The following is a 71,430-nucleotide window of genomic DNA, read 5'->3' as shown; positions in this document are numbered from 1 at the left end:
TCCTGTCCACGAGCACGCAGGGGCTGTGGCACTTCCTGTCAGGGATGTGGGATTCTGGGACATGAAGTTCGTGAGGTTGTTCCGGAGGCGTGGGGCTGCAGAGGTACCAGGAGGTGGTGCGTGGAGGGGGCGTTGGAGGGGCCTCGCTCTCTTTCTCAGGGGGCGATTTGGGGGTGTTGGGCTCCTTGCTGATGGCCGCCCAGCTGGTCCAGTTCTGCTCCCCCAGGGACCGGAGGTCTTCACACAGCTGATTGAGGTCCAACACAGGTTCGTCCGTCTCCAGTCTGTTCAGAACGCTGTCCACTCTCTGGCTCTTCTCTGGGAAGGTTTCTGGGAACGGGGACTCCGTCCGCCTCCTAGGATAGGACACGGAACAGAGGAAGAGACTCACGTGACATGACAGAGCACAGCAAGCATCCCAGGTATTTAATATAGGAGACATTTTTTTTCATTAGTGCCACTGTGTCCACATTGATGGCAGGCAAGTGTGTTGATGTAGCTGAAGGATTATTACCTCTTATCCACAGACTTCCTCCTGATCTCATCCTGGTAGCTACACAGCTCCTCACTCACTCTAGCTATCTCCTTCAGGGCCTGGGGAGAAGAGGGGGAGGGAAGAGAGGGTGGATGAGAGAGAGAGGATGGGTGAGAGAGAGAGGGTGAGAGAGAGAGAGAGGGTGGGACAGAGAGACAGGGTGGGAGAGAGAGAGGGTGGGAGAGAGAGAGGGTGGGAGAGAGAGAGGGTGGGAGAGAGAGACAGGGTGGGAGAGAGAGAGAGGGTGGGAGAGAGAGAAGGTGGGAGAGAGATAAAGGGAGGGAGAGAGAGAGAGGGTGGGAGAGAGAGAAACGGTGTGAGAGAGAGAGAGGGTGGGAGAGAGATAAAAGGTGGGAGAGAGAGAGAGAGAGGGTGGAAGAGAGAGAGAGGGAGAAACAGTAAGAGAGATAGAGAGGGGTATGGAGAGAGCGAGAAAGAAGGACGGAGAGGGAGAGGGAGAGGGAGAGGGAGATAGAGATGGAGAGGGAGAGGGAGAGGGAGATGGAGAGGGAGATGGAGAGGGAGATGGAGAGGGAGATGGAGAGAGAGGAGGGGGGAGAGAGAGATATTACAATCTTAAACAGGAACAAAAAGAGACTAAAGAGCAATATAGCAGCAAACAGATACAGAGATAGAGGAGGCCTACAAGAAGAGAGAGAGAGAGGGATGATCACACGATAGACGATGGAATGCATCATCGGAGACAGAGTCAGTGAAAGGATTAGACACGGCCGTGAGGGACGAGGGAGGGGGGTGAAAAAGGCAGAGGAAGGACAGAAGGAGGAGTGCACAGCGGACTCACGGCGTTGAGGGCGGTCATGTTCTTCTTCTTGTCGCTCCCGTAGTCTGTCTCCGAGGCGCTCTGCGGTGTGCTGACGTTCCTACTCCTCACGGGAGAGGGAGTGTCTCCCTCGAACCCCCGCCCCATGACCCCCCTCAAGATGGCCTCCAGTTCGGCCGTGTCCACGTCCTGCTGGCTACAGACGGAGTCTCGGACCGAACCGCTGCCGGGGCTGCGTCGACGGTCGGGTGGGTCGCCGTGGCTGCTGTAGCTGCTGTGGGGGTCCGAGCGGGGCTCGCCCAGCAGGCTGGACTCGACGCTGGTGGAATGTAAGCTGTGCCTTTGGGCGGCTGAGCTGTCGTGGGTCCTGCTGTTCCGGCTCGTCTCCTCTCCCTCTCGCCTGGCCCGCACCTCGTTGTACAACTACAGGACGGGAGACACACACAGATACACACAGATACACACACACACACACACACACACACACACACACACACACAAAGATACACACACACACACACAGACACACACACAGATATACACACACACACACAACACACACATATATACACAGATACCCACACACACACACACACACACACACACACACACATAATGCTAGTCAGACCCAGTGTTCAGCATGGCAGATATTCTAGTCCTATCCTGCACATATGCAGCCATTGAAAAACAACAACTTGGAAGTCAGCCCTTCGTCCTTTCACAACAGTACTAAACAAATTGGATGGCCTTTCTCCTCCAACCATTCCGTCCCAAGCTGAAACATATTTCATGAGCACTGGCATCCTGCCGTTATGCAATGCCTGGACTTCTGCCTTTTTGCCTCTTTCCCTTTTTCGACTGCTTTTTTCTTTCTTTTTCTTTTTTTTGGGTTCCTGTGAGGCCAAACGAGACCCACATGTTCCATCAAAGCTGCCTGTTCCAATGCTTTAGCCCTCAATCCACTCCTTTTGTATTACTTCCCTCATTAGAGAGAGCTGATCTCCTTGGCTGAGTGTGTTAGATTTAAATCCTCCTGTGTCTGATTTCCCCTGGGGGGGTCCTGTGTTCCCCCCCCCACACCCCCCCCCCCCCCCCCCCCCCCCCACAGCTCCCCTTCCACCTCTCCTCACATGAGCATGACAGAGCGCCCCTTCCTTTCCGCCCCCACCGCAGCTGCACTGACCAGGGATCAGTTTGTTTTGATGGGCCTGATGTTTCAAAGGGTGAGTAGGAGGAGAGGCCAAGTACCTCAGTGTATGGAGTAGCATTGGGGGCTTTTACAGCCTTTTAACCCTAACCCTATACCATATATCATAAGGCTACAGTGAACATCATCATATGTCTGGATGTTGAAAGGCCTGACTAAGGCCTGACTAAACCACCATGTCACTATTCCTCTCCGCACTCTTCCCGCTGTAAATGAGTGCTGCTATAAAAAATACATTACCATAAAACCACCAAGTGCCAATTTTTTCCGCTGATCAGTCAGTTCGACCCAACCCGACAGTACTCTCACATGTCTCACCTCCTCAATCTTCCTCTGCATGTCTCCCAGCTGACTCTCCCACTCCTTCCTCTCGGAGTCGAAGCGCTCCAGCAGCTCAGACTTCTCCCTCACCCAGCCCCTCTCGCTGTGGTCCAGCCTGCAGCGCAGGTCCATGGCGGCCGTGTGGGTGTCGGCCAGCAACCTCTTCTGCTCCTCCTGCTCCCGACGCAACGTCCCCCGGGGCTCCGGGCTCCTCGCCGCCACCGGCACCGCCTCCACACCACCTGGACTTCCTCTAACCTCCAACTGGAGAGGGAGAGCAGAGAGGGGGAGGGTAGAGAGAGATAGAGAGAGAGAAGGAGGGGGGGAGAGAGAGAGAGAGAGAGAAAGGGAGAGGGAGGTGGGGAAGAAGGGAGGGAAGGAATGAGGGAGAGAAAAATGAAAACATTTAAGAGGTGGGAAAATGGAGGAGGGAGTGGCAGGAAGGGAGATGGGGGGAAATTAAGGACCAGAGGGATGAGAGAAAGAGAAAGAGAAGGGAGGGAGCAGACAGAGAGGATGGGATTGACAGCCAAGAACATCCTGCATAACTCACAGGAGTTCATGGCCAGTCTCACCTCCCCTCTCTCTCTTTTCCCCCTCACTCTCTCTCTCTCTCTCTCTCTCTCTCTCGTCTGACAGGATATCCCAACAAGGTCAATATAACATTGATTCTACTTCCTGTGCCTGTGTGAGGAGGGGATGTGGAGGATAGGAGATGATGAAAAGACTGGCAATATCGCCTCTCTATCCAGAAGACATCTGCCATCTACACCCAGTCAAGACCCTTGTTTTTCTCGTTCTCAGTTGAAGTGGGCTTGAGGTCTGTTCTCAGTGGTTGGCTGGGACTAAGGGTGGGTTAGTGTGTGTTAGGAGTATCAGCTCTCTCTCTCTCTCTCTGTCTGTGGTCAGAATGTGCTTTTCTCTGAAGTCTGGAGAGAAACTATGCAGGCCTTGAGAACTGGATGGACACCAGGACAACGCCTCGCTGTGTGTAGAAGACATACACATCATCCAACTACTGCTGTCTGTCATGAGGCTATTTTTGCCGGTAGCTAGGGACTATAAAATTATGGAGTATGAACAGAGCGTTTCTCTCCCCGTCTGAATTCTTTTTGAACTCTCTCCACAATTGCAGTGCAAGGGTGACTGGAGCTGTCCACAGTCTATTCAGAACCATAACATAAACAGACAGTAAAAGAGCTCAAACGACGATGGTCAAAAAAGCAAAACAGAGACTGTTGACTGCTGACTCTCATACATTACGCATGAATGTTCACACAGACATACAAACACAAACACACACACATGTGCGTCCGTGCGTGCACGCACACACACAGACACACATACACACACACACACACACACCCACAGCACACACACACACACACACACACACACACACACACACAGACTGAAGGCAGCCATCTCCTGCTGTTTCGAGACGGTGCAGTCTGTGTAAAGGTGACGGTGTCACCATGGTGCTCTCTATAAATAGGTGACACACAGCCAAAGCTTCACAATGTCACATTCCTCAAGGGAGGGGGGTTGGGGTCGCATGGAGGCAGGGAGATGTTTCTGTTATAAAAATCTAAACTATTTGGAGAAATATGCTTGCAAATATCCGGCCTGGGATGCTTGGTGGTGAAGACATGGTTGCCGGGAGAAACAGAAGTATAAGCTGTGGCAGGATGTGGTTCAGGGAGAAAACAGCTTTTACAATGGAACTAACTAGGCCCTCCCTGGCCTGCATATCCCTGCGCTGCCAGACCAACATTCCCAATCTGTTTATGTAATAAATAATAGAATACTGTGTATTTACTCAAACCTCTAGAGGACAACAAGTGAATTCTAAGCACTGGTAGTGTTTTGGTCAGAGGCACGGACACAGACCTGCCTTTTTCCTTTGGGAAATGTGTCTCTCAGAGTCACATACTGGGCTCACAGAAAGACTAATTGCGGTATGGAATGTAAATCCCATCCGAGATCAAAATGCAATACTGACATAATGAGTGAGTGGACAAGCAGTTACTGTGTGTATATATACAGGTGCATACCGTACATGCTGCACAGACACACACACGCACACACACACACACACACACACACACACACACACACACACACACACACACACACACACTTTTGAACACAAGCACACATACACATACTGTACACACTCCACTCCACATATATACATTCATACACACTCCACTCCACATATATACATTCACATGCACACATGCAGCATGAACGCACACACACACACACACACAGACACACACACACACACACACACACACACACACACACACACACACACACAATCCCCTGCGGTAGAGTACATCTTCCTAGCTCCCTCTGCGTCAGAGTGAAGGACAGCCAGGCATCTCAGGGGTCTGTGATCCGGATGAGTCACACTGGCATCATAGCAGAGACACTTCTGCAGAGGATTAAAACTGCCACGACGCGATTCATAAACAGAGAACACTGGCTGGCTTGTGTCTTTATAAGGATTCCAGGGAACGTGGTGTGAGGGCACAAAAGTAAATGGGATCTGTGAATGTGTGACCAATCCATTAGACTTAGGGATTTAGACCGAAGGGGATACATAGCCTACAGATATGAACAAAGGACACAGACAGCAGTCTGAAAGAGGGCACAGATATCATCTGAACTTCTATGTACACAAGGGATGGATAAAAAAAACTCCAGACTAAACAGAGCCCTCCTTTCAGAAAGTAACACAAGATCTCCCTCCATAAATGCTCGGGATGAATGATGCATTCAAATGAAACCTAATCATCCAGTGGATATGTCCTGTGAGAGATGCCGTATCAAGACATGGTGTTGCTATGCAATCCTCTATAAACGTTTTTTTTCCTTTTCCTTTTGAGAAACATTTAACCTATTGTTAACACAGACAGCTGCTCTTAAATAAGGTCATCTTAACGAGCCGTCTGTCAGTTGATCTGTGTGCCTGACTAGACTATACACTAATCTCCTTTCCTTCACAGTGTAAAGCTTTTGTCTAAACAGAATTTGGGACTTGGATCGGTGCCAGGAATACTTATCACCTCTCCAACTAAGTGACAAGTGTGGCAACGACTATTTATACACTCCAAAAAACACACATGCCATCTGAAACTGAGCTTCTGTCCTGTTTGCTGTCTAATGGCTTAACAGACCGATTGCACGAGTTTGCTCGTCAAAGGAGGCTCACAAACAAGACAAAAGCGTCGCAGCCACTTGAGGCACAGATGATTGAGTTGACTGATCGGATGTGGCTTATTGTACCTGTGCAATTCTGCATTTCAGCTCTGCTCTCTCTAACTCCCATGCGCATCTGTCCTCCGTGTACTGCAGCTGCAGCTCACTCCTCTTCGACTCCTCTCTCTTCACCTCCACTTGAACCTCCTCCAGAACCGACTTCAGGTCCAACAAAATCCTTCTGTTCTCCCCACCCTGGGGATGTGACATAGAACAACTTTTAATTGGTTACATAACATAATGATACATAATCAAGATAGACAAATCACTACTTTATGTCAACCTTATTCATTTTAAAAGTCTGGTGGTGGCATATCTCTCGAACTAATTGCAATTACTTGAATGTCAGCAACTTGTCTTAGAAGCACTTCCTTCTCCCTCATCCATTCCTCTTTGTCCTCTCCATGGCGTTTTCTCAAATCCACAAATTTCTTTTTTAGGCGGTTGTGATGAGCTTGTGGGTCGTGCCCCCGAGCCTCCTCGAGTGATGTTCCAAGCGTTCCAACTCCAGGCTGAGGCTGCTCGGAGAACTGACCGGCTGTGGGCGGGATAGAGAAAGTCCTGAACGGGCCGCTCCTCTCCCCCCTGCCCCTCTCCCTCTCCAGCCTGGAGCACGGAACGAATTCCCAGCCCTGCGCTGGCACGTACCCGCCGCCGCCCGCATGCAACCCTGACCCATTCCCGAACGCATTCCACATTTCTCAATCAGTAGCCTATAAAGCAAACACACAATGTCAGCCTTCTGGTGACGGGTAGGTCGCTGCAACATCACTATCCGAACCCAGCCATTTCCCCCGTCTCCCGCTCTCTCAGTCTCACAGCAGCCCCGGCCGCTCCACTTGCACGGGGTGCATGTGTCCATTCCATGTCACCGCGCCTTTACAAGGTCAAGCTGTCATTCTGGTGTGGGACTGTGTGGGGCTCTTGCTCTATCGCCCCACCACACCAATGATCTCTTGATGTCTTGTTGCATTCAAAATCAAATCAAAGTAGAAAAATCCTTCTTCCTAATAATGGAAGAACACACTGCTACCATGCACTGCTGAATTCTAGGGAATGATTATAGCCTAGCCTATTGCCCTGCGCGGGCACCCAATAACAACTCCCGCTGTAGACAGAGCGAGTACCCAAAAATATACATAGCTCACTGATGTAAGAGCTGGGAGTATTTTTACCCCCAGTAACCATGCATGCATATCGTTTCCTCTGTACCGAGTCCTCAGAGCAGTTCTGACGGAAACAAACCTGAGGCATTAATTAATCACGTCTGCTCACTTCCAGACGAGGTCTCATTAGGTCGGCCGCTCGGAGAAGTTCAAGGAGGATCAAGTGGTATCAGTGGCGTAAGTTGTGACCGTGTCCGTGGCAATGAAATCGTTTACGCGCATTACAAGCTCTGCCGTGCCAGTTTTTTATTTTATTATGTTCACGTGCACAAATTCATATGCCAGCTCAAGTGCCTATATATATCTTAAAATAATCTGAGGTTGTTTTCGCACGAAACCAAAATAGGCTATATTATTTTTCTTATCTTAAGAATGCTTCATGGTACTCCTAAAAGCCTCTTGAAGAGGATAGTAAGTGAAGACGTGTACAAATTCTTACCTGGCTGCTCTCCAATGTCCAAATATCCTTACGGTCCTCAAAAGGACACAGAATAGTGTGTCAAAAGTAGAGTCATTTGGTTAATAATATTGGTAGGTCCTCGCATAATCACACGAAAACAAAAGACTCGCAGGAACGAGGTCTACGGATGCCGAGTCATTGACAACTTTTCTAGTAGGGAGGCGAGAACCCCTGTGCGCATCTCCCTCACAGCTGGTCCTAATATATGACGTGTGATCCCAGCGGTGGGATGAAAGTGGACCCGTCCCGCCTCCATCGCGGGGGCAATTCGAACTTTCGGATAAACAACTCCATATCCAGCACATTTCTGGCTTTTATATTAAGACCTTAGTGCATTATTTGTCACAAGATTGAGTGTCATAGCCTATAGCCTACAACTGTCAAAGACATTCCGATGTGTCGGGCAACTCGAATCTGGCAGACGGTGACATGATGTCTACGCCTATTTCGGATGCAAAGTATGTGAACACACACGTAAAAAACATCGAGGATATTTGTGTGCATCTTCTGATGAACAGTTTAGGTTACGTCTGGTTCTCTATGATCGCACGCGTCAGTCAGGCGCGCTTATTTCGACCTGTTGGCAGGGAATTCACTTACAGTAGGTCAGGTGACCTAAATGGCCAAAATATCCAAAGTGTGGAAAGCATATAAATAATACTCCAGAACTCATCACCTCTCTTTTCACAGCTCAACACCTACCTGTTAGATGATTTGTTAAGGAGACTATTGATTGGTAGATACTACATGTGCTAACTTTGTTGCACTATAGCCTACAGTTACACTGTAGCTGAGACTGTATACTGTAGCTTGCATGTCCTCACACGTTTATGGACACATAAGATAAGGCAGGACCCTTCACCTAATGTCTACTCACCTACTGAAATACCCCATGGTGTCTCTGAGCTGTGTGGTCTCCAGTGTGTTGAAAGCTTCTGAGTAGTTGGATAACTTGGGGCATGCATGGAAAATGAAATGGGTCCTGTACCTTGAATGACCATGGGTGGCATGTAAACAAAACAAATAAAGCTATGGATAAAAATAAAAAAAATAAAAAAAGCTATGCTATGGTAGATGGACTTTACAGGACAAAGAATAGGGTGAAAAGAAATACCAGTTTAAAGATAGTGGCATAAGAAAGTGAGGAAAACAATACAAGAATGAGAATCAGCAAAATGATAGGTTGAAACATCTGGGTGGGTTAACAGATGGGAAAACATAATTGTAAAGAGAGAAAGTGTAAACAGCATGTTAAAAACACAGAGATCACATTCAGACCTAAATAGATTAATATGCCATATTCATATCAAAACATGTACAGCATGCACACTATATATCAAACTATCTATCGAACTACACCATATACAGTAGCAGTCATATTCCTTCAGATAACTGTGTGTGTATGTCTGTGTGTGTGTGTGTGTGTGTGCGCGCGTTCATGCTGCATGTGTGCGTGTGAATGTATATATATGTGGATGTATGTGCTTGTGTTCAAAAGTGTGTGTATGTGCGTGCGCTTGCATGTGTTTCTGTTTCTGTCTGTCTTAGTTAATGAACACATCTGACTCACAGACAGTGGCTCCTCTGTCTCCCTGTCCTCTGGCTTGGGAACCTCTAGGCGATCGATGAAGCCCTGCAGTTCTTTCCGGAAGGCCTTCATCTGAGCATGGATGCGGTAGAGCAGCTCATGCTCCCGGATACGGCTGCCGTCCTCCTCCTCGTCCATCCTGCCGAACAGTTCCCCGTTGGTGACGTAGACGCGGGCCTCCGCGATGATGGTGGCGGTGTCTGCTATCAGCCTGTCAATGGTCCGGCTCAACCGCTCTGCCTCGATGCGGATGTCCATCATCTGCTGCCGGTCCTTCAGGCTCCTGGATAAAAAACGGCTCTCCGGGGAATACAGGGAGCGGGTGGGGGTCAAGCAGCGGATGTTCCGCACCTCGTCCGAGTCGCTTTCCCCACCGATCGGGCCTTCGCGCTTGCGGTGGGGCGTGAGGCGCGAGGAGGTCACAGAGTCGTCATCGCGGCCCCCGTCGCTCTCGCAGTCGCTGTCCCGGGGGCTGGAGCGGATGCCGAGGTGGGAGGCCAGGTCGTAGCGCTGCATGTTGGAAAGGAGCACGCGGTTCTCGTACTGCAGCTGCATCACTTTGCCGCTGAGCTCGTTGATCTGCAGCCGCGCCGCCTTCAGCTCCTCCTGCAGGGCCTCCACCTTGGCCGCATCGGCGGCACTCCCTCCTCCTCCTCCGTGCCGGGAGCCCTCGCCGTGCTGACCCGCCTTGTACTTCAGCTTGTTCAGCTCGCCGGTGACCTTCTTGTTATCCTCCTCCACGTCGGCCAGGTTCCTGCGGAGGAGCTCGGCCTCGTCCTCCACCAGCTGGAGCTGTTGCCGGAGCTCGGAGAGAGCCTCGCCCTGCTCCCGGGAGGGGTGGTCCGCCGAGGCCCCCGCCAGGTTGTCCTCGCGCATGTCATCCAGCTCCGCCTTCAGCCCGCGGTTCTCCACCTCCAGCTCCACAATCTTCCTGCCTAGGATGTTGGCCTCCTCCTCCACAAGGCGCAGGCGTAGCTTCAGCTCAGACTCCCTGGTGGTGGCCGGGCCCCCAGCCTCGCCCTTGGGGAAGGGGCTGTCCACGTCTCCGTAGAAGGAGCGGTATTTCTGGAGCTCCTGCTCCAGGCGGTCCTTCTCCTTGTCTATCTTGGCCATCTTCTTCCTCATGATGACCGCCTCCTCCTTGATGAAGGCCAGCTGGCATTTTAGATCATCATTTTCTTCCTGAAGAGAAAAAGAAACACATTGTTCATTTGTATTTGCCATATTAAAACATTGTTGATTTTGTGATTGAGCATCAATGCATTACCCATTCAGTCATAGTATATGTACAGTATGTATTCTATCTGAAGCTTACCTCTGTTGGTGTCTGTGGAGTCCTTTTGTCTTTCTGCACATCCTTGCCTCCTCGTCTTTTCAATGACAGCTTTGGGAAATAAAGATGACATCATCAGCGATGATGGGGGGGAAGTGATATCATCAGTATTTACTGGACTCAAGTCAGTGGAAACATTAATAGACCGAGGTAGACACACACACACACACACACACACACACACTCACACACACACACACACACACACACACACACACACACACACACTCTCTCTCTCTCTCTCTCTCTCTCTCCTCCTCACCTCTTTGGCCTTCTCCAGTTCATTCTGTAAGGCTTGCTTAGTCACCTCCACCTCTATCAGCTTTTGCCTCAGCTTCTCATTCTCATCCTCTGTCTTGGTACGTTTCTCCTCCACGTTCTCCAGCTCATGGTGCAGCCTCACTGATACATCCTTCGCGACCTATATGAATACCACACATGGACATAAAATGTACAAACCTCGCGCCACCTGAACAGTTTCTTCCCCATGGCAGTGGGGCAACAACACAAACAAGCCCCCTGCCTCTCATTGCCTCTGGGACTTCCAACCCCTCCCCCCCTCTATCGAACACACACACACACACACACACACACACACATACAATTGACACTGTCATTTATATTAGTTTTACATTACTCTAATTTACAGCCTACACAATTATTGTTCTATTGCCCTTTTTGCCATTGCCATTTTAAACTATTTTTGCTTATATATTGGTTTTTTTTATGGCCTATGCACCAACCTCACCAAGTCAATTTACTGTATGTGCAAAATATACTTATAATTCTGATTCTGATTCTGATTCTGACATGGATATGCTGGCTAAATTCCCAATCCGGCCCTGATACTTTAATGGTCACCTATACTTTAATGGACACCCATTATGTTCTCAGTCAACATACCTGTAATAAAGGTTGAATAATAATAAATAAACATTCTGGTAAATTGTCAGGCCAAACTGTATGGAAAGGCAGGCTGAGCATGGAATTAATTAAATTGGAGAACATTATAATGCTTGGAATGGAATTATGAATATCCCTTCTGTGTTCCACTGTCACACACCTGTAGGCTATACTGTGAACAGCCATTAGAAGACCATACCTTCAGGTCTTGCTCCAAGCTCCTCAGCAGTTCATCGTCCATTTCGCCAGTTTGTGCAAACCGCATCCTCTTCCTCTCCGCCTTCCGCAAACGGTACTGGAGAATCCTGCAGTTCTTATTGGCCCTCTCCAGCTCACGTCGCATGTCTTGCAGTTGACAGGCGTCTTCTTCGTAGAACGTGTCTCGCATTTCATCCATCTCTGCTCGCATTTCCTCTATTTCGGTCTGATGTAAACAATGAATAAATGATATAATATATATTATGGCAAAAAAATTGTCATATTCGACGTGGCATTCATTTAATAACAACTAGGCCTGTTCTGTTATGAAGCCCACTTTAATATTAACCAGGCGCGACTGCACATACATGTCATAGCTTACCTTTAGATCGTCGTTTTCATCCTCCAATTTCTCTATTTCATCCTGCAGGTACTGGTCTGGGTCTGGCGGAGGAGGCACCGGCTCGGGAACGACGGCCTCGGGGGAAAGCTCCGGCTCCGAGACCGGGGAGGGAGATTTCTTGGCCTGCATCTTTTCCCCTTTCTTTAAGCTTTTAGTCAGGTGAAACTGTATCAACTCAGACTGCAAGCATCCCTCTTTCCAAAAGCCAGGCCCGCAACCCACAGCGGTCTTGGAGCTCTTCTTATTGCCGGTCGAGGAGGCCTCTCCTCTCGGATTTTTGCTCTTTAATTTGGGTGATTTCGATGAGCAAGGCTGATCGGAAACGACACGATTTGTATCTCCCTTTAAACTCGTTGTGTCAGTGCAACGTGAGTCTTCGGTATTATGACCGCGTTCTTCGGCTCTGCCTCTCGTCGCCGCCCTGCTCAACGTCGGACTTTCAGCACCACTGGGCTGGACAGCTGCCGCGCCTTTGGAAGCTTGTCTCTCTTTGCCAGTGGCTGTTGAGACGGGAGAATGGCCTCGACTGCCTCGACCTCCTTGTTTTGATGTGATGGGCTTTGACGGTGTGGTGCTTTTCTGGGTCGTTTTAGATCCACTGTCTTTGATGCCAGCCGGAGACGAAGCCCGCTGCTGCTTTCGGCTGCTATTGTCTGGCTGTCGCGCATCGGCAGCGCCGCTTGTGGTGGGGTTCATGGTGTCATAGGCGGACGTTCAGTACATCCATAGCCATATCCTTGTGTCGCTCTAGATGAAAAAAACGTTACCAAATCATTATTATCTAATGATACAAATGCAGTTTGATTCAGGCATAGCCCTGTGTGTGTGTGTGTGTGTGTGTGTGTGTGTGTGTGTGTGTGTGTGTGTGTGTGTGTGTGTGTGTGTGTGTGCGTGCGTGCGTGCGTGCGTGCGTGCGTGCGTGTGTGTGTGTGTGTGTGTGTGTGTAGGTTTAAATATTTGAAGAGGCTAAGCTATTTCGAGAGATATTACGTAATTTGTTGAATATTGTATGTGCACTTCGTGATTACATTCAACAACCCATCCATGTTGTGTACAAGGGTTGTGTTATGCATTACATAGCCTACATTACATAATGTACATTACATTGTAGGCCAATTGAGGCAACCCATCTCGAATTTGCGTCTCGTATTATGCAGGGACTGCAACCAGGGAATTGCCGAGTAATTGTAAATCCCATCATCCAATTAAAGAGCACTGGGGCTGCGCATGTGGCCATCTGACTTTGGTGCGATCTTCAACAAGACAAATTAATTAGAGCAGAGCTCTGACCTCGAATAAGTCTTGTGAATAAGGCAGTGATCGCCACGTTCGAGGTTCGAGCCGGTCATTTCACTACCCGACACGTTCGATGATTCATTAATCCAATGGATGGAAAGGAGCAACAAATAAAACAACACAGGAGCACAAGCTGCACGATGCCCGCTGTAGCCTATCCCATAGAAACAATGATTTTGGATAAGACTATGGATCAAGTGACTTCTACATTGTATAATATGATACAGATAGGCATCTGGATGTAGCCTAAATATGTTTTTCAGGTCCAATTTCCAGATGATGATATAGCACAATGGGTGAGAATTAAGCCAAGCGCATTTAAATTCAAGAGCCAGTATACAATAATGATATAGGCCAATGGGTTTTGATAACAAGAAGAGATGTCCCAACAACGAAAGAAAGCATGAACAGTGAATGAACAATGTGATGAAGCACAACACTGAAACATTGAAACATATTTGCTCCATGTAAAGAAAATATCTCAATCATATTCTATTTCTAATCCGATGTAATAAAGAATTCAAATGCAAATGTCATCTTACCAACAGAAGCAATTTTTGTAGGATCCCGGCGACAGTGATGAGAAGAAGGGATGCTGCCAGGGAGCATCCGACGGAACAGTTTCAATATTCATGCAATGACGTCAGCGCAGGGAGGGACGCAGGGACGAACCAGGAAATGGAGTTGAAACTCTTTGTTGGGGCCCATGGCTAGGGCATGACTCAAATACAAGATATACTAAAATAACGGGTCTCCATTTTTGTAGCGTATCATCTATGAAAATGCCACCAATTTAACATGTAATTAATTAATTAAATGACAAAAAGTAGAGAATCATTAATACCGGAAACCAATAAAGAGAGCGTGCCTGCCTGCTTATAAATGATGATGTCAGCGGTTCCTGTCTGCCGCGCCCTGCACAGCGCTACAAGCTGCCGCAGCAGGTTCCTCTTGTCTTCTGCCATCACAGAGGACAAACCCTCAGCATATGCCTAATGGAGGCCTGAAGGTCTTGTAAACCATAGAGGAAAAGATGATTGTGCAGATATGCTACATATATTGACATTTTAATGAGATGCAAATGATATTAGTTTCCTGTGCAAATTAGTTTTTTTATGAGTTATGTCTATGAATAATAATGTGGCCTTATAACAAGGACACATAACTGGTCATAGTTGGTGTGCCCCAAACCCTTAAAATATTTAAATCTAAGCTAAAAACCTTCATGTTTTGCACCAGTTATGATTAAACACAAACACTTCTATCAATGTCTTTTTTCCATTAACTATTGTCTTTTTAAATGTTTTATCTATTTACTTCTTATATTTGCTTTTATTCATTGTAATTTTTATTTTCCTATGCTCCTCTTGCTGTATTTTTTAATAATGCATGTAAAGCACTTTGAATTGCCCCTGTTGTATGAAATGTGCTATACAAATAAACTTGCCTTGCCTTGCCTTGCCTCTTCTCATCTACTCTCATGGCTCTTTAATACTTCACTGGACACGCCTACATTACGGTGACGGCGCACCCGAAAATCCATTTCTTGTAAATGTCTTTAGTGAGCCACACATCCTGACATGTACATTTGCCAGGCAGAGCTACAGCTGCTTGCTGCCGCTTAACCTGCACCGGGATGTCCTTGAGGCGCGTGCGTGGTGCGACTCAGATAGCGGGAGAGACATGCAGACAGCGCAACGGAGCATATTTACTAACATTACGTTAACAAGTTTAGATTGTATTCCCCTCTCTCTCTCCCTCTCTAAAACAAAAAACATATATTTATTTTTTCTCAAATTCACAAACTTTCAAGGACCCGTGGGAACCCTGCATTTTGATCATGATGATATTTTGATGATTATTTTCGAGGGCTTTAATGCTTTAATGATCAGAATGAGAGATGAATAGATATGGGGCTTTTTAATATTATTATTTGTATTATTATCATTGTTTAAAAAAAAAAAGAAATGTAAAAAAAAACTCATGAGCTCCTGAGATCAGAATGTTCAGAAAACATGCAGGATGACGTCATAAAGAGAGGACATTTGACGTCACAATCAAATGTCGTCTATAAAAACCCCCGCGGCAGTTTCTCGGGCCAGTTGACCTGCTGCATCAGAAGTAGCAACACGGGACACAAGCAAGGTAAGCGCCTGTGTTCGCTACTTGAGTTAGCCGAAGTTAGCTAGTTACCATTGTGTGTGGTGGCGCCGGCAGGATTAGATTTCATAGTACGCACAGAAACGTAACAAAACTTTGCAGACTAGCCTACAATATAGGTTGGATGGTTGTATCACCTATAACCCGCTCTACACAGAGCGCAGCAACACAAACATTTACTATAATACATATGGGACATGTATGTTGACACATGTAAGACAAAATCTTCCAAAAATGTATTTTTTTAATGGTGATTAAGGGGGTGTTCACACTTGACGTCTTTTTTTTTTGGGGGGGGGGGGGGGAAGCGCCTTTTTACATACAACCCTATGGGAAAAGGAAAAATTGATTGATTGGTTGGCGAAGCACTCGTGAAGAGCCCCCTCATTGGCTGGTGAGTCTACCGTCTATAAACAGAAGAGTCACGTGGGTCTGAGGGAGATGTATGTAAAAAGACGGTGAAAAGTTAAATAAAATCAATTGAAAAAGGCGGCGGCAGCTGCGCTTTTCTCACGCTTTTTAAAAAGTGTATTGATTTTATTTAACTTTTCACCGTCTTTTTACATACATCTCCCTCAGACCCACGTGACTCTTCTGTTTATAGACGGTAGACTCGCCAGCCAATGAGGGGGCTCTTCACGGGTGCTTCGCCAACCAATCAGGTAGCGGTATTGCCCTACCATCCTACAACCCCTAATGGGGAGAAAAGCGGAGCTGTCATGCCCAAACCTGGCAGGCCTAATCGTTTAGAACGCTCTTGCTAATCGTTCGAACGTTCAGGACCAGGTGGCGACTGTGACGTCACTAGAATGACGCCACAAGGCCTGCGAAAAAACATTTAGGTTCGAGCTGTCTACGAAACTAGATATTGAAGAGTAGAACATTAGCATTTTATTTTCCTTTATCAGATTTAACTGAAGGAACCACCAAGGGGGACTCCATGAAAAATGACAGAGGAGGTGATTGTTATAGCCCAGTGGGATTACACAGCACAGAAGGACCATGAACTTGACATCCGGAAAGACGAGCGTCTCGTTCTCCTGGACGACTCCCACATGGCCTGGTGGAAGGTGCGCAATGCCGCCAACATCACGGGCTATGTGCCCTACAACTATGTGCAGCTTGGTAAGTAACTCCAGGTGTACTGTCGAAGTCTCTCTCCCTGCTCTTTTTCTAAGTGAACACAGAGGAGGCTCACCTCATCATTTTATTAATGCAGAGAAATGGTGCTCTGGAAATGCTTGACTGCCTCACACACTCTGGTTAAAACAGTGTTTTTTCAAGGATGTTGATGTATCTTAAGTATTCTGTGAATGTAGAGGAGATATTTATAAGGTAATTACAGACATGGTGAAATGTTTGTCAATCGGGAGAATTTCCATCATTGAATCACCTTTTCCAGGTCAGTGGCAGGGGTAATGAGCTGTGAAAGTGCAATGCTCAAAGCCTGGCTAGGGTTGCACCACCTCTTACTAAGTACAAAATAACCCTAGTTATAGCGTATTTACTAAATCAAGATTTAGTCACTACTAAACTTGAATGGGTTGCACCAAGCACACTAGTTATGACGTAGAGCTTAGTAACTACTAAATATGTATACATACCCCTAGTGGTGTAAGTTATAACTTAGCTGTTACTAAGAAGACCTTAGCCAATCAGCGAGCAAAGCAAAACCCTCCGTTTTTAAATCCTCAATTTTGGCCGCCATTGGCTAAAAGCTGTAATTTGGCTCTACAAGTGTTAATATGTCATTTTATGAAGTTTTAATATGTTTTCAGGCGAGAAAGTAACCATATATATTCACAAAATGTATCCGGTTTATCAAAATAACCCGTTTATATATCTGATCTGACGTTTTTTCCCCCAATTCTGTGGGAAACTTCGCAAGCAACATTACGTTGCTAAGATACCTTACTTTATCTCCGCTGAGGTAACGACAGTAAGCTCTACTCGTGTTGCTAGCGAAGTTTCCCACAGAAGTGGGGAAAAAAACGTCAGATCAGATATATAAACGGGTTATTTTGATAAATAATTTGATATATTTTTTTATATAATATATATACAGAGGACAGGTCGTGGTGGTGGTGGTACAACAACAGAGTCCTGGAGAGTGAGGCCCTGTTGGCCAAGGCAGCAGCTGAGGAGGCTCTGGGGCTTTGCAGGGAGGAGGTGATGGAGAGCCGACTTAGGGAGAGCGCCCTCCAAAAAAAGCTCCACAATATGGAGAAGGAGAAGAAGAGCCTCCTCCGCAACAACAACTCCGACCTGGAGAAGGTGAAGGAGGCAAAGGACAAGATCAGGGTCCTGGAGGAGGCCCGCACCAAGCTCCAGGAGGACAAAGACCAGTGGGGGAAGGAGAAGGCCTCCCTCACAGCCACCCATCTGCAGGCCCTAGCTGACGCCAAGAAGCTGGAGGAGAAGGAGAGAGCTTTAAACTCCCATCAGGTGCAGATGGAGCAGCGCACCGCTGAGGCTGAGGAGAGGAGCAGGGCGGAGGTGGAGGCACAGAAGATGGTCACCATCGACCTGGTCACCTGTCGTCAGCAGCTCTCCCTCTCCCAGACCAAGCTGCAGCAGAAGGAGGTCCAGAGCACGGAGCTGAAGCTGCAGTTGGAGGTCATGAGGGAAAAGTCAGAAAAGGAAGAGGAGAAGAAGAAATCCCTAGTTCCCTACTTTAAGTGGTTAGGGTTAGGTTTGGGGTTAGGGTTTGGGTTAGGCTTGGGTTTGGGCTTATTCGGTGCTTGAAAAAAATGGAAAAAGACTCAGAAAAGAGAGGAAAAGAGGAAATCCAAAGTTCCCTACTTTAAGTGTTTAGGGTTTGGGTTAGCACATTTACACCGTGTTTGAAAAAAGAAAGAAAAAGACTCAGAAAAGAGAGGAGAAAAAAAATAAAAAATAAAAAATTCAAATCAAATGTTATTTGTATAGCGCATTTCTTACAGTGGATTGTGTACATAGCCTTTATTTATGTAAACCAGCTCCTTACCTTACCTTTTTTCTAAAAGTTTTTTTTTTTTTTCCTTTCCTAACACCAGGAGAGCCACCCCTCCTAAATTTCGTTGTTTTGGTACCTGTACTGTAGCAATGACAATAAAGATCAAGGAGGACACACACACACACACACACACGCACACGCACGCGCACACGCACACACGTACACACCTCCATCTCCAACGCAGCAGACAGACACCAGAGAGAGTGACTAGAGAAATCAGTATGAGTGACGGACCCAGGGGGGAGAGAGAGAGAGGAAATCAGAGAAGATAGATGCGCTATTATATACTCACTGGTGCGCTCTGTGCGCTTCCTGCACTGCACTTCTTGGTGATGGAAGGCGTCTTGATCAGTTCCCGTTTCTTTCGGGTGAACAGTTTTAATGTCCCTTTGCCGTCCATGATCCGGACTTTTTCTTTTTTCAGCTTCACATAAAGCCCCTCCAGCCCCACCACCACCCACCCCCCACTTGCTCTCCACTTCTTGGGTTTCTTCGGACCGCTCACTGGTGCTGTGTCCCTCCTCCCATGGAGACCACCGACCTTCAGCCACGTTAACGGTGTGTCCTCGAACCCTTTCCTCTTGTCACACATGGAGGGAGCAGCGCAGGGCAGGCTCACTGACACAGGCTCACTGACACAGGCTCACTGACGGGCTCACTGACAAGGCTCAGCTCACCACAAACAGTCAGTGCATCCGCTCCGGTTTTTTCTTTTTTCTTTTCTCTCTCTCTCTCTCTCTCTCTCTCTCTCTCTCTCTCTCTCTCTCTCTCTCTCTCTCTCTCTCTCTCTCTCTCTCAAGGGAAGAAAATTACGCATGTGATCATGTCATGCCACCCTCTCCATTCGACTGGCTGGGGGCGTTAGAGGACTGCGATTAGATTAAACAACTGTTTAATTTAATGAAATGCACCAAGCAAGCATCTCACACCATCTCTAATAATAACCCTAAACAGAAAAAATTGTTTGGATGGTAAATTAGGCTACTGTGCGTAAAAACAGGGACTTAAGAATGAGAATTAATTAAGAATCATGCGTTCGACTGTCTTTGTGGCCAGTAGGTAAGAGGGTATAGTTGGATTCCAGTTAGGAGACGTTGGGTTGTCCTGCTCTCTGTGGTCCTCTGTGCTCTAATCAAGCCATCCATGTGGACACACCTGTGTTTTGACCATGTGATCATCTTGTGATCAAGGCCCATATATAAACCTGTTTTGTGTTTGTTGCTATAGTAGGACCAAGCTGGGACTTATTTCAAAATCTGGAGTCAGAAGAGGTTTATACTCTGGGCCTGTGTTTCCAAACAAGCTTGTACTAGACATTCAGCCAACCTTGTCATTTTACATTAATTCTTGGCCGCCCTCTGAAAATCTCCCTCTGCCCCAAGCTGTGTTGCAAAACAGCTCTGTGTGAGCAGGGAAACAGTCAGCTGAATGGTTTGGTTTGGAGAGAGTATATACTGTTGGAGATAATAGTTAGAGATGTAATTTGGAGGGGCCCATCTCTCCCAAGGTGTGCTTCAGTCTCCAGATTCCCCCATCTCTCACCCTCCTCACGCTAACACACAACTGAATTGCTGTCCCAAGAAACGAGTTTGAGGGGGTAGAATTTAAGAAAGGTTGGAGTTAGATCTTGGATTGGTTCTGCTCTGAATACCATAGCCAATAGCTTTCCTTCAGACCCATGCAGGCTTATATTACCCTTTACTGGTGTAGCTGAAAACAAGACACATATCATTTGCAATCACAATCTAATTGCCCGGCAATATATTCTAAAACCAATTAGCTGGCTTATTCAGGGGTACTGGTCTGGTTTTAAAGGGTCACAGATGTTTTGGGGTTTGCACCAATGGTCTACTCTGTCTCTGCCCCACCTCCAGCTCTCCAACCCTCCACCCCCATGGCCGTTCTGTCATTAATCATGACGTGACAGATGTCCGTATCCCCAGGGCTGTTTCATGCTAAAATCCACTCAACACTGCCTGTCCCACTGATGCCTCTGTCTACTCTACAGCATATTCCTCTAATGCTCAAATGTCAATCCCGGTTCCTTCAAATTAGATTGAATTGATTGTATTTACTTACTGCCTTGCACTTGTCCAGAGCTCATATTTTGTTGTTTCAATTGTTGAATTGGGATTTGTAACAAATACATCAGAAATATGAATGACCCTGTAGTAGTGAGCTGACCGTGAGGTACTGTTGTGATGAGTTGACTGTGGTACTGTGTCGCGTCTGTGAGTGCAGCAGTTCCATCAGGGCACCAAGGACAGCTGTATCAGCACAAGGACATCAACACACAGAGAGAGGCCTTGATGAACTCACATCCCAAAATAACACCTCCTCTACCCCCCCTGGCCTGTCCCACCCTCCCCTTCCCTCCTCACCCTTCCCTTCCCCCTACACCATTACAATGACATCATGTCCAGACACATCCAGACTCCTGCATTGTTTGAAAATATGAGAGATGTCTAGAATAGTATTTTATCCTTTATATTCTTTTTTCCAGGGTTGTGTAGCCTATGGTACAGCCTCAATGTAAATATAAGTCATTATTTGCCTCCTAATGATCACGATGGCCTAAAGGGATTGGCCTGGGTTTACTCACTGACTACGTCATAACAAATTAGTTACCAAATGACTATGTAACATGTTAATACAACAATGTTACTGGAGAGGTAATTACAATGTAACTACACAACCGTAAGAGTGGATTCATGAAAAGTCTGACCCAGTATTGATTTTATGATGTTGTGGCTGCCACTCTGCCCGATGACTCACTGCAGGGCCTCATGAGGCGACAATAAACGGTAGCCTTTCCTCAGACGGAGATAAGACCCTGCCTCTCCAGACCGCTGCACCAGTCTCTGGTGTCCTCTCTATATCCACTTTTCCGGGAGTTTCCGGCAGGCAGGAAGAGGATTACTTTATGCTGTGGAATCCCATGGAGGGTTTTAGACAAGTTCAGCACAGACCAGGCTTGAGCCTGCTATGCCCGCGCCCTGGAGGATCAATGCACTGCATGTGGGAGGAAAGGAGGTGGGAGTATGGAGGCGTAGAGAACCGCTTGTTTTTTACTCTTATAGACAGTCCACATTACATGGACTTTTGCTTCAGACATTTGGATTAGAAAATGTAAATATGTTTTAGAATTGAGTTCCTATCGTGCCTACATTAATCCTACATGGAATCTTCTTTCGCTGTATCCTGAGGAAATGATGAAACTGCAGTGAAAATAGAGGGAACCCCAAGGGGAGGCGCTTACTGAATTTACAGTTTCTCTGGTATTGAATTCTGAAAGTATTGCTTGGCTAACAACATAACAAAGAACTATCATTCATCTCTTTCTCTGCCTTTAGAAAACACCCACTCATAAATTCTCTTGTGTAACAATGCACACACACACACACACACACACACACACACACACACACACACACACACACACACACACACACACATACACACACACACACACACACACACACACACACACACACACAACCACTCAATTCAACTGTGTATTAGTCCACGTGGATTACAGTTGACCTGCAAAGAGGGGGTGGGAGCCTCATTTAGAAGACAGCTGTTGTATAGTTACCATGGAAACCTTTGTCTCTGGGATGAGAGAGGCACAAGAAGAGGCATTCTGGTCCCTTGGTCCTTAGAGGTACCCTCATAAGTGCAGAATGGGAGGAGACAAAAGGAGAGAGATATGGGACAGATAAAAGAGTAGGTGGAGAGATTACCCTCATAGGATCACACAGCCAGGAAACAGCTAGCAATAGATTATAGATTAACATTTGCATTTACATTTTTAACATTTAGCAGATGCCTTTATTCCTTAATACATTTGGCTAAATAAGTGAATCATCTGTTCATCAGTCATCACAAGAAAATGCTAGGAAAAGAAATAAAACAATAAAAGAAATGCTAGTACCAGGGGCCATTGGCAGGAAGAATTATTATTATTATTATTATTATTATTATTATAATTATTATTTTAAACAGCCAAGAGAAATGATTCGAAAGTAAAAGTTGGTCTTTATTGTTTATATTCAGAGTCAGAGAAATGGTGCCATACAAGATTAAGATTAATTAAGATTAAAGATACCGCGATGCCATGTACAGTATGTGAGTTGTAGACATGGAAAGGATGTCACTTAGCATATGAGTTTGAACCTCACACCCCATATAATGTTGTAGAAAAAACATGTCAAAATATTATTTTTCCTGAAAGCTTCTTTATCATCTGGCAAAACCGCTACCTAAAGTGGGAAATCTCTGCAAGACATGTCAGATTCCATGTGACAATTATGCCCTCCTGTGTACGCTGGGAGAATAGCAAGACCTAACTGAGATCAAATCCAGCCTGGCCCTTTCTCGTTTGTGCATTTATTGATTAAATATAATATTTCATATAGTTTGAACCCTACTCAGGGAGACTATCCATCTGTATACATGTTTATAAGGGCTGGCATTGGTAAGGAGTGATGATACACTACATCCTCCACTCGCTTTCTCCAGTGCGTTTTGAGAAGCAACTGGAGAACAGAAAACAGTGAACAGTGGTTCAAACTATACCAAATACTACAATTAATCAATAAATATACAGTCATGTAATAAATATACAGTCATGTAATAAAGTGTGTGAGAAAGAGACAAAATAATGTCAAGTAAAAATGTACAGGCATTCTGTTTAATTTAATTTGAGGAAGTCATGATAATTTTAAAAATAACATACATTGGAAGCTGCTTGGAAAAAGAAATGTATTTTCATGATAAGCTGGGTACTTTTCCAAATGTGGAATGTACAAATTTGCACAGCATATGTACAACACTTACTGAATAAAAAAAACAACAACACAAAAACAGACAAGCACTTTGCTCTTCAGAAATCCATATTTACACTCAAACTTATCAATAAATAAATGCAATAGATAACATTTCATTACATTACTTGATACAAATCTGAATTTGATGATATACAGTAGACTAGTGTTATGGTATATGTACAGTATCATATTTAAGTAGAACAATAGTTGTCCTTCACAGCAAGTTCACCAGCTTCATCAGCTTCACAGGTTTCCCTCATTAAATATATTGTGTTTGCCTAGTTTTGATTTGTCCTTATCCATAGCAGCTCTCAGAGTGAACTATCTCTTGACACAGATCTCTACCATTCAGCACACAACACATCCACTGTGTAAGACAAGTAGTGATACAGTATGCGCTAGCGCTGTAGAGGCAATCAGGACATCGAAAGACCATAAAAAAAACATTAGCAAACATTTCTGACAAGATTCCACTGGCTAACCTGTCAAAGTGGAAAGAACTACATTTTGCATTACGATACTTATATTGACTGTCCTTAACAATAAATGATGTTCTTAATTTCTTACTGTATACACGTGACAAAATAAAACCAGTCAAATTGATGATACATATTCATGATCAAATTAATATGTATTGATTTTGTTTTATCAAATCAATAACGATAGATTCAATAGCTGTTTGTACTCTCAGACCTTGTATTGTATTGTCAACAGCTTATCCCCTGTCTAAAAGAAACACCCCTGGGGGGTATTCCATCAACATCTCTAAAGGAAAATCCAGGCTTATTTTGATAAGTTTCGCGAGACGCTGATGGAATACCCCCCTGGTGACTGGCTGCTGGAATGTTGGTGTTCTTTAGGGATATTGTTTGTAAACTCAAGACTGACTTTCTCTGCTCATTATGGCCTAACATAACATGAACTAACACATCCGGACAAAGGACAAAAATGATACACATTATGGGTTATTATATTCTGTAAAAAGGCATACAACATTGATTAATTTGAACAAAACAAAGCCCAAAGATAAACTGACATTTGATGCTGCGCTGGATGAAGAGCACTGGGTGTGTGTAAAGTGTATTCCTGTCTTTTTACAGCGGTGTTCACTCGCATCAGTCGGTCACAAACAGGGATAGTAGTAGCGGGCAAACATTATTTACGCACCTTTTTAATGATGGATGGTGATGGATTTTCACATTAGTGCTTAAGTGTGTCATTTCCCCCCGGGTGTCATGTGTTTACCCACCTTTTTTTACCACTACATCCCAGGTCACAAACTTCTACACCAGAGTAAAGAGAGGGAACACTTTGTTTGATGTTTACCACACGAGAAACTACATTGTTATTACTGTAGTTGTGATGATGGTCACCTTGAAAAAGGCATGAACCAAGCACCTGCCTCTCCAACATCTCCTCCCCTTACAGGCTAGTTTACATCCCATCCATCCATATACCAACCCAGATCGTGGTCTGATACCACGCCTCAAAAACACATCCACACCTCCTCCTCCTCCTCCTCCTCCTGATTCTCTGAGTCTGTTAGGGTCATCCATATCAAGGCTTGACCACCTACGTCACCTCTCCACTTCTCCCTCTAGTCACGCTTGGCCCGCCCCTTCCTCTTCCTCCTCCCGTTCCCGTTCTCCACCGCGGCAGGCTTCTCCTCAGCCTTGCCCACCAGCCCGTTGGCACTGCCAGCCCTGGAGAGGCCATTGATGACCCCGTTGGAGAGGGCCTTGCCTGCCTTGGAGGATCCCTCCTTGCGGGGCTGGCGGCGGTAGGTCTGGTAGTAGAAGTTGCCGAAAAGGACGATGAAGGTGATGGCGTAGCAGATGAGAGCCCAGTGCATCCAGTGGGGGAAGTTGCAGTCCATGTAGAGGGACAGGGCCGTGTGGCCGATGGTCACGTAGAACTGGATCTGAGGCAGGGAGAGACGGGGGAAATATGATCATACATGTAGTTATACGGGTTTGGTGTTACTGTACAGTGGGGAAAATAAGTACTCAACACATCAACAATTTGTTAATTCAAAATATTTCCATTGCTATTCACATTAAATTTAGGCCAGACAACTATATGACCACTTCAAGCACCTGTCTTCCATTCCTATGACGGGCCAATCGTTTTTCCTGGCCATGTCATGTGGCCAGAAAAAACTCTTGGCCCTGTCCATAACTCTAGTAAGGGATACTTGAGCTTCTGTAAACAGATCTCTTACCATCTGGATGATGGTCAGGTACTTTTTCCACCACAGGTACTTCTGGATCTTTGGTCCGCAGGAAGCAAGTCCATAATAGAGGTACATAATAACATGGATGGCTGCGTTCATGTGTGCACCAAAGAATGCTGCAAGAGGGGAAATCGGACAATGGAAACAAGTTCCATTAGCTGTGGTCCATAACAAAGCTAATACAGTAAACTCAACTGAACTATCCTCCCCATCCAAACACACACACACACACACACACACACACACACACACACACAGAGACAGATATTTACCCTAATACCAGTGCAGTGATATTGGAAGATACTCACACTGTCCTCCTGCCACCCACTTGATTCCGATCCACCAGAGGGTGAACATGGTGCAGTGATGGTAGACATGGAGGAAGCTGACCTGGTTGAACTTCTTCCTCAGGATGAAAAACACTGTGTCCAGGTACTCAACTCCCTTAGATATGAAGTACCACCACAGAGCTGCAGCTATCTGTTCATCAGAGAGGGAAAGAAGGAGAGAGGAGTGGGAACGTGAAAGAGAAATTAACAAGTATACATACAGTAGGTCATACTGACTAGTAGGTCATGTGACACGGTCTGGTGAAAAGGTCCACATGTCGGCAATTCTCAAGTCCAAAAATTACCAAAAAGCTTCTTTTTTAAAAAAAGAAAGAAAAACTGTTTTCTGTTTGTTTTTTTATATTACGAAAGTTGAAGTGTTGAAGAGCTCACTCGATATAACAAACAACAGTTTTAGGATCACTAAATACTTATAATTTGTGAATTGTATTCACTGTATCGTCCGCCGTAGGCTACTGGGTAAGTGATACATGGCTAAACAAACTTTGTTTGTTTTAGGACGTGTTCAAAAGCAACGACTGTGTGATCATCCAATGATGCATAGTTATGTGTTTTTAGCATGTTGGTGGTGGTCTATCAGCATGTTGTGATGTTCTAAACGTGACGTTAGATGTTCATAGTGATGTTCCTTCTTAGCTGCTAGCTACTAGCAGCTGTTTTGCGTGTGTTTTGAGCGATTCAGAGCGAGTTTCTGTGGTACTTGGTTGATATTATTCTAATAAGCATATCTTCTTCAACTATTTTCAATCTGCACTTTCATAATCTGGAAAAAAACAGAAAAATTACCTTGCCCTACTTGAGGACTTTTTCACCAGACCCTGTTACTTATTCTGCACTGCTTGATCATGTAACTTAAGTAGATGCGGGTGTATTAGGTCATACAGCGTGATCATACTAATATGCTGTCTAGTTTAGCCGTGACTAACGGCTACTAGCCATTAGAAATGAAGCTATTCACATTTTTCCAGGTACTGTATGCAGACCACTTTGCTTTTACAGTAAATCGTTCAGATAAGGGGAGTCCATGAGTGATGAAGACGATGATGATCATCTTAAGACCAATAGGCCATTCATTGCATAGCTAAAAGGTCATGATCCCTGTGAGGGGAAGTTTATGTCTGCTACTGTATATAATACTCTATCATCATGACCCCTGACCTTCAGCATCCACACACTAACTCGTGGCTGATGTGTCTGGGTGTAAACGTCATGGGGCAGTAGGCTAGCGAAACTGAATCCCCCCTACCCCACCCACCTCCACATCTGATAAGAGGGTTAGGTTATTTAAGTGGAGACTGATCGTGTTTCTAACGGCCTGGTGTAGGAGCCGTGTCTTGTTTCATCCTCCCAGTCGCTGTCATGATCAGGTGTGATCCAGGTGCTTATCATATTGGGGGTCCTCTCTGGGAGGAAGATAATCACCAACTCACCCTGACTTCATTGGGGTCGTCAGAGTAGTCCACTGGCTGGCAGAGGTAACTGTAGCCTGCCGACTTCGCCGCCATGAAGAGCTAGAAATAGAAGGGATCAAAACAAATCTGTCAATTGAACTGAGAGAGCGGAAGGACTAAAAATAAGGACAGATAGACAGACGTGACCTACTGGAAAAACAGAATCCAATGTGTCTCTGTGTGTCTCTAAATGTGACTTTTAAATGCTTGTAAATGCTGTACGCTTAGGGATGGGAATTGATAAGATGTTATTGATACTGATTCCATTAACGATTCTGCTTATTGGTTTGATTCTTTATCGATTCCTGATACATTTTCTGTGTGGAAAAAAGTAGGCCTACAGAGCTTTTCAGCGTCAACGCAGTTGTTTTATTATCTCACGTCTCTGACCACAATGTATACTATCTGAACGTATATCTTTGTACATTGAGTTTGCCTTTGACAATGGCCATCAATAATATCATGTTTCATTTCACTTCAGTGTAAATGTATTCTGGGTTCAGTGTCTGCTGTCATCCATCCTATTCCTCATTGCGCATAGGCCATAGCTATTTCATCTGAGCGGTTCGAAAAGTGAAACGGTTTGAATAATACTTTCTAGAGTAGCAATCAAGCCGCAACCATAACATAACCACTTGCTTTGACATTTTTAGATTGGAATGTTCAGACACTCGGCCAACTGTCAGCGAATGCGCAAAACCTGCCAGCATTGATAAGAGGAATCGATAACCTCGGAGGCATACAATTCTGATTGTTACCGGTTCTCGATTCCCATCCCTATGTATGCTCTATGAGTGTCCCCACCTCTTTGCAGATGAAGAAGTTGAAGATGACCATACTGAAGTTGTAGGCGATGAGAGTCTTTTTGAGCTGGAAGGCCTCTCTGTTCTGCATGTATTTTGGCCCCAGCCATAGGAAGAGCAGGTATGATGAGCTGATGGCCAGGGTCGGGAGGGGCGAGTCCATAAGCGGCCATTTTTCCACTCGCTTGTCTGTGGCACATTATTACAATGTTATCAGCACTAGTCTCTCACGCACACACACACACATACACACGCACACGCACACACACACACACACACACACACACGCACACGCACACACACACACACACACACACACACACACACACACACACACACACACAGTACATATGACGGCATGTGCATGTGCACACATACTTCTACCAAATCAGGGGACAATCACCTGCGATGGTTTGGGCCCATTTATAGAATTCTATGGTGTCATTTATCAGATGTGTGACAATCTCCATGGTTGTGGCCAGTGTCCTGCAAAAAACAGAAGAGAGAAGACATTAAAAAAGTGATTAAAACACACATTAATATACTAATACATTTAGGCCGATTATATCATGCAATTTTACCTCCAGCAACTGCTGGAGAAATTCATTCATTCATTTTGACAATCTCTGACAATTTATTCAATCAACTAGTCAGATTAAAAATTATTTTCAAAACACTTCACAGCCTTCTTTAATCAAAAGTATCCCTTTTATAGCTTAGACTTAGCCAATAGGCCCATGACAAACGGGACATGAGTGATGGGGAGCTGCTCTGCTGTGATGGAGGAACGGTCCTCTTTCCGCACAAAGACTGGGGGAGCATGTGTCAGCAGGTTTTAGTCGGAGCGGGCGGACCGTTAAATGGCGTTCAATATGTTTTTCATTCAGTTAAATGGTCAATACAATGGTTACATCATCAAAATAGGTCAAGTATTCTGTGTGTAGACAGTGGACCAATGCATATAGGCCTTCAATGCATATTGATAATTCCATATGTGATGTAACCTAAATAAAAGACGCCCCCCTGGATAAGCGGTAGACTATAGCAGCATCTGCCATGCGCGTAATCTTCAATGAATAAAGCATTCTGCGCAATTAAAATGAAAGGATTAATTTGAGGAAAATGTTAAATATCTCTAAGGCCGACTCTGTTTAATACAATAACCTACCAAGATAACTGCTTTGCATTTTGCAGCACAGCGTATATTGGCCCGTGCACCACGGTAACGTGCATTTCGTTTTGGTGAAGCCTAGAACAAATCCAATCCAGCCCAATAAATGGATGTCCATAATAAACAGAATGACTGAGACATTTTGTAAGAATGTCGAAGTGAAATCTCCCGAGCTCTCCGTACTTGATGAAAATGAAGATGCTTATTATCTTACCGTGTCAAGGGATAACAATTCTTCTATAATGACATTCAGTGCAAGGTCATGCAATATAACAATTCCGTCGTAGGCTATAATGAAAGCCGAAATGTGTTATTTCGTCCGTGATTATGCTGAAATGCAAGAGCTTTTTATATAAAAGGCAAATGCATAAATTCCTTATTGATGGACCATAGCACCCGCCACCGTCCCCAGCGCTTCACTGCGTTGGCCGCGGCTCTCCGGACACTCGTAGGAATAGCGGTTTTGCAGGATGCGCATGCGCATATCTGGAGACGAATGGAGCTGCGAGATTACGCGGATACCGGCCTTTTTGTCCACGACCTGTTCATCGTGTTCTAGACATTATATAAATATATATACATCGCACCGTGCGACTTTCCATCCTAGATCCCAAGCGGTGTATGGACATTTTGCGCAGTGTTTACGCAGAGCTGAGATGCTCGGAAGCGCAAAGAAGAAAGGCCTGAGCTCTATTGGTCACTGTTGTTTCCATCTATCAAACGAAAAAAAAGAACATGGACCGATAACGAAAGATTCTCATTGTGAAGGGAATAATCGTACAGATGAGGCCAGTTTTATAACTGCAAAATGAAGATCTGGAGCACGGAACACGTTTTCAGGTCGGCTACCAAGTAGCGCATTTGCCGTTAACAGCATCGTTGCAGCACTTGCGTTATAATAAGTTATAATAAACAGTAGGCCTAGCCATAGAGTTTGACAGAGCAAATCGCCTGTTCTCAGAATATGATCATGCTGTTGTGTTCATTGTCCTATAGCCTATCTATAGGCTTCTTGCACCAACCCACCCAGGCCCATTATAGCTAGGGCTTCTACAGTGCACACCGTTATGTCAGAGAAATTAATGTCCTTTTTGGAGCCTCAACTTGTCAGTTTTAGTGACAGCGTGGGACGTCGTAAATTATCAGTATTACAGTGTGGCCACATTTTACTACCTCATTTTGAAAGTACAGTAAATAAATCTTATTTGAACTTGCAAGTGACACACTGCCATACTGTGCTGACAGGGTGCCAAATATTTTAATTCAAATGAATTATCTGAATTTCTCCAGCTACCCGTGGGAGACCGTGATCAAGGCTGCCATGAGGAAGTACCCCAACCCTATGAACCCTAACGTGGTGGGAGTGGACGTCCTCGACAGGAACCTGGACCCTCAAGGGCGTCTCCACAGCCACAGACTCCTCAGCACAGAGTGGGGCCTACCGGGGATCGTCAGAGCAGTCAGTCACTCATTACTCTGTCTGTTATCCTCCCCTTGAACCCTTAGCCTAACCCTAGCCTGGTCCCAGATCTACAGTATGTATCTATGCTTCAGCCAACTCCCTTGTTGTATGTCATGTATAGCATGAAAACAGTAGCCAGAGGAGTACAGATCTGGAACAAGGCTCCTCCTCACACACTCTCTTTTACTCAGCATGCAAACAGATATCACTTTGATATAGTGCTATAGACTTCACCTGATTTAATGGATTGTGTTATTTAATACTGTTCTTTGATCATGAATCTCTCCGTTGAAGTGTTCATGACTCTTGTTGTGTATGTAGATTATAGGTGCCGGTCATACTCATACCTATGTGAAGGAGCATTCCATTGTGGATCCCGAGGAGAAGAAGATGGAGCTTTGTTCTACAAATGTGAGTTTCGGGGCACACTTGCAATCAATAATGAGGACTGTGTGGTCTAATGAGATAAGACATTATCATAAAGCATGGTGTGTCTTATCTATCACTTATCTATCAGTTCCACAGTTAAATCTGATCTAACGGTACTCTTGTTTTTCCAGATAACTTTGACAAATTTGGTGTCGGTTGATGAAAGACTCGTGTACAGACCTCATCCAGACAATCCAGAGGTGTAAGTAAAAACATGGTCCCACATTCATTCATTCACATTGTATGATATTTTGAGTGGATGGCATTGGGAGAAGTTGTCACTGTACAACATTTGCAAAGGTGTCTTTACTTGTAGGCCACAGAGGCCTAATTCTAATACTTCCACACACACTCTCCCTCTGTCTCCCCAGGACGATCCTGACTCAAGAGGCCATCATCACAGTGAAAGGAGTCAGTCTGAGCAGCTACCTGGAGGGAATGATGGCTCTCAGAATGTCAGCAAATGCTAGGAAGGTTAGAGCTTCTCCTGTAATTATTATAATCGTTGTAATTATATTTCACAGGGGAGTGCATACTTTGCAATCAAAATGGGCAAAAAAATAAAATGATTATATGCTATATTAGTGTGAACTTTCCAGGGTGTTTTCAGCATGCGATTTGTATTACCGTATGCTTTTGACTTGGATGTTTTAATTAGAGAGGTAGTCTTGAAGTGTCTTGAAAACCTTTCTCAATATGACTGCATGTCTTTCTCTGAATCACTCCCAAGTTTGAATGCAATCTCTGGGTCTTTGGTATTCCTTTCTTCTGTGTGTTGCTGTAGGGTTGGGATGCTATTGAGTGGATCATTCAAAACTCTGAAAGGGAGAATGTTCCACTTTGTGACCTGTACTAACCGTGGTAACTACTCTCTCTATCTTCTCTATCATAGCTAAGCAGATGTTTGCATGCATGCCTCATGTCAGATGCCTTCTTCTCCTGTCACATAAATTGCCTCAATCTCAAAACCTGTTTCGAGTATGTCAACGCTTGATGTAATAAGCAACCTACAGTATGTGATTTGGCTTCTTAAGTCCTCTTGTTCAACAGTATCTTACATGAGCACAAAATATGAGGAGTGACTGTCTGATGTGTATCTGTGTTGGTGGGTAGGCCTATGTGTGTTCTATACGGTTACTTTCTGGCTGTATCTTAACCCTCTATGCTGTTTCTGACTGCAGGACTTGAAGGTCGTAGTGAGCCACATAATCAACGAGCGCAGACTCAACCCGAGCAGCCATACCTCACCCATCACAGCTGGGTATCTGAACTGACCCTGTCTAGGAGCCTGTGGCTTCGAGGGCGGCATCTGCACGGGTTTCCTGGAATCCACTCTGAGTACACTGTGTGCACCGGAAGCTCAGGCAGCTCGTCCATATGGACTATGAAGACTTCTGTACATCATCAGAGCATCTCTTCTTATATGCAGGACTCCCAAAAGGTCTCAAGTAAAGGACGTTGCTGGCTGTTGAGTGACCAACAACACAAAACAAATCATCAAATCATGATACAGGTGATGGTACTCCTGCTGGGCATTGCTGATCCACCCAGAGATACAAACACTTTCCCTACAGAGAGATTGAGGTCATTTTGGTGTCCAGCAGGACATACTACTTGGATATTTAGAGTAACACCCCAGTCTTTAACATGTGAAAAACCACACAGGCTATGTGCGCATCTTCATATCAGAAATGTTGCTGATATTTGCTATGAAAATGATCTTTCTCCCTATCCAGATAGGGGAATTTTCTTCAAAGATGTATCACAAACATGTGAGAGGTGCTTAGTCTTTCCTACTTCAATTAAAGGTTTCTTTGAAATATTGCAACATTTTTATTTGCACTTAAGCAGCCTGGGTTTATGAGGGTATAAATGATTGTACAGCCAACTCATGTAAATTCAGTAGGTCAACTAAAGGCTAGAGCAGTAGCTGAAAATGCAGCTTTTTAGATAGAACGTTGAATGATTAATGTTATTATGCCTTTACTAATTGCACACGCTTCCAAATGTCAGTGTCATAAAGTGAATGACTTCACTCTGAGGGTCAAGTTGATATGTTAATGCTGCTGTGTACCTCATTGGTCTAACAAATGCACTTCCTTATTCAAATACCGTTGTTACATTAGTGGATTTTACGTGCTAAATATTATTTTTCAGAAGTGGAGTCTTGTCTTTGCCTTATGCACCAGTAAACACAAAGAGGAGAAGTAAGTGCATATTATTTATAAGTTATTAGGCGCAACTTCGTAAAAGCATGTTTACTTGAATTATGCTGAATGCTTTAATGTTATGAGCTAATTCTTTTTGTTATAACATGAAAATGTACATCATTTTGTTTGTTTATGTTTGACAGATTTTTTTTTTGAGAAAAACATTTCACAATAAAAAATTAACAAAACAGGAAACTTATTTTGATCTGTTTGTCCTGTCCTTACCTGCTGGTAAATTATCTTGAAACATCCAAACATTACTTTACTACAGAATGTCTACCCATTGACAAGTAAGAAAGCTGCAGTATACATAAGTTTCCAGCAGATGGCACTATTAAGCTATGAATACCATTATGGCGGTCACTAATTTGGTAAATGGACTGTACTTATATAGTGCCTTTATCCAAAGGGCTTTACAACGGCCCCTCATTCACCCATTCACACACCAATGGCAGCAAGCTACCGTGCAAGGTGCCGGCCGGCTCACTGGGAGCAATTTGGGGTTCAGTGTCTTGCCCAAGGACACTTCGACATGTGGCCAGCCGGGGCTCGAACCGCCGATCTGTCAACCTTGCGATCATAGACAGCAGCTCTACCTGCTGCGCCACAGCCGCAGGTCAGTATAAAACACCTGCTGTAACCACAATCCTCTATGTAACCCCAAAGTATTGAAGGTATGCTATGAATTGGTCTTTAAAAATATACTGTATATTGTATTAAATCTACAAATGGTGGGAATGAGTTCATAAATGGCTCTGATTAACTTTGAATTCATATTTCAGTGAATGTTTAATGTGAAATGTGACAACAAATACATGTCATCAAGCATAAGCATTTTTCAGTTATTTATTTATTCAACAGCACATATGACACATTAGAATTGCACTGCATGTATACTCTTACTGCCACACAGGGCAGGGTGAATAGAGTTGACTTCCAACCATTCAAGAAGTAGTTCCATGCTTCCTTTACACATTAACAAAGGTCTGTATATCAGAAAACAAAATAAATTAGACAACGAAAATATTTGGGTATAAAAAAGTAACATCATGCAGGTGGCCATAAATGAACATTTCATTCAAGCTCTACTAATTTGGTTTAAAACTGCTTCTTTAGTACCATTTCGGTTCTTGTTAACAAAGCACCTGTTAATGACACAAGGAACACAGGAAAATATCCAAAACATGTATTTAACCAGCAGTTTTTTTTTTCTAAGGCACACCATCATTATTTAGTATAGTAATATATTTGGTAATACTGCACTCTGATACTGTTGTAGTACATCTTCTATACCAGCAAATTAAAACATTCATACAAAAACCTTTGAAAATATTAAATGTATAAAAGTGAAAAAAGGAAAAGGTATTTAGAAAAGATATGCATGTCATCATATCAAAGTATATCACACAAGTCAGCTTTGGTGAATAACACATATTCCCATAGGATAACATTCATAATCTTTACCATGACCAAGTACCCCTGAAATATGTCCTTCAGTCAAACTATGAGGACATTATTGCAAACTTTCTCAGAGCATCCCAAAAAGACATTCCAAAATGTTGAAATACTAATAATATACTTTTGGCTCAATTTCAAGTACGCCTACTAATTCCAAACATTAAGGGCCGGTTTCACAGACAATCTTAGCCTAATCCTAAACTAAAAAGCTTCAATGGAGATTTTACATTGAAAATGTGATTTAGTCCAGGACTAGGCTTAAGCCTTGTCTGTGAGACTGGCCTAATTATTATTAATTATTATTATAATATTTCCCTATTATTACTGAAAATAAAGCTTTTATGTTTTAAAACTAAAACAAGTCAAATCTTGCAAATTCAAGAATCATAATTATAATTTCACTCAGAAAGGAAAAAAGGGGCTGTATTTTAATTCAAATTAAAACAGAACTAAACTCCTAAACGTGAGTACACCGTATCGCTACATCCTCTTCTCATCGCTCTCTTTCACCAGTCTCTTGTCACATTCACTCTATCTCAGAATTCTCTGTTCTTCCAACAGAAAGTTGATTGCATATTTCTCCCACTGCCTGTGCCCAGTCTTAGGCTGCCTAGGAATGCAACAATATGTACAAAGTCATTCAGGGCCGGAGGCTGATCAGAACTTGAAGAGGTTGATGAAGTCTTGTGGAGAGAGAAGCACACAGCAGCTGTCTGTGTTGTTGGCTGTGCAGGGGTGGTTTGTATCCTGGAGAGAAAAACACACATTATGGTTTATTTTTTTATGAATGAAGTCTTTCTTTAGACAAAAATGTGATAATTGAATCATGCTTTATTTTATTAATAGTAACAAGTTGTACTTTCTATTACTTCAAAGACACATTTGGTGAATGCTATTGTTTCAATGAACTTTGTGACTAATGCACTGCATCTAACTTGATATAATAAAACAACAACAGACTAAATTGGTGAAATAACTACATTGGTCAGTTCAGTAAAATACAGAATGAGACACATGATAGATAAAGAGAGAAAGAGACAGAGAGAGACAGAGACAGAGACAGAGACAGAGAGAGACAGAGACAGAGACAGAGACAGAGAGAGAGACAGAGAGAGACAGAGACTTTGGGTGTTGCCAGACAGCTGAGTTCCTTACCGTCCAGAAGAGGATGTGACAGTGTGTGCAGAACTGCAGGGTCTCACTGTACTGCTCTCTGCGAGGGTAGCACCGGCACAGCTTGAAATACATCTTCTTCCACTCCAGCTGACCCTTGTCTGACACCATGAAGCGCTTGCGGATCTGTGTAGGTGAAACAATAGACACATTACAGCCTGACTCTGTACTGGATGTTCTGAGTGTGCGTATGTTGAGTTTATGTTTCCCTCTTGGTATTTAGTGTATCAGAGATGCCGACGTATTTGTAAATGCCTGAGCTACTCTAAATGTAACTGCTTTTCTATGATGAAATGCTTGAAAAGCAGTTACTTTTAGAGGAGCTTGTTTTCATAGCTTCTGAAGTATGTGGTGAGCATCTGGATTCAATAAGGCTTAAAAGCCCAAGAGGGCCATCTATACAATTAGATGTTCCAATAGATGTATTTTACTACTGTTGATGCATGTTGAGATAAGGGAGTGTGTTGTGGTGTGGTGTGGTGTGTGTGTGTGTGTGTGTGTGTAGCGTCTGACTTGGTAGGGAGTCATACCTGTCTGTCTGTGAAGTGGTACTGACAGAGCCTCTTCCAGAGCAGGCGGTCCTCAGTGAGAACCCCCAGGTCTGGACACACCTGGCCCAGACTGACCAGGTCTCTCCCGTCTGTCAGACGCTGCATGATGTTGAGCTGCAGGCTGGCAGGCAGGCCCATCAGAGTCATCCCCGTTGACGTGGGCTGTAGGGGGGGGGGGGCACAAACAGACAAGGGTTGTCACCCTCTCACACAGCCTAGTGTTTGTAGGTGATTGTGCAACGCTGTTATTTTAGATGTTTTATTCGAGTGTCCTGCTCACCCTGTTGATGTGGATGTTGTCCAGCTGCTGCTGCCACTGCAGGATGTTCTCCATGCGATGCACCCAGATGTTGATGTTGCCCACCAGGACAGACTTGCCCATGTCCTGGACCAGGCTGCAGAGGGACACGTACAGGGTCTGCAGCAACTCCTTTATGGGACGCACATTCTGCTGGTCGTCAAGCACTGGAAGAGCAGAGCACAGGTGACAGGTTTATACAAACAGGCAGAAACACCATTAAACTCACCAGCTGAAAAAGATCTTCAGATTAGAAGTAGTTTATTTCGGTCATAGAAATAACACATCAATAAGGCATTCAATGGAAAAAATAAATAAAAAATAAGCAAATGACCGAAAAGGTGTAGGTAGGCTGAAGCAATGACCTTATATTGTCTACCCTTTTTACACGTCATATTTGAAGACAAAAAGACAAAACAGAAGCAAAACAAAAACAACATTCAATTAATAAATGTCAAAATACTAAAACGTAGGTAAATCCACAAACTGTGTTATGCTCACTGGCAGGCAACGAGTCATGCATGATCTACCAGTGGGCATTAAAACCTTTCCTAAACAAGCTGAACCATTGTTTAGCTGAGGAAACATTTGGCTTACAATATCATAGCGGGCTCTGTTGACCGCCGTTCTTTCCACTGAAAGTAATCAAGAAATTCCCCAGGCCTAGTATTAGTCAGGCCCCATTACTGTGCATTCCCTATGGGTACGAACGGTCAGGGACAATTAAACATTTTTGGTCAAGCTATCTGTGTCAACGAAGCTGAAGGCTTAATCTGTTGTGATAACGTTTAAGTATCCTGTATTTATCAGTCCACCGCAGAATGTGTCCTTTGAGGTTGTGAGTGAAGAAACCTGGTCAACAAGATGAGAGGAAGTATGCAGATAAAAACGAATAAACTAAGGAGGGAAAAAGAGAGAAAGAGTAGAGAGAGAGAGAGAGAGAGAGAGAGAGAGAGAGAGAGAGAAAGAAAGACAGAAAGAGTGAGACAGAGAGACAATAGAGAGAGGGAGAGAATGGGGAGGGACAGACAGAGAAAAAGAGTCAGAAGAGATTAACAATTAAGAGAACAAAGGAAATAAGAGATCACCTTTCTGCACCACTCTCTCCAGGATGTTCATGTAGTTTTTCTGGGCCACTCCGCTGAGCGAGGGTAGTTGGGACTTGGCAATCAGCTCCAGCAGCTAGAGAAGAACACATCATTTATCAGGCTGTCAGACTCAGAGACTCTCTGTTCCTCTATTACTAACAGTTTGTTATGCTTCTCCGCAGACCAGGCTCACTTCAAAACAAAATGCGAGTGTCTTGACAGATGAAGGTATTTGGACACACTCCACCTGCATATAACTCTACAGAGCCTCACAGTTTCAATGGATGCATAGGTCAACATTCTTCCCATTGTGTGTGCCTGTGTGTGTGTGTGTGTGTGTGTGTGTGTGTGTGTGTGTGTGTGTGTGCCTGTGTGTGTGTCTGCTTTCGTGTTAAGGTGCACATGTCTGTGTGTGCACATTCTTATCCCTGTCTTTTAACGAAGAAGCCACAGGAAGGTTGTTGCACAAGGCTTGGCTGAGACAGGTTGTGTTTAATACACAAGACACCCCATGGGGAAAAGGGGTTTCCAAGCGGGTGACTTTGTGGTTCCGCTGGGCACCCAGGCCCTAGCAGGCCAGGCATGGTGGCATGTCAGGCATGTAACAACAGAGTCACTGACATCATGGAAGAAACACTGCCCCTTGCTCAACTCTGAACATGTGACCATTGTCAGCATACCCCAACAAAACAAGCCCCCCCCCTCTCTCTCTCTCTCTCTCCCTCTCTCTCTCTCTGCTCTTGACAGCCCCATCAAGACTGTCTCTCTCCGTGTGGAGCAGGACAGGACATTGCGTGTCTGCTTTTATCAACCACTCACTAGTATCCTAAACGTCAACTTGGCTTGGGTCTCTCAGTTTTCCACTAACACAGTGGCCCAATGACGGCCCAATGATGTAGTCCATACCCGTTTTTTCCCCCATTATGGTTATTGTATAAGTATCACAATAAAGCCCTTCCCCTCCCTACATCTCAGCATTGTGTGTTTTTTTTATGCTGGTGCGTGTTATAACCTGATCGGTGTAACTGAGAACCGGGTTAAGTGAGCTTCACAAATGCCATTACGCAGCACCAGTAAAGCATGACCTAGGAGGCTGGGACACTACGTCCAGACCCGACACTACTGTTACCTATTGTTCCTGTGACTGCCTCCACTTACACCATAAATTAAAAGTTCAACCCTCAACCTGCCCGTATACTATACTCGAGTTAAAACGCATAAGGAGGAGAATTGATGGGTTTTTGTTGTTGTTTTAGAGTGAATTGAGACTGATTGTAATTATATTAGATTGCCTTCCCAAATATACAATGTACTGTAGCTACTGAGGAAATAGCTTATTTATTCTACTATCATCTCAGGAATATCATGTGTAGCAGGTTAACCAAAATTCTTCTCTGAGTCTCTGGAGGTAAACAAAAGGATCAAAAGAATCCTAATGCTGATCCCTTTCCGACCCTGTCTCGCCAAAGTTGAAAACCAATCTCTCCGTCCCCCACAGAGTAGACATCACAGTGATAAAGCAACGATGATTAGAACAGCGGTTCGTCTTGGCCCTGGCCCCTAACCCAGAGGGAGAGCAGAGCAGAGTGGGTGGGAATGAAGCAGGGGGCAAGGGGAGAAACTGAGTCATCTGACTCCTAGGTCCAGTTTCATAAGCTGTGTTGTCGGTCTCACCTCACTACACAGCTGTCACCCAGGACAGGTCACTGCCTTGTGGTGAACTCCCATCACACCTCCCTGGGTTTATCCCCTCTCCGTCACAATGACCTTTACACGGGCCAAATGGGCTTTCGCATGCAACTGTTTACTGCTCAGCTTTCACGGTTGGGAGCGCATGTTCATTGGTACGTAATCCAGGATCTGCTATGGCTGTCATTATAATAATGTTGACATTATTCAGAAAGAAGCAGAATGCTGTGCTCATATCTAATGGCTCTAGGGTGCTCTCTGTGTGTCAGCAGAAAGAGGAACAAAAGTATGTCCTCCTCACCATCCCAATGCATACAGTGCAGTACACACACACACACACACACACACACACACACACACACACACACACACACACACACACTCAAACATTCACACATTAACCACTGTGAACAACATGAGAGAGAGAACATCTCCAAAGGGCATCTTGTCTGGAAGGTAGTGATAAGGCCTCTCGTGAGGCCTACACACCCAGCCTGTAGTTGAACACATTTCCCCCAGCACTCACTCTCTTGTGATAAAACCCCCATCATGAGATGCCATTTGACACTTTAAAGAAAAAGGAGAACTCACCCGTACAACGTAATTAAATCGTCTGGTGTCCTTGATGGCACTGCAGAAATCCAAGCGGTTGAATGCTTCTCCCAGTGTACAGTATCCATGGCGCTTTGATAATTAAATGATCAAGCATTAGTCTCCAATTCAGTGCAAGAGATATTCGTATGTTGATGTTTATAATGGTAATCTTAAAAACAGTAATTACCTCTTTAGTGCTCCCTTTATGGACATAAATCCATTTTTCTCTGTGGAAATCTGTTGGAAAAAGAGGAAATGTTATTGAGGATTGTACATATAATTGCATAACGCCTTACTGAGTGTTTAAATCAACACTTACATGGCATTTTTGTGTTGTGGTTCATCAGGTCCTTCTTTCTCTTCTTGGCAGCCATGTCATAGCTGATGGAGAGTAACAGATTCTCCTTGTAACACTCCTCCTCAGATTTGCAGTAACTGGAAGAGACCCCATACAGTTACATTTGACCTCCAGATACAGTATACTCCAAGAGTATTAGAAAATATATGTTAGCCTAATATTCTATCACATTGTTCTTAAACCAAGTCTATAATCATAAAAGCTCAATTAAGGAAAATGTTACTGATTGCATGTCTAAATGGCTAATTTGAGATGTTACAGTACTTTATTCATACAGGTAAACCATGGACAGTAGGCTTTAATCTATACACTGTAGATGTTGATGTTTTGGATGGCACAGGACAACAACAGCTCAGACAGATATCCGCTAATCCCATTACTAGGGCAGTTAATAATAGCACAATCCTTGGGCATGCAATAAACAATAGCAAAGCACGCATTCTCTGTAGGACTGTTGTTAATGGACACCACATCGGTATGTGACAAGACAACTGATTAATGTTCGTCATTGTTAAATTGATTCTCTATGAGTTTCGGGAAAACATTGCCAGAGTTGAGTGTACTGTACTGTTACTGTACTGTAGCTAGTGTAGGTTGATGGCGCACATAACTTTTTCTGGCGCACATAAGTTTTATCAAGACCTAAAAACCCTTAAGCGATCACGAATACAGATATTCGTCACTGACCTCACGTCGGACCCATTGTTGTTTTTGTCGTCTGTTGAGCTGTGTTTCCATCCTTCTCCAGTTTTAACCCAGCTTTGACCGGGCGACCTCCAGTCCTGTCCAAGAAAAGGCATAGTTCTTAGAAAAGAGTATGAAAATACTACAGTTCCGAAAGTGTCGCCGAGCTCTTATGTTCAATAAGTGTGTTTGTATCGCTTTCCCCCGTCTCGTCTTTGATGTCTAGTCTAATGTTTTGGATGCGCAGTTGTTCTTATATCCTCCAGTAAAGTATCCGGAAACAACTTGAGATCCGCCCCCTTTGGAAACTGTCCTGCTGCAACACGTGGCTTTGTTTATCATCTTGACTGTTGCAAAACTACTCAGGGAACAACAGGGAATAATATAATCACCAACGTTGTTTGAGCGAAAATGTCGCATGCCGAAAACATTCATTAACCTTGTCGACTGCCGAATATAATACATTTTAGTTTGATCACACAACAACATATTATTGATCAACTTATAACCACTCTATTGATAAAGGAAAAACAATCCTCCAGGCATGATTTCTGAGAATTGCCCCAAGGTTAAAAATAGTCATGGCTTTTCTCAGGATTCTACTTAAGTGCAGAGTTTCATTAAGGATCCTTTGGAGATACATTGTTCCTAAACAAACACATTTATAATTGGTATTTTGAACTGTTGCCAGTGAGGGTTGTTTTGAACTGTATCTCCGTGTGTGCCAGTCCCATGAGACACCCCTGTATAACAGTTGTCAACAGTAGTAAATGTAAAAAAAATAAGCAGCCTACAGCATAGCACAAAATGATTCGTTTCAACGTGTGTAAGAAGGAATAGGGAAGGTAGGAATTGTCAAAGTAGGGCCTGTTCCAAAAGTCTATGCATACTGACATTTTTGTATTCATGTATTCACATATTCACATATCCTAAGATTTCCTATAGGTACAGTGCTTCCACAGTTGCATCATAAAGTGGATCAATCTGTCACATTTTCCTCTTACAATCTTTAAACTGAACCTTAGCACAGTTCATATGTTAAATTCCCTTCCTTATGTGTGTAATGAAGATACAATGCTTCTGTGTGTTACAGGCAAACAATGTGCTCACTATAATACATCAGTTGGCTGTCTAATCTATGACAAAACAATGAACCCATTATTTAATCAGAGATACCAAGTACTGAAACGCACTTACAGTACAATAGTCTTCCCTCATGATTAATAGATGTTTACAGGGTAGGCCTACTGTAAGCTCTGTGAGTGTTATACTCATCTAACCCTAACCCTAACACTGAAACTGTTTCATCTAACCCTAACACTGAAACTGCTTCATCTAACCCTAACACTGAAACAGCTTCATCTAACCCTAACCCTAACACTGAAACTGTTTCATCTAACCCTAACCCTAACACTGAAACTGTTTCATCTAACCCTAACACTGAAACTGCTTCATCTAACCCTAACCCTATAACGCCCTTAAGGTGTGGAAAGCGTCTGAGAAAATCATGGGAGGTTCCTTGTGATTCTGTTCCTCCACTCCTTTATGGAATAACCTAAACTTGATGTCGGGTAACCGACCATTCACCCAGCAAACATGGAGATCTCGGGGTGTAAATACTCTCAGAGACCTGTATGACAATGATGGCCTAGTTTCATTTCAGCACCTCCAAACTAAGTTTGTCCTTCCAGCGTCATCATATTTTGTCTATCTACAGCTGAGGTCCTCACTCAAGGCCTATGGAGTGCCTTGGCGCTCCCCACTTCCAACTCACCCCATGATAGCCTGGATTGAACATACCCTAACCTCTCGTGGCTGTGTATCCAGAATATATCGCAATCTAGTGGACGCAATTAAAAAACCACTTGCGGTTGAGGCTTTATGGAGCCGAGAGCTTGGTGAATTGGATTTCCACCCAAACTGGGACACAATATGGTCTAATCTCAATTCAACCTCCAAAAACTTAGCTCATCAGTTAATTCATTTTAAAGTCATCCACAGGGCCTATGCTACACCATATAGAAGATACTTAATGAAACTACAACCCAACTACTACTGTCAATTCTGCACTACCCCCACACCGGGTTCATTTCTCCATATGTTCTGGGAGTGTCCAGTCGTGGCAAATTTTTGGAACCATGTCAATTCTGTAATGTCCAAGTTATTTAAGATTGACTATGTTCCTAATCCATGTTTATGTTTGCTCAATGATGACTCTGATTTTGATTTAAGTATTACGCAAAAGAAAATGCTATTTGCTGGTTTCAGCTCTGCAAAAAAAACTATTCTTCAACATTGGATGACACCTGATTTCAGTATGAACACTTTTTGGTTTTACTCTTTACAGAGGATTGTGAATCTTGAGTGCACAACGGCCAGATTGAACAAAGCAAGGCCCAGTACAGTTGATGCGTGGAAGGCTTATTCATTGAACTTGACCAACCTGACTGCTCTGTGATTTGATTTTCCATTTACCCCAATCCGGATTGTGTTGTATTTCTACTATTTGGCTGTGACTTGTCTGCTACACTACCCCTTTTCTTTTTTGTTTTCTTTCTTTTTTCCCTCCCTTCCTTTCTTGTTCTGTATTGTCATTGTTATGTGTTGTTAAAAAAAATCTAACCCTAACCCTAACACTGAAACAGTTTCATCTAACCCTAACACTCAACTGCTTCATCTAACCCTAACCCTAACACTGAAACTGCTTCATCTAACCCTAACCCTAACACTGAAACTGCACAGAACTTAACTTTAAAGACTAAACAGCAGATTTATTTTTTGGGATATCGTTGGTTTCTGTGTGTAATGCATACAGTATATATATATATATATATAGTGTGTGTGTGTGCGTGCGTGCGTGTGTGTGCATGCTCGTGTATGTGTTTGTTTGTCCTGTATAAAGTGTGCTTCATGTGCTGCTCTGTAAAGTACATCTTCATTCAGGTTCACTAGACTGTGTGACTGTGGGTGTTGTGTGACCAGACTGGCTGACGGCTGCTGTGCAGTCCCATCACTGCCACCCTCTACACCCCAACCCAGATGCAGAGTAACTGGAGCCCCAGAGCAGGTGCATCACTCATGTCTGGTCATCCAATGGATTGTCCTGACACGCAGGAAAGGTCAAAGGGCACACTTACACCTCATAAAAACATAAACAAGACCGGATTTGTATCTTGCTGCAATGCCAATGTTGAAGCCAAAGATTTCTACTGTTGTGTCAAAATTGGATTGGATGTAATAAAAGAAATTCTGAGATTCATCTGGAGCACAAAGACATAGAGCCCTGATACAATGCATTTGTAATGGGTCTTTGGTCTAATTTGATGCCAACAACCCTGGGGTCCATTGAAAGCTATTTGCAGAGGGGGCTAAATGATGCATTTTGGAAAGTCCCTGGTCCAACAAGCGGTTAGTAGCTGTGTGGGAAATAGGCTGATGACGTCAGCTTCAAAAACTCTTTGGACAACCATTTATTCAGCTGTCTTGCAGGATTTGATTGTGAATCATATCTGTTTAGTCTAGCAATAAGTTAACACAATCAATTCCCTCTACCCTGTTGTGCTTCTCATTTACCTGTAATCATTTTTGGACTGTTCATACTATGAAACTATCTGTACTGTGAAACTATTGACCTCAATATCTTGTAACTATATTCTGCGACATGTGACATTTGTTCTTCCTCCCAAAATACATTTTCCCAAGTAATGCGTAGTGCTTGGCTCACGGGGCTTTCCTAGAGATTCATGAGGTAAATATTTCCGACAGGAAACATAAATCACACAACATAAGATTGGTATTGCAATGTCCAAACATCCCCATATAATAAATGGATGGCAAAACAACAAGTTATTGTTGATAGCCTCTGTCAATAATTGACCATAGCATTGATAACAGTACTGTCATATTTCTCTATCTGTCGCTGTCTGTTTCTGTTGTGACCGTCAGGCGACAACTGGCCGGCCACCTGTTGCTGTCCCTCTCCCTCCGAGGCAGGTTTCATCATTCGCTCAGGTTCAGGTCGTGTTGGTTGTGAAACAGTTCAGTTGGTGGTGGTGGCCTCGGCTAGGCGCTCCCAGCCAGAGCAGCAACAACCTATTGGGCCACATGATTCAAGTGGTGTAATGTTCCCCCCTTGTTTGCGTCCCAAAATAACATGGGATCACCTATAGTTTCCAAAACCCCCAACCCACCCCTAACCCACCCCTAACCCACCCACCCCCACTCAGCCTCACCCTCCATTTGCTTGTTGAAAAGGTGGGTGCAACCTTTGGCACGGAATGTTCAGACTCAGTCCTCATAATAATAAGTGCTGTATTAGCCACGCTTATACAGTGTTTACTCCACGTCAATTAGCTCTGATATTACGTAGTTTGTAAAGCAGGGGGGGTATTCCATCAACGTCACTAAAGTAAAATCCAGGCTTATTTTTGATGTCTTGCGAGAAAATCTAAATAAGCCTGGGGGAAATCTAGATTTCCCTTTAGCAAGGTTGATGGAATTCTCCCCAGTTGTTGAGAACAAGTTTCGTACGGTACCCAGCCTCAATAGTGTATCTTAGATAATGATTAATGTATGCATTTATAAAATGATAGACACTGTTGTATTTTCTATAGTGTACCTCAGGGTGAACCAAGCATTGAGACACTGAAATGTTGGTTATCATGTGTATGTGCTGATTTTGGAGATCAGCACTATGCAACCCTCCTCTCAGCCTCGTGTATGAGATGCCTATCCATGGTACATGGATGGCTCATGTTTTCTCATGAAAGAAGTCCCCTGGAGTTTGCCTGGGCTTGTACGGCTCATGTGTGTCCGTGCTTGATCAGGTTCATACAGGCATCACACGAGACACACATGTGCTTCTCAGATTGCATCTGGTGTCATTTGACTAAGCTCTGCTCAGGGAGTCAGGGAAGTACATTTGAAAGTTAACACTGACTTATATTGCCACACTTTGTGGCTGAACTTGTCTTTTATTAACCAATAAATATACAAAAAACACAAATATAAAAAAACAATATTTTGACATTGATACATAGATCAACTATCTTGAGCTTCACATGTGGGATGCATATAGTCCAGTCAATCTAACTAAAAAAAAGGCCCAACCCAGGAGAAATTGCAATAGTAATGTTTCATAGTTTTTATTGTTCCTAATACCCTCCTGCATCATATACTAAAAGTCTTAATTAATTAATTTATTGGATCATACTTTTTTCAAGGTCAAAAGAGGTTAAACAATGTTTTTGAGTGACGCCATCTGGGTAAAATGGTGTTAATATTGGAGGGCCTATGTATACCTATCCAACATATTTGGTGTCTTTTCCTATGTTTTGGGGGTCAATCTTTCCAATAAAACACTTTTTCAGAGGATATTCTTAAGTCTTATACCTGTATTAGGGGTACAACTACCCCAACACCCACTTATTTGCCAAATGTGACGCCAGACAATATTTTCATCAATCAGTTGCCAACATACACTTTCAGTTTTTTTACATATTCTGAAAATACAGATTGTAAGCTTTCAAATGATGTGTCACACATTGAAATCGGACAGCAATTGAAGACGACACGAGTATTTGAATGTTGGTGCACCTCAAACACAGAATGGGAGAAAAGTCACTGATGAAACCACAACAAACGCTGCTAGCTAGGCCTTGTCCACACTACACCGTTTTTTTTGTAACGCGTCCACACAATCACAGTTATAAAAAAACACCATCCACACAAAACCGCGTGTAAGTGTGTAGTGTAACCATGTAACCAATGTTGTATGTAGGCCTACACCTTTAAGTTTTTTTTTTTTACTGAAAAGGCAGCTCAATTAATATTACCTTGTAAATAACAAGAGACTTATTTTACATTTTTACATTTTTATTGTACAGTTTGTTTATGTTACTTTAAAAGAAGACTGCTGGTTCTAGCAGCATTCTCCGTTGCATATTCCGGTGCCTCTGTTGCTCCAGTAACTCGGCGATTAACTGGATTTTATTCTGCATACAAGAAACTACTCCTGTTAGCATGTTTAAAATCAGCAGGATCTTCCTTACGTCCATCTTAGCACATGTAGCCTCTTCTTCTTCTGCTTCTTCTTCTTTGTTTACAAGTAGCCTAATGCCTAATGCCTAATGGCGCATATATTCTGACGTCATAGATGTCGCACAATTGACGTTCAAGCCGAAAACCCCGGTTTTCTCGTATACACCTCTCCGCTGAAACCGGAGTTTCTACAAAAGTTCACCCTGGCCGGAGTTCTCAAGAAAGCACGGTTTCAGTAACCGCGAACGCCGGGTGCGTGTGGACGGCCCTGTGGTAGAAGCTGTTCTTCAGTCTGTTTGTCCTTGCGGCCAAGGTCCTGAACCGCCTTTTCGAGGGCAGCCGGGTAAAGTGTTCGTACCCAGGGTGGGTTGGGTCCCTGGAGATCTTGGAGGCCTTCCTGAGACAGCGTGTGTTGTACAGCTCTTCCAGAGAGGGGAGGGGGGCGCCGGTGATCTTCTGTGCTGTTCTCACGACTCTCTGTAGCGCATTTCTCTCCGCGGTTGTGCAGCTGGAGAACCAGTTGCAGATGCCGTAGGTGAGGATGCTCTCCACTGCGCCGCGGTAGAAGGTCACCAGTATCTCCTGCTTGCTGTGTTCCTTCCTGAGGACTCTCAGGATGTATAGCCGCTGTTGTGCCTTCTTGATGGTGGCTTTTGTGTTGTCCTTCCAGGTCAGGTCATCCCGCATGTGCATCCCCAGGAATCGGAGGGTTGAGACTCTCTCCACGCTCTCTCCGTCGATGAGCAGGGGCTGGATCTCGGACTTTTTCCTCCTGAAGTCTACGATGATTTCCTGGGTCTTTGACTTGTTCAGCAGCAGGTTGTTAACCTTGCACAGCTTGCTCAGTTGCTCTACCTCATCCCTGTACGCCGCCTCGTCCCCCCCCGAGATGCATCCCACCACGGTGGTGTCGTCTGCAAACTTTACGATGGAGTTGCTGGGGTGGACGGGGGTGAAGTCGTAGGTGTAGAGGTTGTAGAGGATGGGGCTTAGCACGCAGCCCTGGGGGGACCCAGTGCTGAGTCTGAGGGCTGTGGAGGTGTGGGGGCCCACCCGCACCCTCTGGGGGCGGTCGGTCAGGAAGTCCTTGATCCATGCACATATAGAGTGTGATAGACCCAGGTCTAGTAGTTTGGTCACTAGCCTGTCTGGGAGGATGGTGTTGAAGGCGGAGCTGAAGTCCACAAAGAGCAGTCTCGCGTAGCTGTTTCCCCTCTCCAGGTGGGATAGAGTGGCGTGGAGAGTCGTCGCGATGGCGTCCTCTGTGGACCTGTGGGCTCTGTAGGCGAACTGGTATGGATCCAGGTTGGGCGGGAGGCGTGTGAGTATGTGGGCCCGGACTAGTTTCTCGAAGCACTTCATGATGATTGGTGTGAGTGCCACCGGGCGGTAGTCGTTTAGGCAGCTCACCGTGCTTTTCTTCGGGACTGGGATGATAGTTAAGGTTTTCAGGCAGGGTGGGATGGTGGCCTGGGACAGGGACTAGTTGAAGATGTTGGTGAAAACCCCGGCCAGCTGGTCGGCGCAGTCCCTCAGCACCCGTCCCAGGACGCCATCCGGCCCCGAGGCTTTCCTGGGGTCCACCGGCTTCAGCACGCGTCTCACTTCATGCTCTGTGAGGGTGAGGCTGCTGAGAGCTGGAGAGAGTGATGTTTGTGTTGTGGTTACCTCCGTTCGCCCCTCGTCGAACCGGGCGTAGAAGGTGTTCAGCTTTCCCGCCAGCAGGGGGTCGTCCTCTGCGGCTGTGAGCCTGTTGGCTCTGAAGTTTGTCATGTGCTGAACCCCCTGCCACATCCGCCTGGAGTCGTTGCTCAGGAAGCATTCCTCAATCTTCTCTCTGTGGTCTGCCTTGGCCGCTTTGATTCCGCGCTTTAGGTTAGCCCTGGTGGTGCTGTACAGCGATGTGCTCTTCCCTGCGAAGAAGGCGTTGTCCCTCTCGTTGATCAGTTTTTGGACCTTCCCAGTCATCCATGGCTTCGTGTTGGGGTAGACCCGGACCCGTTTGTCCACGGTGACTGAGTTGGTGCAGTTCACTATGTGGTTCAGAACCGACGACGTGTACTGTTCCAGGTCCTCATGCTCATATTCCTGCCATGGGGTGTCATTTAGGCAGATCTGCAGTGGAGCGGACCCTTCTGGCCAGGTTCTGACAGTCTTAGTGGTGATGGGAGCACTTTTCCCCATGGTAGTGTATGCTGGGATCAGGAGGATTGACACATGGTCAGACATGCCTAGATGAGCTAGCGGACTAGCCTTGTAAGCACGTTTGATGTTGGTGTATACCTCGTCCAGTGTTAAAAGTGTGCCTTGTTTAATAACTTTGTTCCAGATGGAGACGGATGAGTGTGTATTCTGTGGGAACCAAACATCTGATGACGTGCCGACTGTCAAGTTAACCCAGAAGGGAAGTGATGGTATTGTCAGAGCCAATGAACAATGCAATGTAGGCATAACCGTAGTCCCTGGCCAAGTGGTTCATGTAGAATGCCGGAGGAAATTTACCAACCCACAGGACATAGAAAAACAGAAGAAACAGCAGCAAGATATTGAAGCAGGGGTAGTTGGTTGTAAGCGCAGATCATCTGGCCCCTCATTTTCATACAAAGATCACTGTTTGTTTTGTGGGGTGCATGACAGATATTCAGGCAAGTTAAAAGAGTTCAAACTGATTCCTGTCAGGACCAAAGACTTCCAGACCAAATTACTTACTGAATGTTGCACTAAGCGTTCGGACCATTGGTCTGATATAGTGAGAGGAAGATTGCTATATGTGAATGACCTTCACGCTGCTGACACAGTATACCACAAGTCTTGCAACGGCAGCTTCAGAACTGGAAGACAAGTTCCCAAGTGTTTTCAAGATGGCTCAAAAAGGCGTAAATCTGGGAGGCCCCGGTCCCTTTCTCGTGGTGATGCTTTTTTGAAAGTGGCAGACTATCTGCGCCATAGTGATGAGGAGCAGACGACAATAAATGACCTCATCATCAGGATGAAGGACTACTTAGGAGATGATGAGGAGCCATACAGCTTTCGCCACATGAAAGAACAACTTCAGAGTCACTTTGGTTGTGACATTTTGCTCAGTGAGGTAAAAGGAAAACAGAATGTGGTGACATCCCGAAGGACGGCTTCAGCAATTCTCCATGACTTTTTTGAAGGATCCAAGAGCAATGATAATGACAAGGAGAGGCTTATTATGGCTGCAGCAGAAGTCTTGAAATCTGACATTAGGTCTGTTGTGCAGGGAAATAGTTCCTATCCAACAAGTCTAGAAATGTCATCAGTGATGAAGACACTGCTATGTTCCACAGTCTCTGCAACTCTTCCTGCGCACACTATTTGTTGGGAAAGAAAAGGAATTAAAAGTTTGTTCCATCGGCCAAGCCATGATGCAAGCTACCAGACCAAGAGCTCTACTTCCACCACTTCAGCTTGGGGTTGGTGTACAAATGCATCACCACTTTGCATCAAAATTTCTAGTTGACAGTCTGTATCACCTTGGGTTTGGCTGTTCATATCCAGAGGTACAGATGTATGAAAGAAGTGCTGCAGTAGCTGAGAAACTTGAGGTATGTGGACTCACACCTGGGCACTTCATACAATATGTTGCTGATAATGCTGACCATAATATCCGAACAATTGATGGCCATGGAACGTTCCAAATTCCCTGTTATAGAGGACCGTGACTCTAATATGACAACAAGATGAAACAATAATTTTTAACCTGGCTTTATCCAATGTTCAGATTTCTGATCTTGAATGTTATGCAAATTAGCACATATTTCATTAGATAATGCCTAATTTGCATATTTAAACATAATATTTCAGAAAACTTGTAATACAAAAAATAGTAGTCTTAATGTAAGTGATTAACTGGGGAAGTTTCATGGTGATATCTATTAGTTAATTTTTTTATCCTATTAACTGGCTGTGTTGCGCCTGGCACAAAAAACCACATTTTCGACCCCTGAATTTACCTTGATCCAATAAATATTAAGACTAAGACTTTTAATATGTTATTTGGTTGTCCCTAGGGATCATAAAAAAACTTGAATGATTACTATTGCAATTTCCCCTGGGTTAAACCACAGATTGACTGGACTAATAGCAATCATTTCGGTTTGCGACACTAACAAACGATTTACACTTCAAAGTACGGATTTAATTACCAGATAACATCAGCTGGTATTAGAGAATTAGACTAAGCATACTGATCACTTTTCAAATTATAACATGATTGGCATACATAATATATGCATATGCAATTATTTTGATTAATGCTGTTGTGTTTTTAATACTTCTTGTTTTGAGTAGTGGGCTGCATAAAAGCGTATTATAAAATCAGCTATTCCATCAATGTCACTTCAGAGGAATGTTTTTAATAAATGTTAAATGTTCTCAAATAACAGGCAATGAATCATGCTGGCACACTCTATGTGTTTGCAATGAAAATAAGCATAGTAACAAGGTTACTGTCTCACTTGCATGGTAGGCCTATAGCATGGGTTTGTAATTGATAAGACATAATAATAAGGCACTGGTCTCCTGAAAACCAAACTGTGTTGGCAACATGCTTAGGCTTGTAGCCAAACATCATTGTCATCATATCTACAACTATGTCCTTTAATTAGATAACACAACACACTGCCCCGTGGCTTCCATAAGAAGTACAATCTCATTTTAATCTAAGTCATGCTGGAAATACTCTTGTCCATTGGTGAACGTATTTAGAATGTGAATAGGAAGGACAGTGAAGGACAGTGAAGGACATCGAGGACTTCTGAGCAGCCTGTCTCGGCACACAAGCAGCAAATGCATTTTGGAAATGCATTTCCAATACTTCTTCGATTGGGAGAGCAGCACTCAGGGAGGGTTTGGCTTGTTGGAGACACATATCATGGACAGAGAACCATGGTCGAACAGTTTGTACGGGAGTGTCCCCTTGGAGAACCAGACATCTGTCTTTGGGTCATAGCACTCAAAGCTATCAGAGTCCTCTATGATGTCATGGCCGTTGATGCAGCGGCCCCCGGTTATGTAGAGTTTGTTGTTGATCACGGTGGCAGCGTGGTGCATTCTCCTCTCCTTCATGTTCTCACACTTGATGAACTTGTTGGCTTTAGTGTCATAAGCTATCATTCTCCTTGTGTATCCTGAAACAGGACAAAATGACAATAGGGAATTAAGGAAAAAGCTACTGGCTTGTTATTGTCAGTAAAGGTTGAAATATTATCAGTCTAATCATGTTTGTCTTGATATGAAAACATATCTATAATATATTTCATGTGCTGTACTGTATTCTTATATTTCCGTGTTATATCCATCACGTCATTTTGGCCCACCTCCCACAATGTAGATTTTGTCATCAATGACAGCGGCCGGAGCACACACATTCTTCACTGTTCTGGTCTCCACCTTGGACCACAAATTCCTGGCAATGTGATACACCTAAAAACAGAGGGACAGTATGTTAATCTTTCCTCACAGTATTACACTGTGTGTATCTCAGAAATGTGCAGTCTATAACGGATTCTGAATACCTGAATCATTCTGACTGGATTCTGCATGGAGTCCTCTCCCCCGAACACGTAGATCCTTTGGTCGTTGGCAGCCACCGCCGGGTGCAGCACAGCTGTGGGCATCGGAGCCATGGCCTCCCATAGGTTGAACATACTATTATACCTCTCCACCGTATCACACACTTGCTTCTCAGGGCCGATGCCTCCGAGAACAAAGATGAAGTGCAGGTAGGAGACGCTCTGGTGGGCGAAGCGGGGCTCCAGCATGGGCTCGGCCGTCCTCCACTGGTTGGTCTTCAGTGACAGCGTATAGACGGTGGTGCTCACCACGCTCTCCTTGGTGTTCATGGTGAGGCCCCCCAGCACGTAGAGGATACTGTGGATGCAGACGTAGGAGGGCTTGTAGAGGCGGATGGGCAGCTTGGCGAGCCACTGCCACCGCTGCGTCCTCTCGTCGAACAGGAGGGCCTCCCGGGACGTCTGCTCGTTGTTCTTACGGCCGCCCACCAGCACCAGGGTCTCGCGGCAGGTGTAGCGGCGCGGGGTCACCCACAGCGGCTTCAGATCGCCCTCGCACTTGGTGCTGACAGAGAACAGGAGGCGGCGCACCGACTCGATGATCTCCGTGCAGATGTTGGAGGACTGGACCAGAGGGTCGTTGGCGATGAACTGGAACAGGTAGGTGGGGTGGATATAGCGCAGACGCACCTTCTTGAACAGGTCGTGGATGGCGCCTCGTCGGGAGAACGGGTCGTGGTGGATCCAAGCCAGGAGGGTCTCGAACACCTGCTCCTCCTCGGCACAGAGGCGGTCGTCCTCCAGGTAACCCATCAGCTCGGGTAACGACAGCTCACAGAGGTCCTCGGAGGTGGCCACGTCGGAGAAGCTCCGCACCGCCATCTCCTTGGCCTTGTCCCTCAGGCTGCCGCAGTGCAGGATCTCGGACAGACGGATCATACTCAGACAGTTGTCAGGACTCAGCTGCTCCTGCAGGAAGGTGGAGCATGCCTCAAAGAGGCGGCCATATTGCAACATGGACGCCGCCTGCATCAGAGGCAACACCATCTCCATGGTGATACTGATGAGGCCTGTGTAAACATAGTCAACAATGTCACTTAGTACAGCTGAGGTGATTCCCTTCATTTCTATACTGGCCTGGTGGCTCTCTTTAAAGTTATTACAGAACATGGCCCTGAAATAAGGGCTGCTGGACACCAGGACATTCCGGTGGCAGGGGATCTCCTTGTTGTCTGAACGGAGGAGCACATCAGTGAAGAGCCTCTCTTGTCTCAGTCTGTTAAGTTGCAAGAGGAGGAGTGATGATTGCTCCTTGTCCTTGTAGTGAAAGACCTCAAGTGTTGGTCGGTCCATTCTGAAAAGGAGAGCGATAATGTTATTACTTGCTTTCATTTCTTCTTGCAACGATACAGTAGTTTTATCATTGGTTTTGATGTGTTCTCAGAGACACATGTTGCACTCTGACTCAGGGTCCTCAGAATCATGGCAAAGCTGACAGATAGCACAAGACTCCTGATCAAAGCTAACTTACTGAAGTGGTTGTTGGCGCCAGAAGTTTATCCTTGAAAGTGCCAGTATTCAGACACCAACATTCAACAGGGTTATTATTATCACTGGGAAAGGTCTGTCTCTGTCTCATCCCCCTGGAGACAGCGGTCATGTATTCTCAGGCTGGATCATGACAGACCCCAACTCTAATATGCAGCTATTTCTGAAGCATCACATTGTCATCGGCCAGTATTAGTTAGTGTACAGTTTTGTATGGCCAATGATGTTCTTCCAAAATAAATATTCAAAGCAACGCTCAAAGGGGCGGTTTCCCGGATACAGACTAAGCCTAGTCCAGGACTAAATCACACTTTCAATAAAGACGATATTTAGTCTAAGATTAGGATTAATCAGTGTCCGGGAAACCAGCCCTGAGTGTTTGAAGAGTTCTAGATTACAGATACAAAGGTGGAAAATAAGGCATCTGCTTTTTTCCCTTGATTTTCCATCCATTGTTATGATGTACAGATCAAAACGGTCCACTAATGAATGATTGAACAATTTGTTTTAAATTAGACAATAATAATAATCTATATTTTGTCATGATACATAGTACAGTAAGTATCATATTGAGTTTGATGACTTGCTTTGATGTCAAAATGCTAAAGTCTGCTCCTAACCGAAGCGTAAAAGCAGATGTCAGTCAGGTTGATCAAAAGTTCAGTGGTCATTTTCTCTTCACATCAAACAGAATCAGAAAACATGCTCTGGTTATTGCATATCGGGAAGAGAAACTACATCACTATTCATCATCCTTCCATCCCTCCAGTTTGTGCACAGATACATGGTACTCCTTACCTTACTCTCTGTCTGTTTAGCACATCCGTAGTGTCCCTTGATCTTGAAAATTCAGACAGACAACAGCTGTGAGGACCTGACATTTTCCATCACTTTGCCCTCTCTCTATTTCTCTGTCTCTTTCTCTTGCTGTGCTAAGTCTGCAAGTTAAGGAGGGGGCTGTTTGGAGGGTCACTTTCTATGATGTTTGTTGTTATGGTCTTTTTCCATGAGGCCTCTGTGTACATTCCAGCCCTAAAAATAGGCCTGGCTCTTTAGCAACACCACAGCAGCTCTCTCTCTCTCTCTCTCTCTCTCTCTCTCTCTCTCTCTCTCTCTCTCTCTCTCTCTCTCTCTCTCTCTCTCTCTCTCTCTCTCTCTCTCTCTCTCTCCCCCCCCTCCCCCTCTCTTTCTTTATCCCTCCCCTCCCCTCTCTGGCCCTATGCTCACGTGTGTTTACAAAGACATAAACAGGGATGGTACCCACCAGTTATTGGAGGAGCCGGTCAGGTGCTTGGACAGGGAACTGGATTGTGTTACCGTCCGTGACAGCAGAGTAAACACACAGAGCTCATGATGGCTGAAGCTTGAAGTACTGAGATAGTGTAACAGCTGAATGCTGAATAGTTGGATTACCACAACCTGGTGCAAATCTGTGGCATGTTTGTTATATCTATTAGGCCTATAACTAACCTTTCAATTGATTCACTCAATTATCATCACCTAAGCCATTACCCATGTGATCCATTACTGCAGGTACTTTAAGCAGGTTCAGATTGTTAACGGTGGGCTTGTGGTTACAAATCATAGAGAGGTTTACAAGCTACTAGCGCTCATTCCCCTAGTGAAGAGATATACCAAGTACTGTATAGTCCCTACACCTAGAACAAACGGATGTAGCCTACCAGATTTCCCCTAATAGTAGTTTGGTCCTCCTGCATTCATTTTGGATCGATCCCAAGTTGGACTCAAATGTAAATACAGATCTTCACTAAGAGGGGAGAGGCTAGACTGAGAGTGGTTATGAGTGTGTTGTTGATCTTTTTTTATCTAGCAAAACACATTGTATACAACAACAGCACCACCTAGTGTTCCAATATGTGAAGTGAGAGGACATTTTCGGAAATATCTTATTGTTGATATGGGGTCTTCAGTTTATCATAAAATCCAGGAAACCCTTCCAGGGGAATTGAGGGGTTGAGGGGTGATTGCAAATGGGAGTGAGAACATTACCATAAAAGACGCATTGACCATTGAAGGTTGAAGTTGACCAGAGAATTTGGTTGTTAAACACTACGACCTTCATCTCTGTTATCCACAGTACATATTCAACTTCAGGGTACAGCTCTGATTTTACATCCTGGATAAATATAGAACCAAGCAGACGAGCAGATGAAAGAAGCTATTCAGTATTGCCGTCTCTCCACCCCCACCGCCTCTATTATCTCAACCCTCTGGTCAAAAGCACAAGGAGAAGGAGATTGAAGGAGAAGCCCTGCATTGATGTTAAGATAAGAGTTGAAACAGTGTTTTTGCATCACTGTTCTGTTCACCCACCCTTGAGGACGACGTCTTTGTATTACCAATGATTATCTCCCCGTCAATGGAGACACATTCTCTAATAAAACCAATGCCATTGAGAATTCCCTCCAGCTGAATCATGCTAATTATCATTGGTGTGAGACAAAGCAGGAAATTCAAAATCAAGGACAAAGGATTGCCCTTCGTCAACTCCTACAGGAGACTCTGCTGCTTGGGAGCTAGTTTGCTCAATGCCTGTTTTTTGTACACAATGCTTATTTGGAGAGTGCATGCCTTTTGTGTATTGGAGGCTATGTAGGGCCTACTGTACCACTACCCTCTTGACTATACATAAATGTTATTCAACAAACCCTTTGAAAGGATGGTACCTCAGTCTCAGACAGAAAATGTAGCCTAATTGCAAATGAGTGGACCATCGTTTAAGGAAAATAAAGGGACGATTTGTGTACTGTATACAGAAGGGAGTGGGAGTGTCCATGCTTTGACAAGCCTACGGTTGATTCACTTTCATCTTCGGTGCACAATTATGGCCTTGTTTTCATCAAATTCAAAGGCTTCTCTTGTGAGGGGATTTAGAGTCTTTGTGTAAATGGTAAAGTATGGTCTATCTATGGCTAAAAGGTAATGCTATTCTGCATTTCATTCTACTCATTCAGTGTTGTTTGTGTATAGTGTATACTGCTCATCAATCAGCATATCATACAACATAAACAAACAAAAAAACACAGATGTTTCTTGATCTCCCTTGTTTCAACTCTTGTTCTTTCCACTCCATCTTTAGAATGTGTTTATTTTGTAAACAGCAGTAGGCCTACTGTGTGTTTAAAGAAATCCCCCTCCCTCTGGGACATAAAAGTGATCTAAAATATCCAGGTTTGATTTGGATTGAATTTTACAGCTTTGTCACTTCAGTTTAGGTGCACAGACCTTATATTTGAACACACATCCTGCAGTTCACTGAATTTACTGTAATACTGGGCTTGACCTATTTAAGAGGCCTCCTCCCTCCACCCAAAATGAACAATATTCTTTCTTAAGTATAACTTGTGGTAGGTTTTGTGTATATTATTTAAAGAAGACTCATACAAGTATAGTACATGATATGCTGCTTGATGATACCATAGGGATATAGGTCTAAAAGTTACAAACGTTTCTTTTTCAGAAGCAGCCGTTGTGAATCGGCTATGCCCTATTCCACTAGGTGTCAGCCAAACATAGTAGAAAACCTCCTATTGGTAGGTCTGGTTTAGCCTTCCTCAACTTCCTGTGAGCCACTGAGGTCAGTTTTACAGACAGCACAGCATGTGTTCAACACACAAACATTAGAGACATGTTCAATCAAAACCTGTAGCATTTTTTCTACATGTATTAGGAAAATGCAACTTTTAAATGAAACAATGTTTACAGTTTGAAACTAATAATTTCATGCTCAGCTAAAGTGTGACAAAGGTCTCCTACAGGACCGAAATGTTAGATTGTCTGTGGGTCCTAAATGACTGGGCTATGTTCTGTAGAATCACTACAATCAGTGGGAAGCCTCAGATCATCAGACAATAATCCCTAGCCCCTCACCCTTTGTCAGACTGACACGGGTACTCTCACCCGACCAGAACACAAAAGAGTTACACGCCAAGCCCTGAGAGCTGTAATCTACCTTTGATGGAGAGCAGTCCCTGCAGAAACCTACAGAGAGAGCAAGAGAGAGAGAGAGAGAGAGAGAGAGGGGGGGGGGGGGTCTTAAAGGGGCTTACTATTAGCTGCTTAAAATTCTTCTGATGTAACCAAAAGCACGCCAGTTGGAAACAAAAAGTGCTCTGTGGTAAATGCATTTTGTTTACTCATAGCCCCACATGGCCTCTCCAGGGCGTTACATACTAAGCTGTTTCTTCTTTGTTTCTTTCTTTTTCTTTTCTTTTTGCAGAATTCAAGCCACCACCATAGAAGAAGAACTGAGTTCCCTTGATGTTTCTGATAGTGCCCCAGTCAGCCTAGGGGGCTGTGGAGTTGAAATATGTTCTTTTATTTGATACCTTCTGCAGCGGAAGCCACTGTCTTTAATGTGACACAGAAAGCAGACAGGTGCAGAGAAGACAGAAGTGGGACCATGGGAGTCACTAGATCTGTGGCTTTCTGGGGGTGAAACCTGCACAATTGTTTGGTCTTTGAAGAACTGTAGGATACATTTCTTCTCTGATGCCCTGGCAGGCAGGCAGTATTCTGGGACAGAGACTGAAATGTCAGCTTTCGGAATACAAGAAGTAATGGCAATTCACCCACAGTAATCAGACAGGAACCACTGATGCACAATGACTGCTACAAATACAGAACTGACACAAATGGCTGCAACTGACATAACTCTACCAAATTGAACATTGAACATCACTATTACTCTATCACCATGATAATGAAAAATGATGGGTTTGTGTACCCAACTTAAAGTGTTTGATTCAGAAATAAAACAGATACCAATCATCTTAAATGGCGAATTGTCTTTCTTATCTTATTCCATTTAACACCACATAAATCAGTAGCATGTAGATGGTTTGCTACCTAAACACTCACACCAATAACTTAACTTAGAGCTCGTGGTCGCCGGGGATGGGAGACATGTTTAGGACGCTATTATTCAAGTGGTCTAATTCTTCTTGAGTCCAATAAATGCGGTACTGCCTCTTTAAGTGACAACCTTACCCAATCACAGCCGTGGCGAGTCTCGCCGCAACAAGCGCTGTAGTTCCTCAGTGCGCTGCCCTGCGAGTCCACCTGACAGCTTCAGTTCAGCCTCTGAAACATTGGGAGAGGACCGAATGAAAACACTGTTACATCTGTGTTTACATTTGCTGATAATAAACGATAGGTCATCAGTGATGTAGCCTACTCTCAAGACCTGCGGTGGGGTGAGTCTAAATCGCTGTTTAACCCACTGCGCTTCCTTGAGTTTCCATGAACGCTAACAGGTGCGTTACACCTGTCTGGAACGTGTTGACTCCAGGAAACAGTTTGACAAGAGCTGGGTGTTGTCGGCTAGGCCTATTCTATTTAGCCATCGGCTTACATGTATTCTCTTTTCTTACTAGGTTCACATCCATAAGCCCCCTTGGACATTATTCCAACGTATTCTTCTTCACTGGATGCATTTGGAGATGGATTGGAGGGACCCTCCTTCACCTTGGAATTAGTTCTGCTCAGGTCGAATTACGCCTCCACCTCACCTCCACCTCACCCTGCCAGTAACAGGTGGAAACGTGTCTTTTTTTTCCATCGTCCACCTGGAAGTTAGTGGCATGATGGGGAACCAGGTTGAAAAACTGACACATTTAAGTTACGCTGAAGTTCCGACCGCGGACCCGAACGGGTTTGACCCGGCAGACGACGAGGGTCCACGGATCGGAGTGTCCTATATCTTCTCCGCCGATGACGACGAACAGGAGGATGTTCACACCGAAGTACCCGAGAGGGTTCAGAACCAGGAAGAGAAGCGGTATGACAGTCGCAACGAGCTGGAGTGCGTGGTGTATTACCGGGAGGAGATCGTGTACGAGAGAAATGTCAAAGTCTCAGACATGAGCACGTATTCGCCGGAGAACCTCTTGAACAAGTGCAAGCCGGGCGACCTGTTGGAGTTTGTGGCGACGGGGCAGTACCCGCACTGGGCGGTGTACGTCGGGGACTTTCAGGTCGTTCATTTGCACAGGGCCGAAATAAAAAATACTTTTCTGACAGACGCAAGTCAAGGCAGAAGAGGCAGAATAGTGAACGGTCTTTATAAATTCCGCGCACTGCCACCCGAGGTGGTGGTCCAGAACGCGATGGAGCAGGTGGGCGCGAGGGACAGAGAGCTGTACTGGAGGAACTCGGAGTGCTTCGCCGCTTGGTGCAGGTTTGGAAAGCGCGAGTTCAAAATTGGGGGAGAGATTCGAATTGGAAAGCAGCCTTACAGGTTGAAATTACTATTTTCGGAAAAGAAGAGCCATGTCCTGGAATTTCAGAGTTTGGAGGACTTGATCATGGAAAAGAGGAGAAACGACCAAATAGGAAAAGATGCTGTGATCCAAGAGCTTGCAAATCACCTCAGTTCAAATGATGAAATCAAGAATGACCCCAGTGTTAATTGATGTATTCACGAGACTGAGCTGACTGTAACTAGGGTGAATTCGGGTAATCTGGGACATTGGGTAATGTGGGACACCTAAGCTCCAGTGTGTATATTTCCTATTGTAACAAAATCTACTTTACAGTCACATGACATCCATGCTAAACCTATAGTAACATTCCTGTTGACTAGATTTTGTTACAACAGGAAATAAGTTTAGGTGTTCCAGATTAGCCAAATTTACCCTATGCTTTACTAGCCTACACTGTTGGAATTGATCTAAGATACAGCAGGCCTATTGCGCCTATCTCATTCGTAAAACCAAAGCATGTCTATTGGTTGGAGAGGCCTAGTCAACCAATGAAGTGCGTTCATTAAGTTAGACCTGAGTAACCTTTTGGACAAAAGCACACATTTGTATTCCAGTTAACCTGTCACTGCCCCCCCCCCCCATCAATTCTAAAGAGGAGCAATGACAAATTGAACTTTTTAAGATAAGGGTTGCTGAAAATGCTCCTGTATAACTCAGGTGTTGGAGACCAATGTAGAAATGAGAAATTAATGTGATCCATTGATATTTCACTCTAAAGATTCCCCTTTGTGGCTTTATTCCCTCATTTTCATAGCTTTACCCAGTCTATCTTTCCTGTGTGGTTATTGTATTCACAACCACGACTATGCGCACTTTAATTGATTAATTGATTCATGGGTTTTAAACATTTATTTTTGGAATTAAGTGTTTGTATGAGCAGATGGAAATAAATATATATATTTAATCTAAATGCTTATTTTCTTTTATATAACTAGTTTTTAATTAATTGCACAGAATTGCAATTGCAATTATTTTTTTAATGTGTCAAATGCAGCCACAGGCCAGCAATAAAGTACTGGAGGCTAAGTCATCACTGAGGGACTAGTGGTACTGTAGACCTGTTTATGCAATTTTCATAGGCTACTTTGTTGCCATTCACAATTTACACTTCCACTGAAAAATCAAAAAGAAGAGACCAACCACTTACAGTGTAGCATTCTAGGTACATATACGTGTGGTTAAACTAGGTGTGGTGGGAAAATGGTTTACTGCGTGAAAAGAACCAACACCTCTGCATTCACATTTGAGTGCCAACTCATTTGGAATCCACCTCTAAAATTCTAGTTTAACCCCTGAAGGAGTTGAGATGAAGTTGTTTAACCAGTTGGTTGCATTCCTTTGACTTTGTTCACCTAATTCCTGAGTGTTGTAGTTGGAAGTGTATACCCAGTCCCTGTAATCAGTTTCATAAAGCTAAGCACATGTTTTGCTTTGCCTGTAATCTGACCCCTTTAAATGTGTCACATCAGACAAGGTTATTTCTGTTAATTAGTGTTGTGTACTACTACACTGTCATTTCATTTGTATATCCGTTTTTCTGTAGCAGAGATGGTTTCTGTTTGACTGATTGGGTGAGACTGCTTTTCATTGAGTTTCAGTGATGAGGCCTCCTTTTGCCTGTAGTGAGATCAATTTCTAATACAGTCATGTGAGACTTGTCTTCGCATGTTTGTTTTCCATGGTTCATATTTGCATTAGGATAATGTAGCAGTCATGTTGCTCCAGGTTACGTCCTATTGGACCCACGGTTACATCTTCAACTCTTTTATTGGACAGGAAGTCTAGAAACATTAGCATTTCTTCAATCCTCTGTGGTCCAAAACAGTAACAAATCAAATATGTATGTTGCTACAGTGTGTTGCTGCTGCTTCACATTTCAAACAACACTGTGTTTTTCAGTCTAAATTAACTATTCAACTGTAGTAGATATATACAATGTTGTCAACTATACAACTATACAACTTAATTCACCTGTATGATTTATCATAAAGCTGAAATGATGAGACAGTTTGAACATGTTACTGTTAAGCACAATAATTGATGAAACAACCTATGAAAAAACAAGGAACGTTTTCAGTTTTTGAATTTCCTCATTAAAGCCGATGGCTGTTTTGAATTTCCTCATTAAAGCCGATGGCTGTTGGTGGTGCTGTGTGTTTCCTTGGGCCCGGAGCCCATACCCTACTGGGGGGTCTGGCCTTAGTCAAAACCACATGGTCACTGAGCACCCTGGGTTATCTCAGATATACGGATGTTTTATGCCCCATGATCAGATCTGCTATTCCTCACATACAAACAGCATCTCAGCACTGCAAAGTGACGTTGGCAATTAGATTTGTAGATGTTTGCCAAAGAAGGAGAGGATTTATTCATCGCTGCTGGGAGAGCTGACTGTGTTTATAAGATAAGATAGATTGGGGTGATAAGAACAGCTTGTGATTAGTGAGCCATCTGAAAGTTAAAATATGATTTTAAATCCTAATTTGACAACATTCTCATCGTTTGATATCCTGATACCCTTTGAAATTAGGCCATGCCTCTGTAATTGTCTTTGAGGTTTGTGTGTGTCTCTGTGTAGCTGTAAACCTCCCTGCACTCTTAATGTGGAGCTACTGTATGTAAAGCCAAATTATGGTCATGAACATTAGAATTCTCTTAAATTTGCAACAGATCTTCTGACATCTTTACAAGTCAGTAAATAATGGTTCAAGAAAAGCTTGTTTAGTTAAGGGGCTGGAAGGAAATTCCTCTTCTGATGGTGGCTCTACTACCTCAGACTTGAAATTGCTTGGATAGATGATACTCTGATGATATTGCATGATGCCTACAACGGTTTGTACTTTGGATGACATTATTTCTTGTGAGTGAGAAGGGAGAATGTAGTAACAGAGGTGTGTAACATCTCATAATTCTTTTACAGTTCAGTACTTTGACCTGATCTAGCCTAATGTGCTGCTTTTAACCCCAAAATCAGGCAATTGCAAGTAATATAGATGACCACCAACTAACCAGCATAGGGTTACTGTGGATGGCCAGCATAGGGTTAATGTGGATGGCAAAGGCTTGATTTGGAGTTGTGTTTACTTAACTATGCATTGCAGAACTGCCTTTCCGATCCTTGCTTGTCTCAGTGGGGGCTTGTTTTCCTAGTCGCACAATGGTCTGCTTCCCTCCTCTTTCCCAGCTCCATGGAAGCTGCAGATATTGTTTGAACTGGCATGTCCAGTCACTTTGGGTCTGTCTGAGTCCCACAGACAGAGGAATGAGACACACAGGAAATGCTTAATCAACGCCCTGAACAGTCAGACCCTGATTAGGTCTCTTAGATAGCAAAATCATAAACAGTGAAAAGAACATTGATTAAATAATTCCTTGCTTTACGTGATATTATGCCACCCCTAGAGGCATTGCGTACCATTTTGACAGTGAACTCTGATGTGACTCTGAACGTTGGCGCAAACTACGCCTCTGCTTTGTCACACTTAAATTATTTATAGTTCACTGATTTGATAACTATCAACAGTTTCCTTCCCTGACTCATCTGCTTTTTCTGCCCTGCATCTTTGGCCCAAATGACTAATTATAAGTGTGAACGGATGTTGAAAAAAAATGGTTTTTTGAGCAATTATGCAAATGGTTAAAAAAAATGGCCTCCTCTGTTCTGCAACAGAGTAACTATCTGAGAGGGGTGGTAAGGGGGCCTATTGTGCAGCTCTTACTATTTGGGGATTTGTGGGGGGTGATTTAACTATAATATTATGTAGTAACAATGGTGATAATCCTCTGACAGTCTGTTGTTGGAAATTAATAAGCTCTCACGGCTGTCTTTAAACAATCCTCAATGATCTAGAAGTAAAAATGACTTTTCAAGCACTCTTTTAATTTTATTCTGACAGACTCCTTTACCTACCTCCTTCACCCCTCACTAAAAATGTTCCATTCTAATCTTGTAGGCTCTGATGATAAATATAACCAAACATGAATCACTAAGATCTGACAAGTTCACTCAGAGGCAATATGTTTATGCTCACTGAGTTTTTATGACTCTTTATGAAAATGAAATATCAGGGAATTATGTAAAAGGTTGCGTCTTTGGTCTGAGGGGGAACCCTGTTGATGTTTCACCACTGAACAAACAGGGAGCTGACTCACACACAGGCCCAGAGGGAAGTCACATGAACACACAACCAGTGAGTGGGAGGCCATATTGTCAAAGAGGTCTGCAGAGTGTGATTAAACATTAATTACCTGCTATTAAAGGCTTCATGTTTACACAGTTTTTTTTTTAAACACAATCAGGTTAACTTCTCTACCGGTTAAGAGGCGATAACCCTGCTGTTATTGTCACGGATCACTAGTCTCTCCACCAAAGACATGATGAGACATGAATAGTAAGGTTATAAACTTATTTTCATATATTTCATACATATATATGTTCCATCCCGCCTGTCAAACCCCCCCTGCTGAAAATCACATCATCCATTCTGGGTATCCATTGCCGAGGCAGGTGTGCACAGCAGTGGTGTGACATCCCGCTGGGTCAATCAAAGCTATGGAAATTCCAAGCGGTTAAGAAGGACTGGAGGCGAGACGCCGGACGATGATAATAACCAGCCACTGAAACAAATAGCAGGAGAGCCAATTTATTCTACACTCAGTGCCTGCATATTATTCACTAACTGGATCAACAAGAAATCTGAGCTCTTGCACATCAACATTTTAAGAATACAAATTACTCCCTGCCTCGACTGCATAGTGGAGTGTGTGTTGACTCGACTGTGTTGTTTAACAGCATGAAAATTGGAATGAGGATATTTATCAATGATCAATGGTTGAGGATATCCGTATTGTTTGGGGTAGGATGCTGATGCACTTATTCTGTCTATCCACAGAAATGCTTCTGTTTTAACAACGCCTAAATATCTTCAATGGTAATTAACCAGTGAGAATTGATATAAATGCTATGCACTAGTTATGTGACACCCTCAACCTCAGTGGTAGTGGCCATCATCGATCCTCAAGCGATATTCTGAGTGTATTATACTGTATATTCATATGCAAAGCATGTATGTCCACCTCTGTGATGGTTCAAAGGAAATTGGGTAATTTTCACCCCCCCCTCCCTCATACACAGACACGTGTCTTCAATTTATTTTATCCTTGGGCTACTAACAGTATTATGTTATAATGTGGCTTTTACATGGATATGTGAACGCTGTGGTGTAGCACTGTAGGAAAACAGTCACAACTCAGGCAATTACAGGACAACTGCATATACAGTATACTATAGGATGGATTTCCCACGTGTGCTGCAGTTTATTGCCTTTAATTATAAGACTAATTACGCGTTCATATTACCCCCTGCCCCCGACAGTAATCACAAATCCCTCACACCAGTCTGATTAAAATCTCATTGTGTTCATTGAAATAAGGAGATGAGATAAATACAGTCACAGAAATAGGGGCAGAACATATTTGCAGAATTGAAGTTCCCTTATTTGGCTGTTTTTGATGCAAATATACAATACAATACAATCATTTTGAAGATTAGTAAAAGATGAAAACATGAGCAGCCATTTTGTTCAAATATAGGCCTACTGTACTGTTGGCGTCTATGCTTTTCATCCCAGTTGTATTGTTGCATAATGGAGATTATGCCTTATTCATCAGATAATGGAAAGAAAGGGGAGCTCCCCACACTTCCTATTGGCCCCTAGGGACCACTGGCACAATGGTGGGACTCCACAAGGATGGACATACAGTGGGACAGACACAGTTGGACACAGGAGACCCACCCTAATGAACCTCTTCAAAGACATCCCATGCCTTATGGCACAAACACTATAGGGATGAGAAGAACACAACGACAGCATACACTTTCATTTTTTATAGTTTCAGAAAACAGAACAAAAAGTGCAAGGGTCTGTATTCTTTGGCCGTAACATGATTATTGAACTTTACTTCATAGCCCTTATGTGGACAAAAACATATTGTACTGTATGTTCTCTATGAAGTCTAAACGCTTGTCTTCAATCATTACGTTTTTTCCCAATAATTTAAACACGTTTCCTGAAACTATTTCTCAAAACTCTAAAACACAAAGAGTTAACCATTTTGTCAAAACTCAAAAATCTCTTCTCAAAACGGATTCTTTTCACCAAAATGATACACACAGCTATCCTATCAATATCAAGAGCAACACTGGTGGACTAAATTTAAAACACCACCTTCAAAATAGTGTTCATATACTGTATGTTTTGGCTTCATGAGGCCATGTTACATATTCAAATGTATAAACTGAAGAAATTATTTCCATTTTCTCCTTTTTTAAAGTTAAGGTTTTTTGTTGTTGTCCCAAAATAGGTTGTATTAGTTTTATATATACCATTTCATGGTACATACTGTAAAAACACTGTTGCCACAATTGTAATATAATACTGTGAATATATCATAAATATTCCACTGAGACAATCATTGTATCAGAATAGGATACAAAGCACATTTGTCTATCCAATGAGCCCCAATTGGGCTAAACTCACAACCCAGCTTCCCAGAGTCATACTGAAAATGTATAGTTGATATTGCAACATTGTGAGGGTCCTGAAAATACACCTACACCTATTTTGGCCAAACTCACAGTAATTGCACTGGTCAGTAAAATGAAAAACACTACTGCAAGAAAATGTTTAGACCTTCTTTCTGGGATGTAATGATGAAATCAGAGCACAAATGCAAAAAGGTAACAAAGCAAGTATGTGTAACACTAATACAGTCAAATGTCCAGCTGACTGAACTGACTGCAAAAAAATAATTCTGTAGGCCCACAAACAAATACAATAAATAATAATAAAATAAATAAAATACGGTGAAACAGATCTACATGTAAATCAGTCTGCCTCCCGCCTCCAAGCCTGATCAGGCCAGAGGACCTCATGTATATCACCTGTGATGTTCTCCCTGGCCAAGCAGTGGGCTGAACTGCGCCTGGCAAGGTGAATGTACCCCTGGCACATGTCTGCGTGGATGTTGCCACCACACGCCTTCTCCATTGCCTGAAAAGTATATACAGTACAGTATACAGTATATACAATAATACTATGCTTATTTCATAAATGTAAGACAAAACAGTACGCTATACATTTCTCTAAGCACTGTAGATATCCATAGAAACCATAAAGTTACATTACTGTAATTACTGTAAATAGTATATGAGACTACTGAAGTGGTTACGGTACTTACCTATTCTCATCTCTAAATGCCTGGATAACTGAGGCTACTGCCCAGCTTCAGTCATTGTTAGGCCATGATTGAGTACATGGTCAACAAAAGATTTCATTATTGGCTCACCTTCCTTCTCATCCTCCTCCTCTTCCTCCTCTCACTTCTATTCCTCTTCCTCTCTGTTGTCCATGCTGCTCCATTTATTTCCCCAAAACAAGAGCAGTCACCTGAGGCCTCTTTTAGGCTCTGACACACTATTGAAGTGTTTTGCCAATTGAGCTTGAACTGGTGAGAAGTGAGTGAGACCAATTGGTAATTGTGTGTGTGTTTTCCAGGTGAACAAAGTGTACTAAATGATGCGATTTGTGCTTAGAGTTTAGCAACAATGTGAATTGGAATTGCTTTTGAGTGAAAACAATGGAATTGTGCTTAGAGTTTAGTAGTCTGGAGCCTTGTTGTTGATACATGAGCTTCACGTTTTCAGACTTGTGCATAGTTGCATTTCTTGTGTGTATACAATGGAGAAAAACGGTAAGAGTACATCAGAACTCCCTGCGGTATCTTCATGTTCCCAAACACATCCTTATCAGACACCGGCGTTGTTTCCAGGATATCCTCTGCTCAAAGGCATTCTCTTTATCATGGTGGGCTTTTCTTGAGCCCCTGTGCTGATAGTTTTTTGAACTGACTGGTTATTTACATTTCTCTGGTTGGGCTTTATCCTCTCTGGAGACCGTGTTTTATCAGTGAAACTCACTTCCTCTCTGAAGCAGACACACGGCAGGACCCTGAATCACCAGACACGCTCACCATTTGAATGCAGAGCTGGAACTACTCACATAGTGGCCTAGAATAACGTGGCATTTTCAGCACGGACTTCCTATGAATTATTCACCGGATCCTCAAGAGGATGTCATTACGCTTTCTGTTGGGTATGTTAAATACACCAATACAGCCTTGTGGACAGATGTTCCTCGCTCCCCCTCATTGAGTGTTAAATGTGTGTTGTTGAATATGTGATATAATAAGCTGTCCATGGTCATTCATTCATTAATGATATCCATAGCCCGCTAAGCCCTTCATGAGTGTCGGTGGAGTGTCGGGAAGCCCTTTAATCCCACGGTTGCTCTTTCTTCTGCCTGTGACACTCATCCCCTCTGTGTCACATTTTGAACCTCTGCTAAGCCTCTTGCTGAGCGGATGGCCCAGCTGTCTGCTCCCATGCAGCGCAGCCCGCCTGGCTAATTTGTGCCCCTGCTTGGGATGCTGTTGATGTCCCCTGTTGATGAAGCATCATGCCCTGCACCAAGTGACTGCTTTTGTGCCCCTTGTTATATTAAGTAGCAATCTCCCATTGCCTGTAGAAATCTGGCAGAGTAGAGTCCCCATGCAGTCAGAGGCCCCTGTGGTAAACAGCACAGAGAATAATAACTGAGCCCACACTACGCACAGTAAAACTTGACGGAATGAACATAAAAAATCCTCAGGTTCAATTAAGAGTGTTTAATGATACATCAGTGTGCAAGCTAGCTCTCCTAGACGTACAGCTAATGAGGGGAGTAAAGGGAGGGGGAGTGACTGGTTTCTTTTTTCTCTCAACAGATTTTGGGCACCTCTGCGTCGCTAAGTCCCATGCTACCCAGTGATGGCATTCTTTTGGCAGTGTGAATATGGGTGTGTGGTATGCTATGGGGGACAAACAGCATATTGCAGCCAAAGGATGTATTACCTCACCAGTGGGTGTTTTAATCACATCTGTAATATTGCACCAACAAGACAGTTACAAGTTACAAGACATTTCACTACATTACAGTTACATCAGTTACATTGACAGTTACAAGAGATTACAAGACATTGTAACAAGACATTGAAGTTTGACATCAAGCACTCTGTAGCCTAACATAGACAGGGCAAACAATATCCTGTTCATCATGTCATGTTTAGTTTGCTAATGTCAATCCATGTTAACAAATGAATGTCAAAGGTTGAAGTCCAGTAGTCAAGGCACTCTAGACAGAGCTATAAAGAGCTAGGTCTACGTAATATAAGATACAGTACTGTATGAATGACAACCATGAGAAGACAAAAGAGGAAAAAAATGAGCACTGACTACTGTAGCAAAGAGAGAGAGTTGGTTGAAAAATCCTTAGGCCTGGTCTGTTAATGGGGTGACACAGCATGACATAACGGGATATGGAGTTGACCCCGTTCCCAACTTCTGCTCTTCTGGGGATCATCAATGTGACATGCATTACCATCAGAGCTCAGACTGGGCCTGCAAACCCACCACTCTCCCCTCTACTGCCACTCACAATCACCGCCAACACTAAGCCACCAGGACAAACAGAGATGCCTGCGTTGAATCTCACTTCTCTTCTCTCTCTGTCTGTCCTCCTCATCCCTCACCACATCCAGGACAGGAAAATCATCCCTGGCTGTCACGGATTTCTGCACAATCCTTGACTCATGACAACTCTGAGGATTATCTTTATGGGAGTTTGTCAAAGTCACAGTGGGTATTTATGCCACATCAGGGCAAACAGAAAGTGTTTACAAAGTTCCACTCCACTCCTCCCAACCGGAATAATCAGGGCTCAATTGCAACCAAAATTCAGAAAGCGATGACCATAAACTGCTCTCTTATTAATTCAGATTGAAATGATCCTAATCCTGACACAAGAACAAGGTATACAGGTATACCGATGCTTCGCTACCCGACGAGCTCAACACCTTCTATGCTCAGTTTGAGGGAAATAACACAGAAGCCCCCATAAAGGCTCTCACTACTCGCGATGACAGTGTGCTATCGACCTTTGTGGCTAACATATTCAACCTTCCCCCCCAAAAAACAAGCTGACTTTAATGACTACCGCCCTGTTGCACTCATGCCTGTCATCATGAAGTGCTTTGAGAGGTTGGTTAAGTCCCACATCAATTCCTCACTGCCTGCCACACTGGACCCACTCCAATTTGCATACTGCCCCAACAGATCCACAGATGACGCCATTGCTTTCACCCTGTACACTGCCCTATCCCAACAGAACAAGAAAGATACCAAGTGAGAATGCCATAGTGCCATAGTGCCCTCCAAGCTCGTCACCAAGCTCAGGGACCTGGGTCTTAACACCTCCCTGTGTAACTGGATCCTGGACTTCCTGAAGGGCAAGACGCCAGGTGGTGAGCGTTGGCAGCATCACCTCCTCCACTCTGACTCTCAACATGGGGGGCCCCCCAGGGCTGTGTGCTCAGTCCCCTGCTGTACTTCCTGTTCACCCACGACTGTCTGGCCACGCACAGCTCCAACTCCATCATCAAATTTGCCTGATCACTAACAACGATTAGTCAACCTACAGGGAT

The 71,430-nt window shown here is 44.0% G+C and overlaps 7 protein-coding genes across 9 annotated transcripts in view; 2 read left to right on the top strand and 5 right to left on the bottom strand.

The window, feature by feature from the left end:
• The window catches only part of mtcl3a (MTCL family member 3a), a gene marked incomplete at both ends in the record, with an annotated part of 9,567 nt that extends 2,758 nt beyond the window's left edge, over window positions 1–6,809 (bottom strand). Inside the window, 6 exons of the mRNA XM_080541026.1 lie at window positions 1–356; window positions 515–594; window positions 1,338–1,739; window positions 2,842–3,108; window positions 6,139–6,306; window positions 6,450–6,809. The exon at window positions 1–356 is cut by the window's left edge and continues 1,433 nt beyond it. Of these exons, the coding sequence (XP_080397152.1) occupies window positions 1–356; window positions 515–594; window positions 1,338–1,739; window positions 2,842–3,108; window positions 6,139–6,306; window positions 6,450–6,809 (1,633 nt within the window). The remainder of the gene's footprint in view (window positions 357–514; window positions 595–1,337; window positions 1,740–2,841; window positions 3,109–6,138; window positions 6,307–6,449) is intronic.
• Window positions 6,810–8,818: 2,009 nt separating this feature from the next.
• mtcl3 (MTCL family member 3) lies at window positions 8,819–12,519 on the bottom strand (the record flags this gene model as incomplete). The annotated part of the gene is made up of 6 exons (XM_080540054.1): window positions 12,142–12,519; window positions 11,761–11,985; window positions 10,921–11,079; window positions 10,641–10,706; window positions 9,308–10,507; window positions 8,819–8,929 (listed from the first exon to the last, which is right to left on the bottom strand). Exons 1-6 carry the CDS (start codon window positions 12,289–12,291, stop codon window positions 8,819–8,821), a joined length of 1,911 nt encoding a protein of 636 aa, XP_080396180.1. The 5' UTR covers window positions 12,292–12,519.
• Window positions 12,520–25,039: 12,520 nt separating this feature from the next.
• elovl4a (ELOVL fatty acid elongase 4a) lies at window positions 25,040–28,749 on the bottom strand (the record flags this gene model as incomplete). The annotated part of the gene is made up of 6 exons (XM_080540000.1): window positions 25,040–25,363; window positions 25,664–25,791; window positions 25,984–26,155; window positions 27,456–27,536; window positions 28,281–28,468; window positions 28,683–28,749. 6 exons carry the CDS (start codon window positions 28,747–28,749, stop codon window positions 25,040–25,042), a joined length of 960 nt encoding a protein of 319 aa, XP_080396126.1.
• Window positions 28,750–30,188: 1,439 nt separating this feature from the next.
• prelid3a (PRELI domain containing 3A) lies at window positions 30,189–32,197 on the top strand (the record flags this gene model as incomplete). The annotated part of the gene is made up of 6 exons (XM_080540452.1): window positions 30,189–30,290; window positions 30,741–30,909; window positions 31,234–31,323; window positions 31,473–31,543; window positions 31,713–31,815; window positions 32,126–32,197. The coding sequence occupies exons 1-6, from the start codon at window positions 30,259–30,261 to the stop codon at window positions 32,195–32,197; spliced, it is 537 nt and encodes a 178-aa protein (XP_080396578.1). The 5' UTR covers window positions 30,189–30,258.
• A 3,459-nt stretch (window positions 32,198–35,656) lies between these two features.
• On the bottom strand, window positions 35,657–41,599 carry fbxo32 (F-box protein 32). Of its 3 annotated transcripts, none has more exons than XM_080541310.1 (9): window positions 41,444–41,599; window positions 40,722–40,836; window positions 40,590–40,639; window positions 40,400–40,492; window positions 38,120–38,213; window positions 37,014–37,198; window positions 36,713–36,895; window positions 36,165–36,308; window positions 35,657–35,756 (listed from the first exon to the last, which is right to left on the bottom strand). In XM_080541310.1, the coding sequence occupies exons 1-9, from the start codon at window positions 41,558–41,560 to the stop codon at window positions 35,667–35,669; spliced, it is 1,071 nt and encodes a 356-aa protein (XP_080397436.1). In that variant the 5' UTR covers window positions 41,561–41,599; the 3' UTR covers window positions 35,657–35,666. The 3 variants fall into 3 exon arrangements, with proteins under 3 accessions (XP_080397436.1, XP_080397435.1, XP_080397434.1); XM_080541309.1 differs by having other exon boundaries at window positions 40,716–40,837; window positions 41,448–41,599; XM_080541308.1 differs by having other exon boundaries at window positions 40,722–40,837; window positions 41,448–41,599.
• A 10,747-nt stretch (window positions 41,600–52,346) lies between these two features.
• On the bottom strand, window positions 52,347–54,373 carry LOC308166365 (kelch-like protein 38; the record flags this gene model as incomplete). Its single annotated transcript, XM_080540643.1, has 3 exons — window positions 52,347–52,636; window positions 52,826–52,931; window positions 53,024–54,373. The coding sequence occupies 3 exons, from the start codon at window positions 54,371–54,373 to the stop codon at window positions 52,347–52,349; spliced, it is 1,746 nt and encodes a 581-aa protein (XP_080396769.1).
• Window positions 54,374–59,656: 5,283 nt separating this feature from the next.
• Window positions 59,657–62,823, top strand: lratd2b (LRAT domain containing 2b). The gene is made up of 2 exons (XM_080540111.1): window positions 59,657–59,784; window positions 59,965–62,823. Exon 2 carries the CDS (start codon window positions 60,172–60,174, stop codon window positions 61,000–61,002), a length of 831 nt encoding a protein of 276 aa, XP_080396237.1. The 5' UTR covers window positions 59,657–59,784; window positions 59,965–60,171; the 3' UTR covers window positions 61,003–62,823.
• The last annotated feature ends 8,607 nt before the right edge of the window (window positions 62,824–71,430 follow it).

This window comes from Nansenia antarctica (genome assembly GCF_963989245.1).
Source record: "Nansenia antarctica genome assembly, chromosome: 10".
Classification (NCBI taxonomy): domain Eukaryota; kingdom Metazoa; phylum Chordata; class Actinopteri; order Argentiniformes; family Microstomatidae; genus Nansenia; species Nansenia antarctica.
The sequence above is the reverse complement of the archived record's forward strand: the minus strand, read 5'-3'. Positions and strand labels throughout refer to the sequence as shown.

What these genes read in the sequence shown, in the direction of transcription:
- fbxo32 (XM_080541309.1), bottom strand. Translation starts at nt 41,560, where the DNA reads ATGCCTTTTCTTGGACAGGACTGGAGGTCGCCCGGTCAAAGCTGGGTT. An exon ending in GGAGAGAGTGGTGCAGAAAG is followed by an intron (nt 37,199 to 38,119) that starts GTGATCTCTTAT and finishes CTGCTCTTCCAG; the next exon opens with TGCTTGACGACCAGCAGAAT. An exon ending in ACCACTTCACAGACAGACAG is followed by an intron (nt 36,309 to 36,712) that starts GTATGACTCCCT and finishes TCACCTACACAG; the next exon opens with ATCCGCAAGCGCTTCATGGT.
- lratd2b (XM_080540111.1), top strand. Translation starts at nt 60,172, where the DNA reads ATGATGGGGAACCAGGTTGAAAAACTGACACATTTAAGTTACGCTGAA.